Source organism: Manis javanica, chromosome 14 (genome assembly GCF_040802235.1).
Source record: "Manis javanica isolate MJ-LG chromosome 14, MJ_LKY, whole genome shotgun sequence".
NCBI lineage: Eukaryota > Metazoa > Chordata > Mammalia > Pholidota > Manidae > Manis > Manis javanica.
This window is the reverse complement of record NC_133169.1, coordinates 46,021,686-46,081,266: the sequence shown is the minus strand read 5'-3', so window position 1 is coordinate 46,081,266 and position 59,581 is coordinate 46,021,686. Positions and strand designations below refer to the sequence as shown.

At 38.2% G+C, this 59,581-nt stretch overlaps 1 pseudogene; it reads right to left on the bottom strand.

Moving 5' to 3' along the window:
• Nucleotides 1-28,543: 28,543 nt before the first annotated feature.
• On the bottom strand, nucleotides 28,544-29,414 carry LOC118972297 (olfactory receptor 13G1-like; annotated as a pseudogene).
• Nucleotides 29,415-59,581: the final 30,167 nt, after the last annotated feature.

Below are 59,581 nucleotides of genomic sequence, written 5' to 3'. Positions count from 1 at the left end.
ATATTTCTCCTATGGCTCCTGAGATTTATCACACCTTTCAATAGAATGGTGATATCACCCACATGGACAAAATTATGTACCTGGTACTGGAGCTCCAACTTGAACTATTGAGCATGTAGTGCCCTAGGTTGCCATTCTGTATATTATATTCCACATCTTCACTATGGTATGCAAGGTTTAAAGTAAATATATGAATTTTCTGTATTCTATTCATACACTGCCAAGTTCCATGATAGCCAGGATTAATTATTGCAGGTGACAGGACAGGATACCTAACTGTGAGGTGTACCCAGGTAGAAACAACTTAGTGTTAACACAATGTTGTCATGCAATACCTGGACAACTGGCCTTCCTAGTTTTGATAAAAATCTCAAAGATATGAGTACCAGTGTCAGATTGTTCACCTATTTCCAGGACATTCTTATGTGACAGTAGAGAAAGGTAGAAGAGCAGTCGCCAGAAGAATCTTGTAGCACAGCTCAGGTGCATTCTGCTTCACCTGTACCATTTCACAGGGAATGATGGGGTTACAGTAAGAGTTACAACAGTGCAAGCACATTCCGTATTTTCTCTCAGAATGGATGCAGCCTTGTGTGAGTAAAGAATGGAGGAGATATGTCATGATTCTGGAAAATAATCAGTCGAGGGACAAATGTGAAAAGAGCAGAAATTGAACCACCAGTGAACTAGCAGTAAATTTTCAAAATTTCCTCCACCTTTCTCTGAAACTGATGCAAGTTATTGATCCAAAATGTGGAATGGGTGCCAGGATATTTACAGAGAAGTATCTAATACAATCTTGCTAGACCTCCCTCAAGAACTAAGCAAGGCAACTCCTGATGCGCAAATATTGTGGAATCTCCCCTTGTAGTTTTCTTGGTCCTCCAGCCCCATCCTCCTCCACTGCACATCTGCAGGACGGTAATTGTAGCGGCGGCTCACTGAAGAGCAGGGGCTTTCGGGGAGCTTATTCTTCACCAGACACTGTGTTCTTAAAAGGTTTTGGAAAACCCTCATAAGCTTTTCTTGCTCTTCAGTTTCGTCACAGAGATCATGGATTAGCACAGAATAAATGACAGAATAGGATACCTAAACCTCAGCCCTTGAGAATGAGGCATAAAATGGAAATCCAAGGGCATCAAAGTCTCCAGAAAGGTGGTGGAGCTGGTAAGCCTCAGTTGAGTGATGCCATGAAACTGTGCAGGCACTCATCCGATCCCAGAGAGGACAGTGAGGACTTTGAGCGCTGAACTTGACTTGTAGGTTCATGGACTTCTCACTGGATTATACACATGGGGACAGATCCAAATAGCATTGCAAATGCTGGAATGAGGGGGCCATAAAACCACAGCACAGAAGTGGCAGGTGGAATCTTCTAATAAACTCATATAGGATGATTTCTGCTAAGAAAATAAAAAAAAAGAAAAGAAATTCAACATTATAGGATTTAAATGAGACCTGTAGATTCTTTGCAAACTACAAAGAACTATGTAGGGTAAAATCCAAAATTATTTGGTACATAAAGGAAGCAGAAATCCTCAAGTTCCTAAAGACAAAGCCACTACGGGATATTGATGCTGAGATGGTGCCTATTGGACTGTTTTCCCAAAACTTTAAAGCAATTATAAAAATCATGCACTTGAGTGAAGATTGTCATATGCAAATGTATATTGAACATAAAGAATTAGAAAAATTTTTTAAAGAAAAAGTACAAGTAGAAATTTAAGACTTAAAGAGACATATTAATGGGCTCAAAGATGAAGATCATAGAGGAAATGAACAGGAATCTATAAGAGGTCACTAGAAATACTCAAAATGAACATCATTGACATCAAGTATCAGAGAATGAAATAAGTAAATTTCAGGAAGTTTGGGGAAAAGAGCAAAGAAAGAAATCTGCCAGTCCTATTCCTGAAATCACATGAGGAAGGATAAAGAGCTCAAGAGGAAAATGCTTTAAAAGAAATTATAGCTGAAAACATCATAAATTTGGAAAATAGCATAAACTTAATTTTACATGAATCCATTATTGTGATAGAGAAGAAGTTCACAATTATATGTGGAAATAAGTTTGAAATTTCATCAATTTGAGCCTGAAGAGTTGTAACAGAAAACTTTCCTTTCGGATAGTCTTAGCAATAGAAACACATAATAATATGTAAAGATTGTGCTAAAGTTTACTTGTCTAGCATGAGAAATGCAAATTTTTACAAGTGAGTGGTATACTCATACTTTGAAAGAATGATATAGCCAATTACAGAAAAAGGGTTACACTATTTTACTCTTTACTTCTGTCTCTATATTAAATTCTTGATCATTCTTTAATTTTACCATAGACAGTTACAACAAAATTTTCAATCTTCTATAATGTACCTTTTTAAAAAATTTACATTATTTTGATTAAATATAAAATAAGTACTTCTTTTTATTAATAAGTACCTATTATTAGGTTAATAGTAATGTATATTTATGAACATGACAAGAATATTCTCTCTAGAATCCTTATTGTTGTTAATACCCCCTAAGAGAAAAGGGGCTATAAACATCAACTATAGAATAAATTTCAACATTCATGCTATATATGTATGAGTTTTCAGTTTTAATTTTATGCTTCTTTTCTTGGTTAGACCATTTTGTTTTCTTTTATTGAACGTTTTTTTATTGGAAATGAATACCCTGAAACTTAAAAGGCTGTAAATGTGTGTGTCATTTCTTGGACTTTTAAAGCTAAAATAAGTAAGTGGGTATTTATAAAGATTGAATATGGTACAAAAATGTATGCATTTGAGATATAGTTAAAATTGACTATTATATGGATAAGATAAAGGGAAGAAATTAAAATTTTATAGAGTGTGTGTTCAAATTAATGCCTGAAATCACTTAATTTCAGCCCTAAATGTTGTGCATTCCCACACAGGTATGTACCCAAAAATCTCTGTATGTAAAATTCTGCTGTATTAAATGCATATTTCTGACCCATAGGTCTGAAGTATGTTCCTTAGAAAATTGGTCCATGACACCTCACAGAAAGGAAGGATGTTACAAGCAGATAAAAGTATATTATAACAAATAGTAAAAAGAATACATTTTGATTAATTTAGATTATTAGCAATCAATTCAATGAGTTTTTAAAAAGGAAAACTATGAACTTCTTTAGAAATAAAGCTTTCATAAAGCACCATCCTCTTTATAAGGAAATTTAAAATGTAATTTTCTTTTCTATTGACAAAGTAATTATAAAATTTTTATTATCTTATGTTCCAAGATTTATCAGTGATTAGTTCCCTTGAGTAACTAATGCTTTTTTCTCTATATAGCAGACCCTTGATGTAACTATTTGCTTAAGAAAAAGAACTTCATATATGTTAGGTTTGACCATATGCAAAAGGGTAAGTTATAATACAAAAGCTTGTTTTCTGGATAATTTCCAAGAGAAGTATAGCCTTTACAATATATTTCTTGCTCTGACTCTCATTATGTTGGACTGTTTATGAAAAAAGAAAATAAAAAGCTCAACATGTATTCTTCAGATACTCATATGCTTACAGTTACACCAATTAATCCCAGAAAGAAGCAATCACTCAATTGTTCTGATTCTTTAATATATGTGCCATTACTCTTGGATTAATAAGGAGGGTTATAGAACTTCTTCAATACATTATCAAGAATAGTATCATCCTTATCTTTTTAATGAGATGGCAAATATCTAGGATTTCATTACGTTTGATTTTTAAAAAAGGGTATTGTTAGCATGAATACAATTTTTCTTCCCAAATGAACAAACTCTGTATACTACATGCCAAAAATGTATGTTTGATTTAAAATTTAAGTAACAAAGTACAAAGTTTAGAGAAATATATTGTTTGAAAGGATTTATATTGTGTAAACTGATGTAGAACTACCTTATGTATTTATGAGAATGTTTTGACTTACTTCTAATAATCGTTTTTAAACCAAGTCAAATCAGTGTGTATTTAAAGAAAATGCGCATTTCATATAGAACTTAATAACTAATGCCTCACGATATTAATATTTCTTGTAATAGAAAACATGTTTTGAAATTTCACAAATTTACTAAAATACTTTAAAAAAATGAATGTATGAAGACATAAAGAACTGAAATTGTACAAATCTGTAGAACATTGATATTTGACATGTCTAAGACATTTGCATGTCTTAGTTTCAATCAATTTAATTAACTCCTGTGATTCACACCTGTTTATTGAATAATGATATCCAAGTACTTTGTGCTTAGTATAATCATTTTCTTTCACAATTTCATTTCACAACTTTCACATCATGAAAATGCATCTTTTCTTCTGAAGCATGACACAGACCTGCTGTGAATTGAGGAAAGAGTAAAATCACCCCACAAGTAACATCAGAGTTTCTCTGTTAAATATCACATAGGGAAGAGGGATGGGAGGGTGGTCAAAGTGGGTGAAGAGGTGCAGGCTTCCAATTATAAAATAAATTAGCCATACAGATGACAGTACAGCAGTGAGAATATAGTAAAAAGTATTGTGGAATATTTATATGATATTATCTACAGATAGTGTCTACATTTATCATGGTGAGTATTAGCAAAGTATATAATTGTCAAAATACTATGCTGGACACTGGGATCAATATAATATTGTACATTAATTATATTTCAATTAAATAAAGTTAAAGGGCAGTAACCTCAGAAAGATATTCAAGAGTTTATTAGTTTTTTGAAATATATCAGAAATTGTACAATTAAAAAAATACTTTGTCAACCAAAATGAGTTCTGTGGCTTTTGAAATACAGATGGACAGAGGGAAGGCAGAAAGGAAAGAAAGAAAAGAAGCATATAATGAAGTGTTGCATTAAAGAAAGCTGATAGAAAATCATTTCATTCCATTTGTAGAAATATATCATTACATATAATCTGTATTATTTATACTATGCACTTTATCTGAGAAATACATCATTAACAATTTCTGATAGACAAAATAAATGTGGTGCTGGTATCACTGAAAATGTTTATACTTAATTATCTAATCATCTTCCTGTTTCTCTGTCATCGTATCTGATATTGAAAAATTATATGATTTTCAATGTAACAGAAATATCCATAGAAGTATTGATTTTAGACTTTCAGTTAGGTTGTTTTATTAATAGTTTTGAACACTTTGATTATGACTTTTAGAATACATACAAATGTAATTTAAAAATTAAAGGAGTTATCACCAATAACTTCAATTATCAATAACACAATAAAATGTTTGTTTTAAGGAAAATGGGAATTGAATATCATGTATTATATTTGTTTTTACTTTTGTTTGCATTTAGACACTGTCAAATATTTTATTCTTCCTTTATTCATTAAAAAATTCTATTGAAATATCAGTGAGAGTCAGTAGTGTTGGCTTCAGATGAATAAAAAGGTGATTCAACAATTGTATAATTACCAAATTATCACCATGATAAGTAAGTTATTATATTTAACTAAAAATATATACCAATATTTTTAGCTCTATTACTTATGCTGTACTTCCATCCCTGTGACTAAATTATTTAATAAATTGAGGTTTGTAACTCTATCCTATAGACCTATTTTATTTGTCCCCTCTCAGCGGTAACCACCAGTCTGTTCCCTGTGTTTATGAGTCTGTTTATATTTTGTAGGATATGTAAACTTATCAAACTATATTAATTCTGGAAAATACCTATTAAAATCATTCTTAAATGATTATTCAGTTATAAAAGCATTTCTATTTATTCTTATTAACAGATAAAATGTTTCTAAGGAGACATATAATTCATTCTTCTATATACAAAAATAGAAGATAATTATTCTTTTAGTACATGTCTGCTAGTTGCTATCAGTTATTAAATTATCTATTATGTCTTTGTTTTTTATCGTTTGTTTTCGTGTACATACAAATGAAATCAGGGAGTGGGAGGGTTGGTGAGAACAGGTGAGGGGCTTCTGGCGGTGGAGTGTTGACGCTCACAGCCGCGGTGGGGCTTCGGACCCGAGCGGAGGCCGGGGAGGGAGATGGCGAGGCGACCGGCCTGTCGGCGGTGCTGCCGAGGGGGCTGGGCTCCAGGTAGGTGGGGAGGGGCGGGACCGGAGAAGGCGGTGCTGCCGAAGGGGCGGGGCTTCGGGTCGGTGGGGAGGCCGGGGCGGGAGAGAGCGAGGCGGCCGGATGGTCGGCGGTGCCACCGGAGGGGGCGGAGCTTCGGGCGGGTAGGGAGGGCCTCCAGACGGGGCGGGGTTTCGGGCCGGTAGGGAGGGGCGGGGACGGGAGACGGCACTGCTGCCGAGGGGGCGGGGCGAAGGCCAGTGGGGAGACCGTGACGGGAGACAGCGAGGCGGCCGGACAGTCGGCGGGGCTGCCGCGTCGGCGACAGCAGAGGGGCCTGTGGGGAGGCCGGGACGGGAAATGGCGAGTCATTCGGATGGTAGGCGGTGCTGCTGAGGGGGCGGTGCTTCGGGCCGGTGGTGCGAGGCCCGGGGCGGGAGACGGCGAGTCGGTGGTGCTGCCGAATCGGCGACGGCGGAAGGCGGAAGGACCGGACGGGAGGCCAGTGAAGGAGATGGTGAGGTGGCCAGATAGCCAGCAGTGCTGCCTAGGGTGCGGGGCTCGGGCTGGTGGGGGTCCAGGGCAGGAGACGACGAGGCGTTATGACATTTGAAGATACTGCCTTCCACATAATGAAGAAAGAAATAAGGTCATAGAAAGTTAACCCTCATAGTTTGTTTTCAATTAAACATGTAAATGATGGGTGATGGAATCAAGAATGGGGTGTAGAAAGTCCTGAACTCACTCGTCTCACAGACCTACCAAAATCTACAATTACACATAGAACAACTGTCTCTGGAAGTGAACTGAAGACTAGTAGAACAGATCATATACAATAAAGATTATAAAGAAAAAGCCATACTTAGGTGGGCAGGAGGGACAGATTATCAGTCTGTCGGGACCCACGCTCCTGCAGCAACCCACCAGGAAAGGGGATATCACTGATGTAGAGAAAGGGAGGTGTCTGAGCCCTGCATTGGTCTCCACAGCCCAGGGGACCTGCACTGGGAAGTCGAGCTTCCATAGCACTTGGTTTTGATAACCTATTAGGCTTATGTCCAGGAGAACTGGAGGGATGTAGGATATCAAGACTCCCCTCATCAAGACTCCACTCTTAGAGGCCATGCATACGATCTCACTTGCTCGAGACCCAGTGTAGAGGCAATAGTTTGAAAAGTGCCTGATGTTTAACAAGGAGATCCACTGGCTAAGTGTAGGGCATGTGCCAGAGGGGCAGGGATCTATGGAATTTTCCCATAGAAATTTCCCAGGGATGGAAACACTGGTGGGGATCTTTGTCACTTTCTTTACAGCTAAGTCTATCAGCCCTGGTAGGCATTATTTCTGGCACTCTTCATCTCCTGTCTTAGCACTGCTAAGTCCACCTTGACATTCCTTTGTGGATTTGCCAGACCAACCTTCTCATCTGGACCCAAGCCGCTCCCAGGAGGTTTACTGCCCCATCAGTCACAGCAGGCAGACTTGGTCAGAAGAAGAGAACCACAAAAGAACCCCCCACCCCGTGGAACAAAATAGCAGCAGACTCACAGATTCCAAGAAGGAACTAGTGGTAACTAAAGTGCTAAAAGGAATAAAAGGACAAAATGCAATAACCATGGTGAGTTTTTCCTCCACATTACAATTACTGCAACAGTTGAAGTGGGGCCTCACAGGCAGTGACACCAGGGTGCAAACCCACAGACATCCATGGGACTGTGGAAGTTGCCACCAGACCATGAAAACAGCCATGCCAGTGACAGTTAAGACACCAGAAGCTCCACACCAGTCATGATCCAGCCACAGCTGTAGGGTGCATGCAGGCCACACAGGTGTCACTTCTCGGGCACATAGGTCAGCTGACCAGAATTTATGCTTATTTGCCCCACAGGCCACCTTCTATATAAAGACATTCCTTCAAGACTGAGAGACATGTTACCTACTTAATACATATACACGAACAGAGTATTAAGCAAAATGTGGAGACATAAAAATGTGTTCTACATAAAACAAGAGAAAATCTCAGGAAACAAACTGAAGATAACAATCTACCAGATAAAAAGTTCAAAGTAATGTTCATACAGAAACAGTCACTGAATCAGAAGAATGGATGAACTTAGAACTTCAACAGAGAGGTAGAACACATAAGAAAGAACAAATCAGAAATGAAGAATACAATTGAATGCAAAACATATTAAATGGAATCAACCACAGATTAGAGGATACAGAAGAACAGATCAGTGATCTGGAGGACAGGATAGTGAAAATCACCCAATTGGAATAACAAAAAGAAAAAGAATAAAATAATTTAAGGCATCTCTGGATAATGTAAAATGTATTAGCATTCATATTATAGTGGTCTCTGGAGGAGAAGACAGAGTGAAAGAAACAGAAAATCTATGAAATAATGGCTCAATTTCTCTAACCCACGGAGGGAAGTAGACATCCAAGTACATGAAGCACAGGATCCCAGATAAGATGAACCCAAAGGAAACCAGATGAAAACTTATGATCATCAAAGTTTCAGTAGTTAACAATAATGGGAGAATCTTAAAGGCAGAATAAGCTAGAGGGTATTGTGCTGAATGAAATAAGTCAGCCAGAGAAAGACAAATACCAAATGATTTCCCTCATTTGTGGAGTATAACAACGAAGCAAAACTGAAGGAACAAAATAGCAGCATACTCACAGATTCCAAGAAGGGACTATTGGTAACCAAAGGGAAGGGTGGGGGAGGGTGTTTTGGGAGGAAGGGAGAAGGGGATTGGGAGGTATCATGATTGGTGCACATGGTGTGTGTGGAAGACAGTGTAGCTCAGAGAAGACATAATAGACTCCGTGGCATCTTACTACACTGATGGACAGTGACTGCAATGGGGTAATGGGGGGAGCTCAATAATAAGGGTGAATGTAGTAACTATACTTTCTTGTGAAACCTTCATAAGAGTGTGTATCAATGATATCTTCATAAAAAAAAACCAGAATGAGAAAAAAGTCTTATTAAATACAGGGGAAACCAATAAGATTATCAGTTGATTTTTCAGCAGAAACTTCCAGTCCAGAAGAGAGTGGCTTGATATATTCAAAGGGTTAAAAGGAAAAAAAAGGACAAAATGCTTACAACCAAGCATACACTACACTGCTACGTTATCATTCAGAACTGAAGGAGAGAGAAGGAATTTCCTAGGTAAATAAATCTACAGGAATTCATCAACAACAAACTGACCTTACAAGAAATGTTAAAGGTACTTTTTTAAGTGGAAAAGAAAAGGCAATAACTAGAAAGAACAAGACTGAGAGAAAAATATCTCACTGGTATTGCTAAACATATAGTAAAGGAAATGGCTCAACCACAAGCACAGCTAGTTTTTTGGTTAAAAGACAAAAGTTAAATCATCTAAAATTACAATAAGTAGTCAAGGGATACATACACAATAGTAAAATACAAAATAATACATAGGAACCAAAATGGGGAAAGTAAAAATATAATGCTTTTAGAACACACTTGAATGACTGTCAATTAAAGTAGACTGCTATATATATAGGATGTAATATATGAAACTCATGGTTACAGAAAACCAAATATATATAATAGGTATGTAAAACATAAAGAGAAAAGAAAACAAACATAACCTTAAGGAAAGTCACCAAGTCAGAAGGGAAGAGAGCAAGAAAAGTGAAGAATTAGAAAAACAAGAAGACAATCAACAAAGAACATTAAATATATACCTATCAGTAATTACTTATAATGTAAATTGATAAATGTTCCAATCTAGAGATGTAGGGTTGCTGAATGGGTAAAAAAAGGAAAGACTCCTGTACATTGCCTACTACAAATTCTCACTATAGAACTAAAGAAACACACAGACTGCGAGTGAACAGATGGAAGAGGATATTCTATGCAGAAAGAAATGAAAAGAAAGCTGGACTAATATAACATCACTATGGAAAATATTACTGAACTTCCTCAAAAAATTACTAATAGAATTATCATATGATAGTTCTATTAGCAATTTGATATGAACCAGAAATTCTACTTCTGGGTACTTATCCATAGAAAATGAAAACACTAATTCAAAAGATAAACACACCCCTATATTCACTGCAGCATTATTTACAATAGCCAAGATACAGAAGTAAAGATGAAGTGTCCTTGATAAAGAAGATGTGGTACACATACTCAATTAATATTACCCAGCCATTAAAAAAATGTAATATTGTCATTTGTGACAACACGTGTAGAATGTATTAATGTAAGTTAAATAAGACAGAAAAGAAAACAAATACCATAAGATTTCACTTATACATGGGAATGTCTTATTTGTACATTATATGGAATTCAGTTAACAATATATAACAAATTCATATAGTGAGGGATGGTAGGTAAAATTATTATGGTGTATATACAAATACTGAATCAGTACCTTACATATGAAACTAATATAACATTGTATATCAACTACACTTCAATAAAATAAGTACATTTTCTACAAGGCAGACAAATAAAACTGTAGTAATCATAAAAATGTGATTTATATATAAATAAATTACATATTATTTTAAATTATAGTTATTCTGTTTATATATTAATTAAAAATTATTACTGTGTATAATTTATAAATTATGCATAGAACAAATATAGAAAATGTTAAGTATGTTTAGGAATGGTAGGTAATTATATATATTTATATTGTATTTGCTTATACCTCAATAATATTAGAAATACATAATTGTATTGAATAACCAGGTAATGTATTAAGATGTAAGATTAATAGGAAGCACTTGACACAAAAACCAACATACTATAAAGTGATACAAACTTAAGAATAGTAATAGTGTCAAGCTTCAAGACAGAAGAATGACACTGTAAATGTGGACAAAATAGAGTTAATAAAGACACTGAAATTATACACTAAAATGGAGTCCGAAGCTCATTAAGGAAATGGGGTCTATGCACATCCTCCTCTCTGAAACTACTGTTCTGGGAAAAATGTTTTACTTTGTATTTTACCAATCAGCAAACATCCAAAACTTTCTCTGCCTGCTACAAAGTGAAAATGTGCCTAGTGATAATCCTAGCAACCAATTATGTACAGATAAATGTAGCTTAAATAGCTATAGACAATCATAATTATTTCAGAACAACCCATTTTAGTCCCCTTGGGGTTATTTCTTTTACCCTTAATGACCGTAATCCCTTTCCCACCTGGGAAGCATACAGGGTTTCCTCGGGAATCTGTATTCTGATTGAGATTCCTAACATCCCAATAAACACAAGTGATTATTGTACCATTTGCCTGTTCTTGATTGACAACACAGATTGCCAATCTTCAATATATGAAAGATTTATATATATGTTAAATGAAGTTTTGTATATGTTAAGTGAAGCATTTTCTCCTCAATAAAGGCATTGTGTTCATTTTGCAACATATACACATAAAATCACTATATCATACACCTTGAATTTACACAGTGTCCCATGTAAATTACTGTATTAAAGCTGGAAAAAATCAGAAAAGTGTGTTATTTAAAGAGTGCCATTTGAGCCCCCATTTTCCTTTTTCCTGATCAGCTTTTAATGACCTTGAGCTCCTGAGAAAAGCGAGAAAAGCTGCCACTAACTGACCGGCATTGCCAGTGGTAGAAACACATGGCCATGGCACCCACAGCGTCCGAGGGAAAATACCTCAAGATGTGTGTTTCACTCCTCATTCCAAAATAAACTATATTTAAATAGTGCATTTAAATGTAGAAATTACACTATAAAAGGACTAAAAAGTAATTATATTTATAAAATGTTAGGAGTGAAAACACATTTCTTAAGCTGTTCATTTGTTGGTGCTAAAATTTGAAGTTTGTCAGCCATTTCTAACATAATTACTGGAGATGCTGGTTAAGATTAGATGTCGATATAAATAGAAAGTCCTTTACAGGCATGTGACCAAATAGCTAGTGAGTATAAGCATTAATGGGGGAATTATGGTGAAAGCTAACATTCTCTCCTAAGCTGTTTTGCAGAAAAAGATGTTCTAGGGAGAGAAGGCCTCAGAAGCACATATCAGTTGCTATTTGCAAATATTACCTGCCAGAGCTCTCCTGACTGCCGCTTGGAGGTCCTCACCCTGTTGTCAAGGACTGAGAATGTGGCCAATCACTGCTCCCCTTGTGGACACCAATCAGAATTGCACTGAGTTTTCCTGTTATTTGCATGGTAGACCTAAGTGAGAACAGGCTTGTCCTATAAAAGAACAGCCTTGTGCTCTACTTCGTGAGATGTTGCTTTGGGAATTAACACAGTTGCTTACTTCAGTTATTGCATGTAATAAACTTTCCTTTCTTACCGTCTGGTTTGGTTAAGCCCTATAAGTTGATGCACATAAGGAGATGAACCTCTTATGCACCAACACTCACTGAGAGCTTACACCTACCCAGAGCTGGCACCGATTGAGCACAGACACCCAGGAGAGGTGAGCCCCTTATGAGATCAGTCACCAAGAAATGCATCTCTAAAAGAGCTGACACTTGCCAAGAAAGGAATCCCTTGATTTAGGTTACAAAGAAACCATATTAACCATATTTAGGTCTTCAATCTAATCCTTTTGCTGAGGAACTGGAGATATTTTTTCTCAGAAAAATTCTTCCTGAATAATATCTTTGTTGGTGATGCTGTATTTTTGGATGGTAATATCTAAATTCTACATCTTTTTTTCATTGGTATTTCTTACAAGTGAGCACATTGCATCATCAGCAAAATGCTCAATATTTTTCATGAGCATAATCTTTTTCTGAGACTTTCATAATAAAAGTGATTCTTTCAGTTATTGGGAAGTAGTAAGACAATTCTTCTTGAGACCATGGCATATGGCAGCTGTGCAGTTACCTGACACTATATGATTTATTAAATAATCAGAAGTTCAGAACTACTGCTTTCATCATTTTCACCTAGTTCCTGGCCTTTCACATGTGCACTCACTCCAAGCTCACAGGAGCCTCCTGGGGGTCCGGTTGGATCCAGACTCCAATAGGAGCAGGCATACAGCAATGCAAGCACACTTCATCACCGAACCCCAGCCTATGGCATGTGACCATGATTTTGAGTATAAAGTTATAAATATATAAATAATATATGAATCAATATAATATATAAATATTAATGTATAAATGATGTATGTGTGTACTATCATATATGAATTTTACTATACACAAATATGCAAATAAATAGTAATATAAACATATGCCATCAGTTATAACCTGAATAATTTCTAATAGTGATGCAGTTGAGTCCTCTTTGAATTTTGCGTTTCTCTTCCTAATGACTATTTCTAAATATGTGCTCTTCACCTTTCCTGAACTAAAATCTCATGTGAGACCTAACGCATGGGATGTCAGGCCAGGTGCAAACAAGCAAGCAGTGTGGTTGCAGTGACAAAGCCACATTTTATAAATACCAAATAAAAGATGCTGTATCTTGGAATCATGTTCACTCTTATGAACCTAAAATAGGAAAATGTAAGATATATCAGTTTAAAAAATACTGAAACACTATGCACTAAATCTATTCGATTAAGAAATAGGTTCACTTTGTATTTTATGTATATCACTTTTTCAAAACAGATATGTAAGGACAAAATGAAGATAGTGGCTGTTAAAAAGTAGGATCTTAGAAACACCTAGGGGAGGATTTTAATATCCACAATGAACACTTTGGGCCCCAACTGCTACAAAGTTACACATGGAGCACGTCATTGGTCCGTTGTTAAAGCCTAGTTGTATTCACTGTATAACCAGCATTCACTTCTTGAAGTATTTATTCTGTGTCTAATAACCAACCCTTGCTTAAAGGAGCAGCAGGAAGAGGATGGGAAAAGAGAATGGAGTGTGACAAGATTAAAAAAATTAAAATTGACATTCTAGTGATAGTCGGTTTGATAAATGCTATTATATTACCTCCTGAAACTTGTCTAATAATGGAGGGCTCAGTGATATATTCTGCCTGGTTTGCCAAAGGTGAGTTAGGGTATATATTGGGGAAAAAAAGCAACACACTAGGAACTTTTGTTTGAGAAAAAAAAAAAGCATCAGTTTTACCCAGTAATATGAATCCCAAATGGGATTACTTTGTTCTAATGGATACTTTTCAGTGTTCCCTTGAGGTGTTTTGATTTCTCTAACTTGATAATCATTTGGCTTCCCAGTAAGACTCTTTATTAAAATAGGAGCAGATTAAAAGCAGAGACCAAAGATTTAAATTGTCTCTCATAGAACATAGGGGAAAAAAGCTTGAAAGCAACTTTATTTTCTTAGTAAGTTCATTGAGCTTGGGGCCCTGCCAGTTAAAGCCCTGCTGAGGATGTTCCAAGGGACTTGTTAGCGAGCTACAGTACAGCAGTTACAAAGCTATGATTAAAGGAAATTACAAGCAAGTGCATCTACAGTTTGAATCCCAGGAGAAGAGCTTGTTAAAATATCCCTTGGGCTCCTAACTCAGCCCTTCGTGGCATTCTAGACAGTAATTAAATCCCACAGTCACTTAAGGGATAAATTGGCAATAGTGAAATCAAAGAGAAACTTTGATAAAAAGTTTTTTATTTCTCTTGGGATCAGAGCAATTCCCATACATGATTGATAGACACACTGCTTATCATTAAGCTCACTGTGCCTGTTGCAAGAGCGCTCATTAATTTGAAGTGGTGGGACAGCAAAGCATGCTCTCCTTGGAGGCTGCGGGCTCAGTAGCGATCATTTTAACATTTTTATTACGTTGCATCATTCATGGTAAAAGTGTCACTGAGCTAAAAATGTAAGTGGAGGTTTTATTGGATGTTAGAAACACACAATATTGAACTCCTACTTCCCAAAAAGTTATTTGATAGTTTGTTAAACTTATTCATACAGCCCAGGAAATGGGCCTAAAATATTCAAAACCAAAAAAAATCAGTAAATGTTATCAATGTGGTAAAACATTCAATCAATTCAGTGAAAAATACAAAAAAATATATAGGAATGACTGAACGGACTTATTTCAGTCAGAACTTCTAAAATAAGAGCCGATTCCTCAGTGCTCTTTCTTCCCTGCTTGTTTCATGACCGTGCTCGGGTCCAAAAGCATTTTTGTTACTTTCTCCTTAGTGTTTCTTAATGTTAAATTTATCTTTTGGAATTAAAAAATGTCTTGGGCCTCCCACAATCCCACCACCTCATTTTTTGTCTTGTGAAGATTTAAAAGAGAATATTTCAATCCTGTACATGTTTAAGATAATAATAATTATGTCCTTACACAACATGTTAATGATACTCCTTATATTTACTTATAAGTTGGAAAATTACAAAGATTTCAAACATACTCTCTGTTGTTTGGCTTAGAGTATCTTACTAAGTATTGCAAAATGCATGGATTTTATTTTTATCACCCGTTACCCATACGCTTCTGTCGTTCTCCCTGTACCGTAACAGACTCTTTTCTCTCCTTCTCTCTGTCACATTCTGGGGAAGGTCTCACTCTCTGGTGTCCTGCAGGTGGATCTCATCCCCAGGCAGGCTCACTCTTGGTTCGGTGAGGCCAAAAAATAACAATGGAACATCCTTAGGGTTAAAGGGCTTCTGCCCAGCTTTATTCTCATGGTGGCAGGTCAAGCGCTAGAATCCCACCCACTCAGAGCAGCACGCCGGTCTCTGCCTCGGCGGTACCACCATTCCAGTCTCCGCTATCCTGCCGCTGTGCAGTCGTGCAGCTGTGCCGCCAGGTCACCCAGAGCCCTGGGAGGAGCTCTTCACATAGAGTCAGTAATAACACATCGCCCACATGTGTGCAGTGGGTGAGCTGACCGGAGCCGGGGAGAGTCCTGGCCTCAGGGACCCTCACTTCCTCTACCTCTTGTAACTAATAGATGGTTCTTTGATTATGCTGAAACTATTTATTTTAGTTTTTTCCTTATTTCAGTGAACATGCTGTACATTTCCAAGATTTCTGGTTATTTTATATGCACTTTTCTTATTTTGCCCTTTCCGATTTACCTTATAAATTCTTATTATTTAAAATAAAAATTATGCTTCTACATTGTTAAAATTAAAGTGTGTGTGTATGTTGCAAGACTTTTCTTGCAGTATAAATTCTATCTGTAGCAAGTTCCTATTACTATGGTAGTTTGCAGCTATGTTTCTTAACATTAGACAGAAACAGATGAAGAACTCTCTCTTGCTCGCTCTCTCTCTGTCTCTCTGTCTCTGTCTGTCTGTCTGTCTCTCTCTCTCTCTCTCTCTCTCTCACACACACACACACACACACACACACACACACACACACACACACACACACACATTATGTTTATGTTCTGGCTCTCACCAACTGTCTTTACATTTTCTGCTTAGCAGCCATTTGGGGTCCCAATTGAAAACTGGATCCTGGGGTTCATCACTTGGATCTCATCCCCCATTCAGATGCTGTGAATGTGGCAGGTCCAGAGCCAGGAGACAGTTTGGCTCAGTTCCCAGCAGATACTGAGCCTTCCTCCTCAGCCCCCTGACCTCACGCCTTCCCGTAAACATAAGTGAGTCCGACAGCAGCCTGACTCATTTGGGCGGCTCCGTGTAAGTGGGCCAGAAGCCCACAGTGCTCTAGCTGCTCCTCGAGAGTCTTGCTCCAGCCCCGGTCTCTTCCAGGACCTCGTTACTCACCATTATCTCTGGCACACTGTTGCCTCCCGTGTCTAGTGACGGAGCCAGCCAGTCCTCAGCTCAGATCCGCCCATTCAGCTGCACTTTACCAGCTTCAGGTCTGCAGAGACGTGCACCTGGAGTTCCCTGTCAGAGGAAATTTTGTGGTAATGAGCAAATGCGAATACATTTTTACATGCACTTTACTTGTCTTTGGTATGATTCTGTAGCAGGAATTAGGATTTGTGTGCAAGTTGATCCAAATGTTTCACTTTTTTTCTTTCATATCTACAGTAATGTGTCTTCATCATTATGATGGAAATTTTATTGCTGTTTAAATTGCTCTTTAGGGATTAGTTATGGAGGGGATCTCAGCTCTTCACAAACTTGTTAGCCATTGGTTTACCCATCTAGATGCTGTTATGCATTTTTTTCTTTGTGACTGGGGACCATTATAGGTTCTATTACTCTCTGGTGGAAGATTCAATATATATGAAATGTAAGGAAACTCAGGAAACTCACTGTGCTGTCACTCTTCATGTCCGGAGGTCCAGGGCCAGTTATGACTCCGGGCATCCTTTTATGACTGCTGAGTGATTTCCCAGATACTCAGGTGTATGTAGAGGGGGGTAGTGGGGAAAATTGAGTTTACGTTATTTTATCCTGGAACTAGAAAATGATCTGTTGATTTTTTGAAATAAGGAAAAAAAATATTACTCTAAAAACTCAAACCAAAAATATTCAGGTTGAAAAGTGTTTAGTTTCCCCCATCATTTCTGTTGGTTTTGAAGTGACCAGGTGGTGCCCATATTGTTTCATGACTGTTAAGTGTTTGGGGAAAATATCCTTCTTTGCCACTTCTTGTTAATATATTATTAATCAAGTTAGTATTTCACTTATGTATATATTTGTGTAGTTTATTATTTACTTTTATCTTAAAATACATTCTTAAAATTTCATTTTAGGTATGCCTTTAACAAGTATGGGCTGTGCTTACTTTTTAATACATTTTAAAAATTAATCTCCACTAGGAAATTGAAATTTGCTTCTCAGGACCAGCTTAGGAGAGGCAGAATCACAGTGGTTTGTAAGTGTCACTTCTGCTTGATGACTTCCTGGTTCTTCTGGGTTTCCTGATCCCAACTCCAACATAGGGGTTTCCTGTATACACAGCCCCCAGCTGGTGTGTGGGAGTTCAACTCAGTTCTGACATTGTCTACCTGTGAACAAAATCAAACTTCGCAGTTAGGTTACAGTCACACAAAATTGCCTCACATCCACACTAGACATTAGTCGCAAGACCCAGGCTGTTACCTGTGCTTCTGACGTAAGGCTACAGATTGGAGGTTTCAGTGACCTTCTCCTTAGTATGATTAATATTCAAGAGAGGCCTACAATAGTCAGGGAAACAATTACATTTGCCAGATTGTTAAAGAATTTGACAAAGGATTGGAATCAACAGATAGAAAAGGTCACAAAGGAGCTTGTGCCTTTGTAGGGTTTTGGCTCAGCTCAAAAGCATTCTGAGAAGATGGCAGCATGAGTAGAGCAGTGGAAATCTCCTCCCAAAAGCACACAGAGCTATGAAAATATAACAAAGAAAAATCTTCCTAAAATAGAGACCACAGGACACAGGACAACATCCAGACCACATCCACACCTGCAAGAACCCAGCGCCTTGCGAAGGGGGTAAGATACAAGCTCCTGCCCGGAGGGAGCCGAGCGCCCCTCCCCCCGGCTCCCGGAGGGTGGAAAGAAACTGGAGCGGTTTTTTTTTTTTTTTTTGGTGAGTGCTTTTTGGAAGCCTTAAAGGGACAGGGACCCTGTTGCTAGGGAGGCAGGGTGGTGGGACCGGTGAGCGGGTGCCTGGGACCGGCACTTGAGGATGGAGGAAATCGCGTGTTTCCCCCCCTTTTTTTTTCTCTTTTTGGCGAGTGCTTTTTGGAAGCCTTAAAAGGACAGGGACCCCGGTGCTAGGGAGGCAGGGCGGTGGGACTGGTGAGAAGGTGCCTGGGACTGGTGCCTGAGGACAAAGAATATCCCGCGTTTTTCCCTGCGGGACCAGTGGGCGGGAGCCTGAGACCGGCACCTGAGGACGGAGGAAATCGCGCGTTTTTCCCCTTTTTTTTTCTCTTTTTGGTGAGTGCTTTTTGGAAGCCTTAAAGGGACAGGGACCCCGTTGCTAGGGAGGCAGGGTGGCGGGACCGGTGAGCGGGTGCCTGGGACCGGCACTTGAGGATGGAGGAAATCGCGTGTTTCCCCCCTTTTTTTTTCTCTTTTTGGCGAGTGCTTTTTGGAAGCCTTAAAAGGACAGGGACCCCGGTGCTAGGGAGGCAGGGCGGTGGGACTGGTGAGAAGGTGCCTGGGACTGGCGCCTGAGGACAAAGAATATCCCGCGTTTTTCCCTGCGGGACCAGTGGACGGGTGCCTGAGACCGGCACCTGAGGACGGAGGAAATCGCGCGTTTTTCCCCTTTTTTTTTCTCTTTTTGGTGAGTGCTTTTTGGAAGCCTTAAAGGGACAGGGACCCTGGTGCTAGGGAGGCAGGGCGGTGGGACTGGTGAGCGGGTGCCTGGTACTGGCGTCTGAGGACAAAGAACAACGCGCGTTTTTCCCTGCGGGACCAGTGGGTGGGTGTTTTTTGGAAGCCTTAAAGGGACAGGGACCGTGGTACTAGGGAGGCAGGGCAGCAGGACCACTGAACGGGTGCCTGGGACTGGCACCTTAGGACAAAAAAACAAAACAAAAATCAAGTGTTTTTTCTTTTTCTTTCTTTTTTTTTTTCTGTTCCCTCTCATTGTTGCTTTTGTTGCTATGGTTTGGAGAGTGCTTTTTGGAAGTCTTAAAGGGATAGGACAGGTAACTTAGACCAGAAGCAGGGAATCTGGGGATCTCTGGGCACTCGAACCCCCTGGGCAGCAGGGAAAACAGAGGCCCCTTACGGAGATAAATAGCCTCCCAGCCACTCCCCCTCCAACGGGGCTCCACCATTTTGGAGGAGCAGCCCCAGCCAGGCCACACCCACAGCGACAGCGGAGATAAACCCCATTGCAACCGGGCAGGAAGCAGAAGCCCTGTATGCACACAGCTGCCCAGCACAAGCCACTAGAGGTCGCTATTCTCCAAGGTGAGGAAGGCCACAAACCAACAAGAAGGGAAGCTCTTCCAGCGGTCACTCGTACCAGGTCTGCAAACTATCTCTATCACCATGAAAAGGCAAAACTACAGGCATACAAAGATCACAGAGACAACACCTGAGAAGGAGACAGACCTAACCAGTCCTCCTGAAAAAGAATTCAAAATAAAAATCATGAACATGCTGACAGAGATGCAAAGAAAAATGCAAGAGCAATGGTAGGAGATGCAGAGAAAAATGCAAGAGCAATGGGATGAAGTCCAGAGGGAGATCACAGATGTCAGGAAGGAGATCACAGAAGTGAAACAATCCCTGGAAGGATTTATAAGCAGAATGGATAAGATGCAAGAGGCCGTTGAAGGAATAGAAGCCAGAGAGCAGGAACGTATAGAAGCTGACATAGAGAGACATAAAAGGATCTCCAGGAATGAAACAACACTAAGAGAACTATGTGAACAAACCAAAAGGAATAATATTCGTATTATAGGGGTACCAGAAGAAGAAGAAAGAGGAAAAGGGATAGAAAGTCTCTTTGAAGAAATAATTGCTGAAAACTTTCCCAAACTGGGGGAGGAAATAATCGAACAGACCATGGAATTACACAGAACCCCCAACAGGAAGGATCCAAGGAGGACAACATCAAGACACATAGTAATTAAAATGGCAAGGATCAAGGACAAGGAAAGAGTTTTAAAGGCAGCTAGAGAGAAAAAGGTCACCTATAAAGGAAAACCCATCAGGCTAACATCAGACTTCTCAACAGAAACCCTACAGGCCAGAAGAGAATGGCATGATATACTTAATGCAATGAAACAGAAGGTCTTGAAGGAAGGATACTGTATCCAGCACGACTATCATTTAAATATGATGGCGGGATTAAACAATTACCAGACAAGCAAAAGCTGAGGGAATTTGCTCCCCACAAACCACCTGTACAGGGCATCCTACAGGGACTACTCTAGATGGGAGCACTCCTAAAAATAGCACAGAACAAAACACAACATATGAAGAAGGGAGGAGGAGGAATAAGAAGGGAGAGAAGAAAAGAATCTCCAGACAGTGTATATAACATCTCGATAAGCGAGCTAAGTTAGGCAGTAAGATACTAAAGAAGCTAACCTCGAACCTTTGGTAACCACGAATCTAAAGCCTGCAATAGCAATAAGTACATATCTCTCAATAGTCACCCTAAATGTAAATGGACTTAATGCACCAATCAAAAGACACAGAGTAATAGAATGGATAAAAAAGCAAGACCCATCTATATGCTGCTTACAAGAAACTCACCTTAAACACAAAGACAAGCATAGACTAAAAGCCAAGGGATGGAAAAACATATTTCAGGCAAACAACAGTGAGAAGAAAGCAGGGGTTGCAGGACTAATATCAGACAACATAGACTTCAAAATAAAGAAAGTAACAAGAGATAAAGAAGGATACTACATAATGATAAAGGGATCAGTCCAACAAGAGGATATAACCATTCTAAATATATATGCACCCAAAAGAGGAGCACCAGAATATGTGAAGCAAATACTAACAGAACTAAAGAGGGAAATAGAGTGCAATGCATTCATTTTAGGAGACTTCAACACACCACTCACCCCGAAGGATAGATCCACCAGGCAGAAAATAAGTAAGGACACACAGGCACTGAACAACACACTAGAACAGATGGACCTAATAGACATCTATAGAGCTCTACATCCAAAAGCAACAGGATATACATTCTTCTCAAGTGCACATGGAACATTATCCAGAATAGACCACATACTAGCTCACAAAAAGAGCCTCAGTAAACTCCAAAATATTGAAATTCTACCAACCAATTTTTCAGACTACAAAGGTATAAAAGTAGAAATAAATTCTACAAAGAAAACAAAAAGGCTCACAAACACATGGAGGCTTAACAACATGCTACTAAATAATCAATGGATCAATGAACAAATCAAAATAGAGATCAAGGAATATACAGAAACAAATGACAACAACAACACTAAGCCCCAACTTCTGTGGGACGCAGCGAAAGCAATATTAAGAGGAAAGTATATAGCAATCCAGGCACACTTGAAGAAGGAAGAACAATCCCAAATGAATAGTCTAACATCACAATTATCGAAACTGGGAAAAGAAGAACAAATGAGGCTTAAAGTCAGCAGAAGGAGGGACATAATAAAGATCAGAGAAGAAATAAACAAAATTGAGAAGAATAAAGCAAGAGCAAAAATCAACGAAACCAAGAGCTGGTTCTTTGAGAAAATAAACAAAATAGATAAGCCTCTAGCCAAACTTATTCAGAGAAAAAGAGAATCAACACAAATCAACATAATCAGAAATGAGAATGGAAAAATCACGACAGACTCCACAGAAATGCAAAGAATTATTAAAGAATACTATGGAAACCTATATGCCAACAAGCTGGAAACTCTAGAAGAAATGAACAACTTCCTAGAAAAATACAACCTCTCAAGACTGACCAAGGAAGAAACACAAAAGTTAAACAAACCAATTACGAGCAAAGAAATTGAAACGGTAATCAAAAAACTACCCAAGAACAAAACCCCAGGGCCAGACGGATTTACCTCGGAATTTTATCAGACACACAGAGAAGACATAATACCCATTCTCCTTAAAGTATTCCAAAAAATAGAAGAAGAGGGAATACTCCCAAACTCATTCTATGAAGCCAACATCACCCTAATACCAAAACCAGGCAAAGACCCCACCAAAAAAGAAAATTACAGACCAATATCCCTGATGAATGTAGATGCAAAAATACTCAATAAAATATTAGCAAACAGAATTCAACAGTATATCAAAAGGATCATACACCATGACCAAGTGGGATTCATCCCAGGGATGCAAGGATGTTACAACATTCGAAAATCCATCAACGTCATCCACCGCATCAACAAAAAGAAAGACAAAAACCACATGATCATCTCCATAGATGCTGAAAAAGCATTTGACAAAATTCAACATCCATTCATGATCAAAACTCTCAGCAAAATGGGAATAGACGGCAAGTACCTCAACATAATAAAGGCCACATATGATAAACCCACAGCCAGTATTATACTGAACAGCGAGAAGCTAAAAGCATTTCCTCTGAGATAGGGAACCAGACAGGGATGCCCACTCTCCCCACTGTTATTTAACATAGTACTGGAGGTCCTAGCCATGGCAATCAGACAAAACAAAGAAATACAAGGAATCCAGATTGGTAAAGAAGAAGTTAAACTGTCACTATTTGCAGATGATATGATACTGCACATAAAACACCCTAAAGACTCCACTCCCAAACTACTAGAACTGATATCGAAATACAGCAAAGTTGCAGGATACAAAATTAACACACAGAAATCTATAGCTTTCCTATACACTAACAATGAATCAATAGAAAGAGACATCAGGAAAACAATTCCATACACCATTGCATCGAAAAGAATAAAATACCTAGGAAAAAACCTAACCAAAGAAGTGAAAGACTTATACTCTGAAAACTATAAGTCACTCTTAAGAGAAATTAAAGGGGACACAAATAATTGAAAACTTATCCCATGCTCATGGCTAGGAAGAATTAATATCGTCAAAATGTCCATCCTGCCCAAAGCAATATACAGATTTGATGCAATCCCTCTCAAATTACCAGCAACATTCTTCAATGAATTGGAACAAATAATTCAAAAATTCATATGGAAACACCAAAGACCCCGAATAGCCAAAGCAATCCTGAAAATGAAGAATAATGTCGGGGGGATCTCACTCCCCAACTTCAAGCTCTCTACAAAGCCATAGTAATCAAGAGAATTTGGTACTGGCACAAGAACAGAGCCACAGACCAGTGGAACAGATTAGAGTCTCCAGACATTAACCCAAACATATATGGTCAATTAATATTTGATAAAGGAGCCATGGACATACAATGGCAAAATGACAGTCTCTTCAACAGATGGTGCTGGCAAAACTGGACAGCTACATGTAAGAGAATGAAACTGGACCATTGTCTAACCCCATATACAAAGGTAAACTCAAAATGGATCAAAGACCTGAATGTAAGTCATGAAACCATTAAACTCTTGGAAAAAAACATAGGCAAAAACCTCTTAGACATAAACATGAGTGACCTCTTCTTGAACATATCTCCCTGGGCAAGGAAAACAACAGCAAAAATGAGCACGTGGGACTACATTAAGCTGAAAAGCTTCTGTACAGTGAAAGACACCATCAATAGAACAAAAAGGAACCCTACAGTATGGGAGAATATATTTGAAAATGACACATCCGATAAAGGCTTGACGTCCAGAATATATAAAGAGCTCACACGCCTCAACAAACAAAAAACAAATAACCCAATTAAAAAATGGGCAGAGGAACTGAACAGACAGTTCTCTAAAAAAGAAATACAGCTGGCCAAGAGACACATGAAAAGATGCTCCACATTGCTAATTATCAGAGAAATGCAAATTAAAACTACAATGAGGTATCACCTCACACCAATAAGGATAGGTGCCATCCAAAAGACAAACAACAACAAATATTGGCGAGGCTGTGGAGAAAGGGGAACCCTCCTACGCTGCTGGTGGGAATGTAAATTAGTTCAACCTTTGTGGAAAGCAGTATGGAGGTTCATCAAAATGCTCAAAACAGACCTACCCTTTGACCCAGGAATTCCACTCCTAGGAATTTACCCTAAGAACCCAGCAATCAAGTTTGAGAAAGACAGATTCACCCCTATGTTTATCGCAGCACTATTTACAATAGCCAAGAATTGGAAGCAACCTAATTATCCATCGGTAGATGAATGGAAAAAGAAGATGTGGTACATATACACAATGGAATACTACTCAGCCATAAGAAGTGGAAAAAACCATTTGCAGCAACATGGATGGAGCTGGAGAGTATTATGCTCAGTGAAATAAGCCAAGCGGAGAAAGAGATATACCAAATGATTTCCCTTATCTTAGGAGTATAAGAACAAAGGTAAAACTGAAGGAACAAAACAGCAGCGGAATTACAGAACCCAAAAATGGACTAACAGGTACCAAAGGGCAAGGAATTGGGGAGGATGGGTGGGCAGGGATGGATAAGGGGGGTGAAGAAGAAGGAGGGTATTAAGATTTGCATGCATGGTGGGGAGGGAGAAAGGGGAGTGTGGGCTGCACAAAACAGAGAGGACAAGTAGTGACTCTACAACATTTTGCTAAGCTGATGGACAGTAACCGTAATGTGGTTGTTAGGGGGGACCTGATATAGGGGAGAGCATAGTAAACATAGTATTCTTCATGTAAGTATAGATTAAAAATTAAAAAAAAAAAGAAAGAAAGAAAGAAAGAAAGAAAAGGGGGATTACTCCTTGATAGGATAAAACTATTGGTAAATCTAAGATCAACGCATGCTTTAAATATCCTTAATGTTGATCACTTAAAGGGTGTCAGACGATCAGCTATGGAGGTACTCTTTTCTGACAATATTCCTTTATCTTAATTAAAAAAAAAAAAGCAGTTACTGTGTGCTGACCTCCAAGGAGTTCTGCACAATGGTATAGAGGGAATGTCAAAGTGTGGGCAATGGGTCTGTTTGTTTCTATGCAGAAGATCAAGGCCTAGCTTGGATACCCAGAAAATGAACTAAGATATGATATGAGGAGGAGCTTCCGGCATCAGCACTCTCTGGAGGACTTGTGCCGGGCATGATCATCAAAAAGCCTCCACAGGTATCCGGACTATGCTGCGGTTGTGGCTGCATCTATCCCACTGTCTCCTGGACTTGCCATAGGAATGAGGAGGGAGATGTCTAGGCTGGCATGTGCATACAGTGAGACAACGAATTTGACTGGATCTATACTGTTGGAACTCAACGAGGAGTTGGGAGGGGTGCAAGTTGTAGCACTCCAAAATCTTATGACTATAGACTATCTACGGTTAAAAGAACATATGGGAGGTGAACAGATCCCAGAAATGGGCTGCTTTAATTTGTCTGATTTTTCTCAGACTGTTCAAGTACAGTTGGACAATATCCATCATATCATAGACAAATTTTCACAAATGCCTAGGGTGCCTAAATGGTTTTCGTGGCTTCACTGGAGATGGATGGTAATTATAGATTTGCTTTGTTTATGTCACTGTATTCCTATTATGTTAATATGTATGTGCAAATTAGTTAGTAGTTTAAAACCTATACATACTTAAGGTACTCTACAAGAAGATATGTCAAAGAAATAATCAATCCTCCCATGTTTCCTTCCATATGCTACATCTGTAGCTTTTCTTCTTTCTTCCTAATTACAACCCTTATATAGAATTGGTGCCTCATATCGAATTTACAGAGTATCATAATTCCTCCAGGTGGTAATGATACCTCGAGACAAGTGCTGGGCATAGAAGCCACAGGGCATAAATCTGCAAAGAAGTAAAAAGCTAACCTTTTCAAACAGTATGGCTTCTCTCTCACTTACCAACTTTACATTTCCCTGTATGGCCCCGGAAGATGACTGGTTAGCCAGAGACGGGTAAGATTCCTCAAGGGAGGAACAACCTAAGACAGGCACAGTCGCAGGGTGGCCATCAGGTGAGAATTTGGGGATCAACAGAGGTGAGGCCCAGAACCTCACACCCCCTGCTTTGATAGAAATCTTCTGCATCCGTGGATGTTTTGCTGCCCTTGTCTAGCCTGGATTAATACTTAGTCCATAGGCACACACCTGATCATCTGATCATCTACATTTGCCCTCTTACAGCACTAAACTATGTTTTCTACCTTTATCTTGCATCTACGTACCACTTCAGCATTTTATTAAAAATAAAAATAATAATAATAATAAAGGGAGAAATGTGGGATCAACATATAAATCAAGTACAAAAATCAAACGAATATTCATATTTGACCTGATTGTTTATAGGTCATAATGCGTGATCCAGTCCGAAAGTTTCTGTGATGAATGCCCTTGTACTGTTCACCATGTAAGAATTTATTCACTATGTAAGAATTCGTTTCCCATGTAAGAACTTGTTCGTTATGCTTCAGAAGATTGGAGACTGACGAGAATTAGACTTCAGATGGATTAATGATTGTACATTGAGCATTGAGCCCCCTATACTGAATTTTATTGTTGTTAACAACCATTTGATCAATAAATATGAGAGATGCCCTCTCAAAAAAATAAAAAAAGCATTCTGGTTCCTCAAGCATGGGGACTTTCTGAGAAAAAAATTACCCAAAAACTGTCCTCTTGGGGTTTTATGGAGTGTTTACTATATAGTCATAATTGACTGTAATTGGCCGTCATTGGCTGATTCAACTTCCAGCCCCTCTACCACCTGCAGAGTTTGGGAGGTGGAATTAAGAGCTCCAGTCTTCTAATCATATGATTGGTTCTCCTGCAGCCTGCTCTTGAGCTTAAGTGAGTCCAAATATCATCTTCATTAAGTGCAAGACACCTGTTTCATGTGAGAGGCTCTGAAGGCTTTCCAGGATGTGTGATTGAAGACCAAATATGCGTTGGAAATCTATTTTAATTATGTGAATAACCAAATACATATTTCTAATATATCATTATGTCACACTGGCAAAAGAATAAAATGATGTATGCAGAAATTATATTCATGGCTTCTTCTAACCAATTTTGTATCTTCAATTTTAAAAGTAGATTACTAGAAATGTTTCAAAATTTCATTGATAGAAAACTACTTGATTCTAGTGTCAATGAATTGTTTCCAAAGAAACAGGAAAAGCAATGCTAAATCTTAGAAAACTGAGTTTAAAATAAATCAGTCATTGTAGTTCTGTGTTATTATCTAATATCTGTACAATTCTATTTTCTTAAGAAAATACTCAAATACTTATTTTTGTGAGTGAAGGACAGATACATCACAGGAAATGTGTTCCCAATATTAAATTCTGTCTCTAAAAAAATATGTAAAAGAACTATGTAAAGCTAACCATTAGTTGAAGAGCTCTTTTCTGGATTATTATTACTTTTAAATTCCGTGGTAAAGTTCATTCCCTATCTCAAAATCTAATTCATGTGGCATATTTTCAGACAAAAGTTCACAAACTGCTAAGCAGTTAATTTTTAGAGAACATTTAAAATGACGTAGAATTTTTTAATGATTTTGCCGCATGAAGTTTTGCTTCTTCAATTCATGAAAAACATAGTAAACAAATTTCAGAAATGATTATCAAAGATAGAAGGCATATTGCCTTCACCTATTATATCACATATTTTATTGTTTAATGTGCACATAGTTTACAATGTATCTCTGAGAAACAAAAACTCTTTTTTGTACATAACAACAAAAACATTTCCTAAGTGCTATGATTTAATATCCAGTCAAAGACATTTTGAATTTCTTTGCATTAGGTTGTATTGCATTAAAAATATACAGTCAAATTACTTTGCTTTTAAGTCATTTGGATTATTTCCAGCAAAAGACATTTAATTTTAATAAAAGTTCTAAAATGTAGTGAGCTTTCTAAGAATGTTTGCATGTTACCTAGTTTAAAGTTAAGTTTCAAGTAAACTTAACACATACTATCCTTACAACAGTGGTTAAATATTTTACAGTGGAGTGAACATTCTTTTTCACAGGAGAGAACAGCAAGACTTAGGTTGAAGGTAACCAGGAAAGATCAGTAAAATCTCAGGTATCAAGAAGATGACTAGAGTAGAGAATTGACGCTTCCTGTTGAAACCATTAATGTTTCAGAACTGCAAAGACTTTCTGAATCCCTGTCTGTACACCATTGGGTTTAATGAGGGGGTCACAAGAGTACAGAGCGCAGCTACCACCTTGTCCCTTTCAAATGCGTAGCTGGAAGCAGGGCGGATATAGGTGTAGATCACAGGGAAGTAGTAGAGGGACACCGCGGTCAGGTGGGCTGAGCATGTAGAGAAAGCCTCCTCTTGCCCTCTGCTGTGCGGATGCGGAAGACGGCAGCAATGATAAAGCTGCAGGAGAGGCAGGTCAGGGCAAAGGTGATATCAGCAACACCAACCATCACCTCTTTGATTCCCACCGGGCTGCAGGACAGAGCCAGCAAAGGGGGTATCTCTCAGAAGAAGCAGTTAATGGTGTTTGGCCCACAGACGGTCAGCCTCAGGAGGAGCCCTGTGTGTGCCCAGGAGTTGGTCACTACAATAGCCATGACGAAGTAAGGCCACCCGCACGTGTGGTTCGTGATGGCCCTGTAGCGAAGAGGGAAACAGACAGCTGTAGAGCGGTCATAGGCCACGGCGGTGAAGAGAGCCATCTCGGCCCCCAGGGACCATGTGAAGAAGAAGAGCTGGGGCATGCAGCCTTCGTCTGAAATGGTCTGCCCTGAATCGAACAGCGTCTCCAGCATCTTCGGCAGGATGCTTGTTGTGCAGATGATGTCCACGACAGCCAGCACCAACAGGAGAACGTACATGGGGGTGTGCAAGGTAGCGTTACAGATTATGGCGATGAAAATGAGCATATTGCCAAGAAAAGCCAGGAGACAGATGAAGAGAAACACGAGGAAAGAACTGCTCAGAGCTCAGGCTTTTGGGTGAGGCCCAGAACCACGAAGTCGGTGATAATGCTGCCGTTCATCTTGCTTTCATTAAATGGCAGGCATGGCAGAGAGTGAACAACTAGTAATAAAAACTTTTTAATTAGGGTTCTTTTATTAGGCAATTTAATGGGGACAGGTGTGAGAGAGAGAGCTGAGTGATTTGAGTATTTGAATCAATACAACTTCTTAGCAGGAATTCCCTCTGCTGGGGCTCAGTCTTCCACACAAGAGCCTCTGTTCCTCAGATGCACACCATTTCCTGATGCATGTTTTCCATTCATGACTGCAATAAACTGAAGCCAGAGGTCGAGAAGAAAAAGATAGGAAAAAGTAAATGCCTTCAAATATTTCAATATTGTCATTTTCAAATTAAGTTTATTGGAGCATAATTTATATAAATATATACATCCATATATGTGTATATATTTATATATCCAATGGAAATATAATTCAATTACATAAGTCACTAGTTTTGTTAATATGCTGTCTTTCTTAAAATATATGAAAGTGGGAATATCAAGAATGATAGAAGTTGTCATGGTTTATTGTAGCAGGAAGGCTTCAGGAGAAAATTGCCAAACAGAATATTCTGAGGCAGGATAATCAGGGACTGTTGACTAGTATATTGGTTTCCAAGCACTAAAGAATTTAATCAACTGCCTACCTTCATATTTTTTCCTTCAATTTCATAAACACAATCTAAATCCCAGATGATGATCAATATGATGATGTTTAACAAGATTGCAAATATATGCATTTTTAATTAAATTTGGGGAGCTCATATGTGAGAATAATGGTTTGTGATGGCATAACTTGAAGATCATACCAGAAAAAAGGACATGACAGACACCAAAAAAAAAAAATGCACGAGAGTTTTAAAATAATATTCAATGGAGAATAAAATTGTTTTTTCTTTTTTTTTTTGAGAGGGCATCTCTCATATTTATTGATCAAATGGTTGTTAACAACAATAAAATTCAGTATAAGGGGATCAATGCTCAATGTACAATCATTAATCCATCTCAAGCCTAACTCTCGTCAATCTCCAATCTTCTGAAGCATAACGAACAAGTTCTTACATGGTGAACGAATTCTTACATAGTGAATAAAAATTCTTACATGGTGAACAGTACATGGGCATTCATCACAGAAACTTTTGGTTTTGATCACACATTATGAACTACAAAAATCAGGTCAAATATGAATATTCGTTTGATTTTTTTTTTTCTTTTTAAATTTTTTATTGAAGAATAGCCGATACAATATTATATTTCGAGAATACAACAGTGATACAACAGTTATATACGTTATCAAATGTTCACACCAGCTAGTGCAGTTACTGCCTGTCAACACAGAAGGCTGTTACAGAACTTCCAACCATTCTCTGTGCTGTACTTTCATCCCTGTGACTGATTTACATTGTGATTGAGATTTCTGGGCCTCCTCATCTCCCTCATCTACCCGGCCCACCCCTGCCCCAACCCCTCCCCTATGGTAACCACAAGCCACCACTCAGTGTCTCTGAGCCTACCATTGTTTTGCTCATTTCGTTTTGTTTTTAGATTCCACAAAAAAGTGAAATCATGTGGTATTTTTCTCTACCTGGCTTATTTCACTTAGCATAATACCATCTACGTCCATCCATGTTGTCCCAAATGGCAGGTAGCCCCTAGATAAAGTGTATGTAAGGGCTTTTTGAGAAGAGATGTACAAAATATAAACAGAGTTTCAAGTGGTCAGTTGGTGCTAATGTGACTGATCACAAGCAAAACACAAAGATGGGTACTGACGCTCCTGGCGGAATTCCAAAGCTACGTGTCATCAGGGTGATACCAAATATGTGCAATGGGAAAAATATTTCCACACCCCCCAGTTTGGGTGTGAAAAAATAAATCTCTACACTTCCCTCTTACTGATCTTAATTTTTTTTTTTTTTTTTTGTTTGAGAGGGCATCTCTCATATTTATTGATCAAATGGTTGTTAACAACAATAAAATTCAGTATAGGGGGGTCAATGCTCAATGTACAATCATTAATCCATCTCAAGCCTAATTCTCGTCAGTCTCCAATCTTCTGAAGCATAACGAACAAGTTCTTACATGGTGAACGAATTCTTACAGAGTGAATAAATTCTTACATGGTGAACAGTACAAGGGCATTCATCACAGAAACTTTCGGTTTTGATCATGCAATATGACCTATAAACCATCAGGTCAAATATGAATATTCATTTGATTTTTGTACTTGATTTATATGTTGATCCCACATTTCTCCTATTATTATTATTATTTTTATTTTTAATAAAATGCTGAAGTGGTACGTAGATGCAAGATAAAGGTAGAAAACATAGTTTAGTGCTGTAAGAAGGCAAATGTAGATGATCAGATGATCAGGTGTGTGCCTATGGACTAAGTATTAATCCAGGCTAGACAAGGGCAGCAAGACATCCACGGATGCAGAAGATTTCTCTCAAAGCAGGAGGGGTGAGGTTCTGAGCCTCACCTCTGTTGATCCCCAAATTCTCACCTGATGGCCCCCCTGCGACTGTGCCTGTCTTAGGTTGTTCCTCCCTTGAGGAATCTTACCCGTCTCTGGCTAACCAGTCATCTTCCGGGGCCATACAGGGAAATGTAAAGTTGGTAAGTGAGAGAGAAGCCATATTGTTTGCAAAGGTTAGCTTTTTACTTCTTTGCAGATTTATGCCCTGTGGCTTCTATGCCCAGCACTTGTCTCGAGGTATCTTTACCACCTGGAGGAATTATGATACTCGGTAAATTCGATATGAGGCACGAATTCTATTTAAGGTTTGTAATTAGGAAGGAAGAAGAAAAGCTATAGATGTAGCATATGAAGGAAACTTGGGAGGATTGATTATTTCTTTGACATATCTTCTTGTATAGTACCTTAAGTATGTATAGGTTTTAAACTACTAACTAATTTGCACACACATATTAACATAATAGGAATACGGTGACATAAACAAAGCAAATCTATAATTACCAGCCATCTCCAGTGAAGCCAAGAAAACCATTTAGGCACCCTAGGCATTTGTGAAAATTTATCTATGATATGATGGATATTTTCCAACTGTACTTGAACCATCAGACAAATTAAAGCAGCCCATTTCTGGGATCTGTTCACATCCCATATGTTCTTTTAACCATAGATAGTCTATAGTCATGAGATTTTGGGGTGCTACAACTTGCACCCCTCCCAACTCCTGGTTGAGTTCCAACAGTACAGATCCAGTCAAATTCGTTGTCTCACTGTATGCACATGCCAGCCTAGACATCTCCCTCCTCCTTCTTATGGCAAGTCCAGGAGACGGTGGGCTGGATGCAGCCACAACCGCAGCATCGTCCGGATCCCTGTGGAGGCTTTTTGATGATCATCCCCCAGCACGAGTCCTCCAGAGAGTGCTGATGCCGGAAGCTCCTCCTCATATCGTATCTTAGTTCATTTTCTGGGTATCCAAGCTAGGCCTTTATCTTCTGCGTAGAAACAAACAGACCCTTTGCCCACACTTTGACATGCCCTCTATACCACTGTGCAGAACTCATTGGAGGTCAGCACAAGTAACTGCTTTTTTTTTTTTTTTTTTTTTAATTAAGAGACAGGAGTATTATCAGAAAAGAGTACCTCCATAGCTGATCATCTGACACCCTTTAAGTGATCAACATTAAGGATATTTAAAGCATGCGTTGATCTTTGATTTACCAATAGTTTTATCCTATCAAGGAGTAGTCCCCCTTTTCTTTCTTTCTTTCTTTTTTTTTTTAAATTTTTAATCTACACTTACCTGAAGAGTACTATGTTTAATATGCTCTCCCCTATACCAGGTCCCCCCTAACAACCACATTACGGATACTGTCCATCAGCTTAGCAAAATGTTGTAGAATCCCTACTTGTCCTCTCTGTATTGTGCAGCCCACCCTCCCCTTTCTCCCTCCCCCCCATGCATGCTAATCTTAATACCCCACTTCTTCCCCCACCCTTATCCCTCCCTGCCCACCCATCCTCCCCAGTTCCTTTCCCTTTGGTCCCTGTTAGTCCATTTTTGGGTTCTGTAATTCCACTGCTGTTTTGTTCCTTCAGATTTTCCTTTGTTATTATACTCCTCAGATGAGTGAAATCATTTGGTATTTCTCTTTCTCTGCTTGGCTTATTTCACTGAGCATAATACTCTCCAGCTCCATCCATGTTGCTGCAAATGGTTGGATTTTTCCACTTCTTATGGCTGAGTAGTATTCCATTGTGTATATGTACCACATCTTCTTTTTCCATTCATCTACCGATGGATAATTAGGTTGCTTCCAATTCTTGGCTATTGTAAATAGTGCTGCGATAAACATAGGGGTGCATCTGTCTTTCTCAAACTTGATTGCTGTGTTCTTAGGGTAAATTCCTAGGAGTGGAATTCCTGGGTCAAAGGGTAGGTCTGTTTTGAGCGTTTTGATGAACCTCCATACTGCTTTCCACAATGGTTGAACTAATTTACATTCCCACCAGCAGCATAGGAGGGTTCCCCTTTCTCCACAGCCTCGCCAATATTTGTTGTTGTTTGTCTTTTGGATGGCAGCTATCCTTACTGGTGTGAGGTGATACCTCATTGTAGTTTTAATTTGCATTTCTCTGATAATTAGCGATGTGGAGCATCTTTTCAAGTGTCTCTTGCCCATCTGTATTCATTTTTTAGAGAACTGTCTGTTCAGTTCCTCTGCCCATTTTTTAATTTGGGGTATTTGTTTTTTGTTTGTTGAGGCGTGTGAGCTCTTTATATATTCTGGACATCAAGCCTTTATCGGATCTGTCATTTTCAAATATATTCTCCCATACTGTAGGGTTCCTTTTTGTTCTCTTCATGGTGTCTTTCGCTGTACAGAAACTTTTCAACTTAATGTAGTCCCACTTGCTCATTTTTGCTGTTGTTTTCCTTGCCCAGGGAGATATTTTCAAGAAGAGGTCACTCATGTTTATGTCTAAGAGGTTTTTGCCTATGTTTTTTTCCAAGAGTTTAATGGTTTCATGACTTACATTCAGGTCTTTGATCCATTTTGAGTTTACCTTTGTATATGGGGTTAGGCAAAGGTCCAGTTTCATTCTCCTACATGTAGCTGTCCAGTTTTGCCAGCACCATCTGTTGAAGAGACTTTCATTTTGCCATTGTGTGTCCATGGCTCCTTTATCAAATATTAATTGACCATATATGTTTGGGTTAATGTCTGGAGTCTCTAATCTGTTCCACTGGTCTGTGGCTCTGTTCTTCTGCCAGTACCAAATTGTCTTGATTACTATGGCTTTGTAGTAGAGCTTGAAGTTGGGAGTGAGATCCCCCCTACTTTATTCTTCTTTCTCAGGGTTGCTTTGGCTATTCGGGGTCTTTGGTGTTTCCATATGAATTTTTAAATTATTTGTTCCAATTAATTGAAGAATGTTGCTGGTAGTTTCATAGGGATTGCATCAAATCCGTATATTGCTTAAGCAGGATGGCCATTTTGATGGTATTAATTCTTCCTAGCCATGAGCAGGGGATGAGTTTCCATTTGTTAGTGACCCCTTTAATTTCTCTTAAGAGTGACTTGTAGTTTTCAGAGTATAAGTCTTTCACTTCTTTGGTTAGGTTTATTCCTAGGTAGTTTATTCTTTTCGATGCAATTGTGAATGGAATTGTTTTCCTGATTTCTCTTTCTATTGGTTCATTGTTAGTGTATAGGAAAGCTACAGATTTCTGTGTCTTAATTTTGTATCCTGCAACTTTCCTGTATTCTGATATCAGTTCTAGTAGTTTTGAAGTGGAGTCTTTAGGGTTTTTTATGTACAGTATCATATCATCTGCAAATAGTGACAGTTTAACTTCTTCTTTACCAATCTGGATTCCTTGTATTTCTTTGTTTTGTCTGATTGCCGTGGCTAGGACCTCCAGGACTATGTTAAATAACAGTGGGGAGAGTGGGCATCTCTGTCTGGTTCCCCATCTCAGAGGAAATGTTTTCAGCTTCTCGCTTTTCAGTATAATGCTGGCTGAGGGTTTATCATATATGGCCTTTATTATGTTGAGGTACTTGCCCTCTATTCCCATTTTGCTGAGAGTTTTGATCATGAATGGATGTTGAATTTTGTCAAATGCTTTTTCAGCATCTATGGAGATGATCATGTGGTTTTTGTCTTTCTTTTTGTTGATGCGGTGGATGACGTTGATGGATTTTCGAATGTTGTAACATCCTTGCATCCCTGGAATGAATCCCACTTGGTCATGGTGTATGATCCTTTTGATATACTGTTGAATTCTGTTTGCTAATATTTTATTGAGTATTTTTGCATCTACATTTATCAGGGATATTGGTCTGTAATTTTCTTTTTTGGTGGGGTCTTTGCCTGGTTTTGGTATTAGGGTGATGTTGGCTTCATAGAAAGAGTTTGGGAGTATTCCCTCTTCTTCTATTTTTTGGAATACTTTAAGGAGAATGGGTATTATGTCTTCTCTGTGTGTCTGATAAAATTCCGAGGTAAATCCTTCCGGCCCCGGTGTTTTGTTCTTGGGTAGTTTTTTGATTACCGTTTCAATTTCTTTGCTCGTAATTGGTTTGTTTAACTTTTGTGTTTCTTCCTTGGTCAGTCTTGGGAGCTTGTGTTTTTCTAGGAAGTTGTCCATTTCTATTAGGTTTTCCAGCTTGTTGGCATATAGGTTTACAATGTATTCTTTAATAATTCTTTGTATTTCTGTGGTGTCTGTCATGATATTTCCATTCTCATTTCTGATTATGTTGATTTGTGTTGATTCTCTTTTTTCTGAATAAGTTTGGCTAGAGGCTTATCTATTTTGTTTATTTTCTCAAAGAACTAGCTCTTGGTTTTGTTGATTTTTGCTATTGTTTTATTCTTCTCAATTTTGTTTATTTCTTCTCTGATCTTTATTATGTCCCTCCTTCTGCTGACTTTTAGGCCTCATTTGTTCTTCTTTTTCCAGTTTCGATAATTGTGATGTTAGACTATTCATTTGGGATTGTTCTTCCTTCTTCAAGTGTGCCTGGATTGCTATATACTTTTCTCTTAAGATTGCTTTCACTGCATCCCACAGAAGATGGGTCTTACTGTTGTTGTTGTCATTTGTTTCTATATATTCCTTTATCTCTATTTTGATTTGTTCATTGATCCATTGATTATTTAGTAGCATGTTGTTAAGCCTCCATGTGTTTGTGAGCCTTTTTATTTTCTTTGTAGAATTTATTTCTACTTTTATACCTTTGTGGTCTGAAAAATTGGTTGGTAGAATTTCAATATTTTGGAATTTACTGAGGCTCTTTTGGTGGGCTAGTATGTGGTCTATTCTGGAGAATGCTCCATGTGCAACAGAAAAGAATGTATATCCTGTTGCTTTTGGATGTAGAGTTCTATAGATTTCTATTAGGTCCATCTGTTCTAGTGTGTTGTTCAGTGCCTGTGTGTCCTTATTTATTTTCTACCCGGTGGATCCATCCTTTGGGGTGAGTGGTGTGTTGAAGTCTCCTAAAATGAATGCATTGCAGTCTATTTCCCTCTTTTTTCTGTTAGTATTTGCTTCACATATGCTGGTGCTCCTCTATTGGGTGCATATACATTTAGAATGGTTATATCCTCTTGTTGGACTAATCCCTTTATCATTATGTAGTATCCTTCTTTATCTCTTGTTACTTTCTTTGTTTTGAAGTCTATTTTGTCTGATATTAGTACTGCAACCCCTGCTTTCTTCTCACTGTTGTTTGCCTGAAATATGTTTTTCCATCCCTTGACTTTTAGTCTATGCTTGTCTTTGTGTTTAAGGTGAGTTTCTTGTAAGCAGCATATAGATGGGTCTTGCTTTTTTATCCATTCTATTACTCTGTGTCTTTTGATTGGTGCATTAACTCCATTTACATTTAGGGTGACTATTGAGATATATGTACTTATTGCCATTGTAGGCTGTAGATTCGTGGTTACCAAAGGTTCGAGGTCAGCTTCTTTAGTATCTTACTGCCTAACTTAGCTCGCTTATCGAGATGTTATATACACTGTCTGGAGATTCTTTTCTTCTCTCCCTTCTTATTCCTCCTCCTCCTTTCTTCATATGTTGTGTGTTTTGTTCTGTGCTATTTTTAGGAGTGCTCCCATCTAGAGCAGTCCCTGTTGGATGCCCTGAAGGGGTGGTTTGTGGGAAGCAAAATCCCTCAGCTTTTGCTTGTCTGGGAATTGTTTAATCCTGCCATCATATTTAAATGATAGTCATGCTGGATACAGTATCCTTGGTTCAAGGTCCTTCTGTTTCATTGCATTAAGCATATCATGCCATTCTCTTCTGGGCTGTAGGGTTTCTGTCGAGAAGTCTGATGTTAGCCTGATGCGTTTTCCTTTATAAGTGACCTTTTTCTCTCTAGCTGCCTTTAGAACTCTTCCCTTGTCCTTGGTCCTTGCCATTTTAATTATTATGTGTCTTGGTGTTGTCCTCCTTGGATCCTTTCTGTTGGGGGTTCTGTGTATTTCCGTCGTCTGTTCGATTATTTCCTCCCCCAGTTTGGGGAAGTTTTCATCAATTATTTCTTCAAAGAGACTTTCTATCCCTTTTCCTCTTTCTTCTTCTTCTTGTACCCCTATAATACCAATTTTTTTCCCTTTTGCTTGGTCACATAGTTCTCTTAGTGTTGTTTCATTCCTGGAGGTCCTTTTATCTCTCTCTATGTCAGCTTCTATATGTTCCTCTTCTCTGGTTTCTATTCCTTCAATGGCCTCTTGCATCTTATCCATTCTGCTTATAAATCCTTCCAGGGATTGTTTCACTTCTGTGGTCTCCTTCCTGATATCTGTGATCTCCCTCTGGACTTCATCCCATTGCTCTTGCATTTTTCTCTGCATCTCTTCCCATTGCTCTTGCATTTTTCTCTGCGTCTCTGTCAGCATGTTCATGATTTTTATTTTGAATTCTTTTTCAGGAGGACTGGTTAGGTCTGTCTCCTTCTCAGGTGTTGTCTCTGTGATCTTTGTCTGCCTGTAGTTTTGCCTTTTCATGGTGATAGAGATAGTTTGCAGACCTGGTACGAGTGACCGCTGGAAGAGCTTCCCTTCTTGTTATTCTGTGGCCTTCCTCTCCTGGGGGAATAGCGACCTCTAGTGGCTTATGCATGCCAGGTGTGAGTAGACAGGGCTTCTGCTACCTGCCCGTTTGCTATGGAGTTTATTTCCACTGTTGCTGTGGGTGTGGCCTGGCTGGGGCTGCTCCTCCAATGTGGTGGAGCCCCGTTGGAGGTGGAGCAGCCGGGAGACTATTTTTCTCCATAAGGGGCCTCTGTGCTCCCTGTTGCCCAGGGGGTTAGAGTGCCCAGAGATCCCCAGATTCCCTGCCTCTGGTCTAAGTGTCCTGTCCTGCCCCTTTAAGACTTCCAAAAAGCACTCTCCAAACCAAAACAACAACAGTAGCAATGAGAGAGGGAAAAGAAAAAAAAAAAGGAAAAAACACGCAATTTTTTTTTTTTTCCTCAGGTGCTGTTTGTAGGCACCGGCTCACTGGTCCTGCTGCCCTGCCTCCCTAGCACCGGGGTCCCTGTTCCTTCAAGTGTTCCAAAAAGCACTCGCCAAAAAGAGAAAAAAAAATGGGGAAAAACGGGTGATTTACTCCGTCCTCAGGCGCCAGTCTCAGGTACCCACCCACTGGTCCCGCAGGGAAAAACGCGCGATATGTTTTGTCTTCATGTGCCGGTCCCAGGCACCCGCTCACCGGTCCCGCAGCCCTGCCTCCCTAGCACCAGGGTCCCGGTCCCTTTAACGCTTCCAAAAAGCACTCACCAAAAAGAGAAAAATAAAGGGGAAAAACGCGCGATATTCTTTGTCCTCAGGCACCGGTCCCAGGCACCCGCTCTCCGGTCTCGCAGTCCTGCCTCCCTAGCACTGGGGTCCCTGTCCCTTTAAGGTTTCCAAAAAGCACTCGCCAAAGAGAGAGAAAAAAAAAAGGGGAAAAATGCGGGATTTCTTCCGTCCTCAGGCGCCAGTCTCAGGCACCCGCTCACCGGTCCTGCTGCTCTGCCTCCCTAGCACCGGGGTCCCTGTCCCTTTAAGGCTTCCAAAAAGCACTCGCCAAAAAGAGAAAAAAAAGGGAAGAATGCGCAATTTCCTCCGTCCTCAGGCGCTGGTGTCAGGCACCTGCCCACCCGTCTGGCAGGGAAAAACGCACGATAATCTTTGTCCTCAGGCGCTGGTCCCAGGCACCCCCTCACTGGTCCCACTGCCCTGCCTCCCCAGCAATGGGGTCCCTGTCCCTTTAAGGCTACCAAAAAGCACTCGCCAATAAGAGAAAAAAAAAGGGGAAAAACGGGCGATTTACTCCGTCCTCAGGCACCAGTCTCAGGTACCCATCCACCGGTCCCGCAGGGAAAAACGCAAGATATTCTTTGTCCTCAGGCGCCGGTCCCAGGCACCCGCTCACTGGTCCTGCTGCTCTGCCCCCTTAGCGCCGGGGTGCCTGTCCCTTTAAGGCTTCCAAAAAGCACTTGCCAAAAAGAGAAAAAAAAAGGGGAAGAACGCGCGATTTCCTCCGTCCTCAGGCGCCGGTGTCAGGCACCCGCCCACCGGTCCGGCAGGGAAAAACACGCCGTAGTCTTTGTCCTCAGGCGCTGGTCCCAGGCACCCCCTCACTGGTCCCGCTGCCCTGCCTCCCTAGCAACGGGGTCCCTGTCCCTTTAAGGCTTCCAAAAAGCACTCGCCAAAAAAAAAAAAAAACCGCTCCAGTTTCTTTCCACCTGCTGGTAGCCAGGGGAAGGGCGCTTGGGTCCTGTTGGGCCGGGGCTTGTATCTTACCCCCTTCGCAAGGCGCTGGGTTCTTGCAGGTGTGGATGTGGTCTGGATGTTGTCCTGTGTCCTCTGGTCTCTATTTTAGGAAGAGTTTTCTTTGTTATATTTTCATAGCTCTATGTGTTTTCAGGAGGAGATTTCCACTGCTCTACCCATGCCGCCATCCTGGCTGAAAATTGGGTTTTTAAATTAGAGGCAGGAATTCAATGAATAGACATAAGCTTGCAAGTCAAAGATCCCTAGAACTGTACTATCAAATATGTTAATACTTGATATATGTGACTATTAAGGGCTTGAAATGAAGCTGACACAACAGTGACATTAATTAGTTTCAGTTCATTTAAATTTAAAAACTGATATCTAGTTTGGTTATTGGAACATCCTAAGGTGTGCTTGGAACAACCTGAGTGTGAGAATCAAAAATATGTATGTACGTATTTCATTGCATTTCATTGTTTTTTTTCTGTGCAACTTATTTCTAGAGATTTTTTATGTATAACTACTACTATTATAAGAACTACTACAAATAATGATGTGTCAGACAATGCTCTAAGAACTGCTCAGATGTTTTTCATTTTAGAAGCCCCAAATGTATCATAATGTTAAGGATTATTTTCTTTATTTTTAAGTGTATAATGAAACAGATATCATTCTAAATATAAGGAATGATTTCATATTATTTATTTTGAAGGGAAAGGAAGATAGATATTTGGATAGACTGAATGGATTTCTAGATGATTGATATAATTCAATGGAAAAGAATAAGATAAAGTAAAATAAGCAATTTTCCAAGTCCATGGTCAGTCCCGGCATTTTGGCTCCCAAGCCCATACTTCTATCCAACAAATTGGACTATATGAAATATATGTGACTTCCAGTAATGAACATGACTATAAAATCCTTCCTAAACATATATTATAATGGAAAGTTTCCCCTTATTAGCTTTTTCAATGTGCTAGTTAAATAAAGATAAAGACTGAATTGCTCCTCTGTGTACTAATTTCATTTGTTTAATGGCTAATACAAGGAAAATGAAGCCCCCTTGTTTTCCTATATGCATGATTTCAACTGTCCATTGTAGTAAAAATAATAGTGTGTTACATTTCTCAACTCTCTTATTCAATAGTTTTTACACAGGTGTGTAAATATATTTACACATATATACATGGAGTAATATGTATGTTGAGGGTTAGTTTCACCACAAATTTACTCCCACTTTGGAAAGGCAATCTACAGTCCAGGATAATATATTCACAAATAATTGATCCAATTAGAGGTTAACATCTAAAAGATATAAATAATTCATGTGCCTCAAGACCAAGAAAACAAATAACCCTTTTAAAAAGTGAGCAGAGATCTTAACAAACATTTTCCAAGGAGCACATACAGATGGCCAACAGGCACATGAAGAGATGCTCCACATCACTAATCATCAGGGAAATGCAAGTCAGAACCACAGTGAGATATCACCTCATACCAGTCAGAATGGCCACTATCCAAAGGAAAAGCAATAACAAGTGTTGGTGAGTATGAAGAGAAAAGGGAAACCTCAGGCACTGTTAGTGGGAATGTAAATTGGTGAAATGTGGGAAACAACATTGAGATTCCTCTAAAAATTAAAAACAAAAAAAAACATGTAAACCAACAATTCCTATCTGAAGAAAGCAAAATTGTTAATTCAAATATATATATATACTTACCTATGTTCATAGAACCATTATTTACATACAGTAACCAAGACATGGAAGCAACCCAAATATTAATAGACTGATGAATGGACATAGAAGATTAGCACATATACCCAATGGACTATTACTCAGTCACAAAAAAGAAGGAAATTTGTCATTTGTGACATGGTTGGACCTATTGGGTAATATGCTATGTGAAAAACACCAGGCAGAAAAAGACAAATACCATATGATTTCACTTATATGTGGAATCTAAAAAAAAACAAACAAACCCACAAACGAAAAAGAAATAGTCCTATAAACATGGAAAACAGACAGCAGTTACCAGAGGGAAGGACTGGAGTGATGGGGTAAATACATGAAGGGGACAAAATGGTCCACCCATTTTTATGCTAAATGATACTTCATTGTGACAATCAATTCCGTGCATTATCCACACTTGCTACATTTCTTTATTCATTGGTTGAAAGACATTTAGCTGGCTGTTGTCTTTATTTTTTTAAATGAATTGAATAATTAATTTAATTTCATTGACATACAATCTTTCATTGGTTTCCAATGTACAACACAGTGGTTCAACAGTTACACATATCTCCAAATCTTCACCTGCACAACTGAAGTTACCATGTGTTTCTTTTAGTGAATAATTCTTGCAATAAACATAAAAGCACAGGTATAAGCCTGATATTAAACTGTTATAATGTTTGTATCAATTTATATTCTTATGAACAGTGTAAAAGTGTTCCCTATTCTCTGTATCTTCACCAACATTATGTGTTTTTTATTAATAAAGGTTATCCTAATAAATGAATTGTACCTCATTATGGTTTTCTTGGCATTTTTTTGTAGATGATTAGTGATACTGGCTATTTTTTAATTTTCCTGTTCACAACTTGTATGTCCACTTTTAGAAAAAACATTTGTTCAGGTCCATTGCCTATATTTTAATCATATTATGTGTTTCTATGGTGTATGAATCCTTGCATATTTTAGTCATTAGCCCATTATCAGATTTATGATTTTCGAATATTTTTCCCATTCCATAGGTTTCATTTTTATTTTGTTGGTTATTTCCTTTGTTGTGCAGATACTTTTTTATTTTAGGTGTTATTGCTGATTTTTTTCTTTTTTGAATTGAAGTATAGTTGATAGACAATCTTATATTGGTTTCAATTATATAACACAGTGGCTCAACAGTTACTCATATTATTAAATCTTATCAACTAGTATAGTTAGTGTCAACATAGGAAAACATTACATGTTCTCCACACTGTTCTAAAGATTTGTGACAGACTTATGATTTACAATGTTTGTGTCCCTTTATCACCCTCCCTCCCCCAGTGCACCCATTCCAAGCCCTCCCCCATGGTAGCCACCAGTCCCTTCTCAGTCTATATGAGCCTCCTGCTATTTTGTTAATTCTCTTTTGCTTTGTATATGTATTTCACACATAAATGAGATTATATGGTATTTATTTATTTAACTGATTTCCTTTAAATTTCTACTAAAAAATTCTTACTGAATTGGATACCCAAAAATAAATGCTGCACATCTACCTAACTAAAGAGCAATTTTATTTCTAATGATTCCTCTTACTCTTCTTTAAACTTAGATTCCCATAATACAAATTAAGCATTGGACACATAGGAAATCAACTGAGAAAAATTTACTTCTGGTCTTTTGACGTGCCTGTGCTTGTTTAACTTGATTATTTAAAAACCCTATGAATTTTTACATTAAGCAAAAAAAGATTCTGGATTTTCCAAGTTTGGAAAACACTATGTAATTCCTATAACATTCTTTTAAAAATTATTTTATTGATATAATTTCATATAACATTTTGTAAGCTTATGGTATGTTGGTTTGATTCATCAAGTATTGCAGTATAATAACCACTATAGTGTTAGCTGACCTTTATCATATCTGATTATTATAATTTCTTGGGATTTTTGGTGGAAACAAGATCTAGTGTCTTAGAGACTTTGAAGTTTATAAGACAGCTTTGTGTATAATCACTATGTGTGCATTATATCCCCAGGGCTTGTTTATCTATTAGTTCCAAGTTTGTACCCTTAAAAAATCTAACCCAAATACCCCTACCCCCACCCATCTGGTAATCACCATTCAACTCTGTTTTTATGAGTTTATGAAAAGCAATGTTTCTAATAGAATAAGAAGGAATATAACTAAATAATGCATTTGGTACCATATTGATAAAAATTTACTTTAAAATACATCACACAAATGAAACTAGTGTCTGCTAGGATACACCAGCACAATAATGGAACATTAAATACAACCTCAATTTTCAAACACATTAACACATCTCTTTTGGAATGTCCACTACCTAATAATATCTAAACATTGATAAAAGAATTTGTGTAAAATTCATGAAATTCAATGCAGTAATTTTAATATGTGCAATTGTTCTATTATCTGTATATGATTTTTGAAATAACTAAAATTTGATATGAATGTAATGTTTGAAAATAAGATACAAAAAGAAATAGTCCAAATTTGGTAGCCTTTTATTGTTGAAACTGGTAAACAAACAAAATTATTGTATGAAAGTAAATCTGCTAAAGTCAGTAAGATAAGATAAATGCAGGGGTAGATTCACTAAGTGAAATATATCTTGATAAAAACTAGAGCTTTTTTGAAGCTGGGGGAATTCCAATCTTTCAAACTTAGATTTTTTTTTAGAAAACCAACTGAGAAGAATTGCTACACATCCAGTATCATAAAGACTGTTAATAACAAATAACAATTTGTTAATAACAAATAAAAATTCAGCTCTGGCAATTGAATTTCCATTTCTCCTATTTCATACTGCCACCTATTTTCCACAGGAGCTTTCTCAGGGCTGCTTTGATTTCTCTGTTCCTGAGGCTGTAGATAATGGGGTTCAGAGAGGGAGGAGCACTGAGCACAGCATGAGAGCAGCAAGGCCAGGAGAGACGGGGACTCAGGCACTGGTTTCAAATAGGCAATGGCTCCTGTCAGGGGAAAGGTGGTCACAGCCGTGATATGGGGAAGGCAGGTGGAGAGAGCTTTTGGCCTGCCTTGTGCAGATGGGATCCTTAGCACTGTATTGAAAATATAGATGTATGAGAAAACAATGACAAGTAAACAAAAAACCCAATAAAATATCCCAATGGCCACATTGACATTAATAGTAATATGATCTTTAGAGCAAGAAATCTCCAATAATGAGGGAACATCACAGAAAAACTGTGGGACTCTTCTGGAACCACAGAAAGATAAAGAGAAAGTGCCAGTCATATACAGACCTCCAAAGAATCCTCCAAGGACCCAGGAGGCAGCTGCCAACTTCCCACATGCTGTCTTGTTCATGATGACCTCATAGTGCAGGGGGTGGCAGATCGCCACATAGCGGTCATAGGACATGGCGGTGAGGATGGACACCTCAGACCCTGCAAAGTGTATCACCAGTAAGATCTGAGAATGTTTCCCAACAGTGTTGCCAAGTAAATCAGTGAAAAAAGGAAGGCATGTAGAACTTGGAGCTCTCTGGTGTCAGAGAATCCCCCCAGGAGGAATCCCGTCACTACCGTGATGCTGGCCAATGCCCTTGACTCTACCATGCCTCCTGAGGATAAAGCAATTTAATAATTTTTTAATAGCTTCCCTGAAGCTCTATTTTTTGAAGGCTATAGTTCGTTAAGACATTATCTAAAATCTGCACTTTATCAGTTTGTAGAGTGTGGCCTGGCTTTAAAGTGAGACCACATCATATACACGTGCTCTCTTTTGTTGAGAAAAGGTGGTGACGTTATTTCTTTTTTAACAGCATATGTACATCTATAAAGCTTAATTGAAGAGCAAAATTATAATGGAGTTGATTCATACTATGCATTACTAAATGGCAAATTTTGTTTCATTGTTGCTAAATTAATTGAATTAAAATTAACTATTATATATCAGTTTTATATTGTAGAACATTTGCTTTTTAAGTTGTTTCTACTGCAAATATATAGGGTTTATCTGTAAGCAACACAAATTTGAGAATGCAGCAATGATAAATGGAGATTATGAGTGCAAAGTTTAATTTAATAAACACTATTACAAGAAGACTCATTAACAGAGAATATATTAATTGAATTAATCTCTTATTTCATGCTTTAAAGACAAATAGAGGAAAATGTAAAGAAAATGAAGAGAATGGATAAATCATTAGGCATAGTTGGAAATGCAGTTGTAGTAAGGAACAGAAAATAAAAAGTGTTAGTAGGAGGTAGGACTACTTCTCTTCACAATCAGACACACAGACAATCTGCTTGCCCTATTTCTCATCTTTTCAAGTAAGGAGAATGTATCTTAAGAGAATAAATCTTCATTGTAAATGAGGGGACCTATTATTTCTAGGTAAAATTAAGTGTCAAGTTCATATTTCAAGGAGGATGAAGATATCCTTTTCTGAGAAAAGACAAAATACAGACTGTACTCTGCAAAAAAATGAAAGAAAAAAAATACCAGAAATTTTGAAATAGGTAGTAACAATTAGGATGTTATTTATCACTTACCAATATTATTAGACAAACAACTTTGAAAGTATCTAAAATAGATTATGTTTATTGATTACAGGTAGAGAATGCTCATATTTATGCAAAAATCTATGAGCTTGCCAAATTTCTTAGAGAAAACTAAATAGATTTTCTAGCACCACCTTTATTTCAGATGTGCTCAATGTTGTTTTTACCCTCAGAGCTGATTTTCAGCTTATTGAATGCTTTTAATTAAATATTAAACCCCTGAAGTTGAAAACTCCTTAAACTGTTGTTAAAATGAATCTTTTCACTACTTAACTTTTCATTAATTTCTCATGGATCAATTTAGGTGAGTCTCTAAATCACAACGAACATCAAATCCAAAATGTTTTAGCTTATTATTATTCACCTATTTTTTCCAGTATTTTCTGGAAGCTAATCCAGAAATGAGAGCAAGCATGAAAAGCAACTTCAGAATAACAATATTCAGAATTTGGTTCTAAAATGAACCTCCAATGCTTATAATGACCTGTTGAGGTGAAAAAGCCTGTATTTGGCTGGATCTTAGGCTTTGCTTCCTCTTGGAGTCCTCTGCTTTCTGGGAGATAAAAAGACAATGGAAGTGAATAGTGCCATGTCTGAAAATATTTTTTCAACTTGATTAATTTTCTGAAATCCTTTCCATAGTGTCACAAAGCTCCATTTAAAGGAAATCGGGTCATGGTGAGTGAGGTTCTCAGGGGTGGTATTAAAGCATCTCAGGGGGGTGAATTTGATCATCTAAAGCCACAGGGCCCCCGCACCATGACTCCTGGCTCACCTCAGGACCCCACACTATTCCCCTCCTCAGGGCAGGATGTGTGGGAAGCCCTACAGGCCTCATCAAATCAGAAAAACACCAGAGTCACTGCATTTCATTATCGGTTCTATTTAAATCTAGAAGGACTAATTTTTCACAATTATAAAGTGTCTAAGAAGTTTCGTATGTTTTTCCTAGGACCAATCTATTCATTTACCTAAATGGAGCTGTCAGAGAAACCAAGAAGAGGGAGGGGAAATAAAGAATTGTCATTGAACGTGTCAGAGCCCTGATATCTATTTTTACCATAAACCCTGAATGACAATATTGAATATACTAGAAAGCTGTGCTCAGCCTAGAAAACTGCACCCATTTTCCCTGTTGGACAACATTAAAATATATGGCTTTCTCATTAGATTGCCAATGCATAGCCAAGATACTACAGATTAGGGCCATTTGCTTCATTATTCAGAAAGTAGTTTTGGTATTGCTGCAGATCTACATGAAGAAAAGTATAAAAGAGTATTTCACTGGCTTCTATAAATCTAAATTTATTCATATAAACAGACTCCAGGGAGAAGCATAAGCAGATTCTACAGCTTGAGGGTAACAATGTCCTGCCTGTTAACGCCTCTAAATATTAAAAGACTTAATTTTGAAGACACTGACTGCTTTCCCTTGCTTCACCAATTCCATCAAAATAAGACCTGTGTTCCAATATTTTTGGATATCATGGTACATTCTTCATATGGTTTTAAAATTATTAAATGAATTCATAAATACTATCCACAAATGATGGTCATCGTAATAATTTAGAGAAGATAAGGAAGGGATGCATCAAAAAGCCTCAATACTGGGTGCCTGATTTAAAGATGATTACATTAAACCTGTAATTTTCCCTTTGGTCTCTCCCATTGAGTAGCAAGCTGAATACTGTTAAAAAATTGTCTTTATCTGTTGTTGGCAGCTCTATTTTATAGTAATCAAGACATTTTGTCATAAGAAAGAGCATCTTCCCAATTTTGTATCTTCTCAAGCATCAAGCAGTTTTTTATCTATTCATTCAAGTCTGCTTTTGCAATTTGCCCAGATGTAATTGTTTTTAAATAGCCCATATATATTATCTATAAACTGACTTTTCATCATTTTATATTCTGTGTCCTTTTGGTTGAGCATACTTTTACATATGAAAGCACATTAGAATGATAAGGATGGATGGTGTTGAAATAAATTTTTGGCACCAAATAGAGCCATTTCTGCCTGGAGTTTCAAGTCAGCAAAGTGAAGTTTCATGTTGGTATAAATGTTCTTCTTGACCAGGAACACACTATATCCAGTCCACCGATATCCACATGCCAGGTCCTCTCTGGGCTCTACATCCCTTGACATTTTAAAATGATGCCAGATATGAATCCTCAGCCGATCATGCCCTACTCCCCTTCCAAGGCTCTATAACACTTGCTTTTACCCAAAATCCCTTGGGAGGTGCTCCACTGCTTGCGAGCACTGCACTCTCTCAGACCACGGACTGCTTCCCTCGGATAAAGGACATCAAACTAGTTATTAAATTGCTTTAGTTTGACAAGGGCACTGACAGGTAACTAAACAGACTGGTAGAAAAGTGGAATAGACAGTAACAGCTACCGCACTGGACTTTTTTATTAGATGAGTGCAGTTAGCAGTCTCTGCAGTCCCCAGTCAGCAGGACACCTCGTGGTGATGAATGCTGGCTCATGTGATGTTGGTTGATTTCTTAAACATGTTTTCTATATGCAAAAATAAAGTACTGATAACCATTTCATCTCTGACCTCATCCGTTATCTGTGTCTCCTTTTGTTTCTTCTCTTTATTATTGATTTGTAGTTTTTTAAAATTTATTCTGAATATAAGTTCTTTGTTGGACATGTCTTGATAATTTCTCACAGTGTGTGTCTTGCCCATTTGTTTATTTTTCTTTATTTGAAGTGTAATTGTTGTACAATCTTATATTGACTTCAAGTATGCAACACAGCAGTTGAACAGTTACCCACATTATTAAATCCTCACCCCAACTAGTGCAGTTGCTCTCTGAAAACATAGGAAGATGTTACAGAACCTCTAAGTACACTCCCCATGCTATACCACCGTCCCATGACCAGCTTACATTATGACTGAGAATCTGTGTGCCCTGTACCCCCCTCACCCTACCTACTCACCCAGTCCAGATCCTCCCATGGTAACCACACACCCACCACTTCTCACTGTGTAAGAGTCTTTTCAAAGGAGGAATTTTGTTTTCTTTACAGAAATTCCTAGAAGTGTAATTACAGAGTCATGTGATATTTGTATTTTTAGGGTATTTTTATTTTTTGAGGACCCTCCAAACTGTTTTCCACAGTGGCCGCATCAAGTAACATTGCCACCAACAGTGCAGGAGGGTTCCCTCTTCTCCACGTCCTCACCAACACTTGTTATTTCTTGGCTTTTGAATGGTGGATGTTCTGACTGGTGCGAAGTGGTATCTCACTGTGGTTCTCATTTGCATTCCCCTGATGATTAGCGATGTGGAGCATCTTTTCATGTGCTTGTTGGCCATCTGTATTTCTTCTTTGGAGAAATGTCTTACAGTTCTTCTGCCAATTTTTTTTTTCTGTTTATGGTGTCTTTTGCTGTAAAGAAGCTTTTTAGTTTGATGTAATCCCACTTGCTCATTTTTGCTTTTGTTTCCTTTCCCCATGGAGATATGTCTGGAACAAATATTGCTCATACTTACATTAAGATCAAAAGATTTTTGCCTATGTGTTCCTTATAAGTTTTATGATATCATGTCTTATCTTTAGGTCTTCAATCCATTTTGAGATTAATTCTGTGTATGGAGTTAGACAATAATCCATTTTCATTCTCTTGCATGTGGCTGTCCATTTTACTCTATGCCAATTAATGAACAGGCTATCTATCAACCACTGTACCTTCACGGCTGCTTTATTGTGTATTAATTGGCCACATATGTGTGAGTTTATATCTTGGCTCTATATTCTGTTCTATTGATCTATGGGTCTTTTCTTGTGCTTTATAGTGTAGATTGACATCAGGGAGTGTAATACTCCCAGCTTTCTTCTTTTTTCTCAGGATTGCTTTGGCTAATCAATGTCTTTGTGGTTCCTTATGAATTGAAAATTATTTGTCTTCTGTTTCAACAATAGTTGAAGTTGATTTCAGGTCTTGAAATTCAGGGAAATACTGAAGAACTGTTCATTTGGAGGAGAATAAAGACATAAAAAATGCATGCAGGATGATACAAAAATCATTCAAAATGTTCAGTTTTCATCATAAATAAAAATTTTATAAGGTAAAAATGTAGAGTAAAATGCCAAATTAATAAATGACTCTATAGTACAATTATTTGATGAATATATAATCACATCTCACAAACATATCATTTGAAAGTGCTTCATAGTCTGGGGCAAAGCAATTAGACCATAAATATTTGGGATAGCTGTGTTACAAAACAGGAAAAATAGTACTATACACTGAAATTTAAAAAGAACATTATTTGTAATAGCCAAGATATAGTAGTAACTTGTTTCCATTATTACCTGGGTGGAAAAAGAAAAACGGATTGTATATAGAATGAATTTATATTTGAGCATAAGAAGGAATGAAATCTTGTTATTTGCAACAATGTGGATGGATGTAAAAGGTATTATGCTTAGTGAAATAAGCCAGGTGAAGAAAGACAAATACCATAAGATCCACTTAAATTTAAAATCTAAAAAAGCAAATAATGAAAAATGAAATAAAATAAAAACAAACTCGTAAGTACAGAGACTAAACTGGTTATTGCCAGAGGAGAATGGCTAGGGTGAGAGGAAAAATAGATGAAGGGGAAGTTTCCAGGTATAAAATAAGTAAATCATTTAGGTGAAAAGCACAGTATAAGGACTATTGTCAATGACAGTTAAGACTTTACTGACAGATGGTGACAGGCTCATCATGGTGAACATTTCCTCATATAAATATCAAAGTACTATGCATGCAAATTAAAAAATACCAAGGAAAACCTAAAACCCAAAGACATGCACAGACTAAAGGTTAAGGGATAGAAAAAGATATTTCATGAAAACAATAGGGGAAAATGCAGGTGTTGTAGTACTTGTATGAGACAAAACAGACTTCAAAACAAAGAAAGCAACAAGAGATAAAGAAGGACATTACATAATGATAAAGGGGTCAGTCCAACAAGAGCATACCACCATTATAAACATATATGCACCCAATACAGGAGCACCAGCATATGTGAAACAAATACTAACAGAATAAAAGGAGGAAATAAAATGCAATGCATTCATTTGAGGAGACTTCAACACACTGCTCACTCCAAAGAATAGATCCACCAGAAGGAAAATAAGTAAGGACACGGTGGCACTGAATAACACACTAGAACAGATGGAGCTAATAGACATCTACAGAACTCAACATCCAAAAGCAACAGGATGCACATTCTTCTAAAGTGCACATGGAACATTCTTCAGAATAGACCACATACTAGGCCACAAAAAGAGCCTCAGTAAATTCCAAAAGATTGAAATTTTATCAACCTACTTTTCAGACCACAAAGGTATAAAACTAGAAATAAATTGTACAAAGAACACAGAAACGCTCACCAACACATGGAGGCTTAACAGCATGCACCTAAGTAATCAATGGATCAATGACCAAATAAAAATAGAGATCAAGCTATATATGGAAACAAATGACAACAACACAAAGCCCCAACTTCTGTAGGACGCAGCGAAAGCAGTCTTAAGAGGAAAGTATATAGCAATCCAGGCATATTTAAAGAAGGAAGAAAAATCCCAAATGAATAGGCTAATGTCACAATTATCGAAATTGGAAAAAGAAGAAGAAATGAGGCCAAAAGTCAGCAGAAGGAGGGACATAATAAAGATCAGAGAATAAATAAATAAAATTGAGAACAACAAAACAATAGAAAAAATCAATGAAACCAAGAGCTGGTTCTTTGAGAAAAAAAACAAAATGATAAGCCTCTAGCCAGACCTGTTAAGAGAAAAAGAGAATCAACACACATCAACAGAATCAGAAATGAGAAAGGAAAAATCATACAGACTCCAAAGAAATACAAAGAATTATTAGAGAATAGTAGGAAAACCTATATGCTAATAATCAGGAAAACATAGAAGAAATGGACAACTTCCTAGAAAAATGCAACCTTCCAAGACTGACCCAGAAAGAAACAGAAAATCTAAACAGAGCAATTACCAGCAACAAAATTGAAGTGGTAATCAAAAAACTAAACAAGAACAAAAACCTCGGGTCAGATTGAAATACCTCAGAATTTTATCAGACATTAAGAGAAGATATTACACTCATTTTCCTTAGTGTTTTCCAAAAAATACAAGAGGAGGGAATACTCCCAAATTCATTCTATGAAGCCAATATCACCCTAATACCAAAACCAGGCAAAGACCCCACTAAAAAAGAAAATTGCAGACCAATATCCCTGATGAACATACATGCAAAAATACTCAACAAAATATTAGCAAATCGAATTCAAAAATACCTCAAAAGGATCATACACCATGACCAAGTGGGATTCATCTCAGGGAGGCAAGGATGGTACAACATTTGAAATTCCATCAACATTATCCACTACATAAACAAAAAGGACAAAAACCACATGATCACCTCCATAGATACTTAAAAAGCATTCAACAAAGTTCAACATCCATTCATGATAAAAACTCTCAACAAAATGGATATATATAGAGAGAGCAAGTACCTCAACATAATAAAGGCCATATAAAATAAACCCACAGCCAACATCATACTGAACAGCGAGAAGCTGAAAGCTTTTCCTCTAAGATCGGGAACAAGACAGGGATGCCCACTCTCTACACTGTTATTCAACATAGTACTGCAGGTCCTGGCCATGGCAATTAGACAAAACAAAGAAATACAGGGAATCCAGATTGGTAAAGAAGAAGTTAAACTGTGACTATTTGAAGATGACATGATATTGTACATAAAAATTCCTAAAGATTCCACTCCAAAACTACTAGAACTGATATCGAAATTCAGCAAAGTTGCAGGATACAAAATTAATACACAGAAATCAGTGGCTTTAGTATACACTAACAATGAACTAATAGAAAGAGAAGTCAGGAAAACAATTCCATTCATAATGGCATTAGAAAGAATAAAATACCTAGGGATAAACCTAACCAAGGAAGTGAAAAACCTATACCCTGAAAACTACAGGACACACTTAAGAGAAACTAAAGAGGACACTAACAAATGGAAATTCATCCCATGCTCCTGGCTAGGAAGAATTAATATAGTCAAAATGGCAATCTGCCTAAAACAATATATAGAGATTCAATGCAATCCCTGTCAAATTACCAACAGCATTCTTCAATGAACTGCACCAAATAGTTTAAAAATTCATATGGAACCACCAAAGACCCCAAATATCCAAAGCAATCCTGAGGAGGAAGAATAAAGTGGGGAGAATCTCACTCCTGAAGTTCAAGCTCTACTACAAAGCCACAGTAATAAAGACAATTTGGTACTGGCACAAGAACAGACCTACAGACCAGTGGAACAGAATAGAGACTCCAGACATTAACCCAAACATTTGTGGTCAATTAATATATGATAAAGGAGCCATGGACATACAATGGGGAAATGACAGCCTCTTCAACAGTTGGTGTTGGCAAAACTGGACAGCTACATGTAAGAGAATGAAACTGGATCACGGTCTAAACCCATACACAAAAGTAAATTCCAAATGGATAAAAGACCTGAGTGTAAGTCATAAAACCATAAAACTCTTAGAAAAAACTTAGGCAAATATCTCTTGGACATAAACATGAGTGACTTCTTCATGAACATATCTCCTCGGGCAAGGAAAACAAAAGCAAAAATGAACAAATGGGACTACATCAAGCTGAAAAGCTTCTGTACAGCAAAGGACACCATCAATAGAACCAAAAGGCAACCTACAGTATGGGAGAATATATTCATAAATGACATGTCTGATAAAGGGTTGACATACAAAATATATAAGGAGCTCACACACCTCAACAAACAAAAAGCAAATAATCCAATTAAAAAATGGGCAGAGGAACTGAACAGACACTTCTCCAAAGAAGAAATTCAGATGGCCAACAGACACATGAAAAGATGCTCCACATCGCTGGTCATCAGAAAATGCAAATTAAAACCATGATGAGATATCTCCTCACACCAGTAAGGATCGCCACCATCCAAAAGACAAACAACAACAAATGCTGGCAAGGTTGTTGAGAAAGGGGAATCCTCCTTCACTGCTGGTGGGAATGTAAATTAGTTCAACCATTGTGGAAAGCAATATGGAGGTTCCTCAGAAAACTCAAAATAGAAATACCATTTGACCCAGGAATTCCATTTCTAGGAATTTACCCTAAGAATACAGCAGCCCAGTTTGAAAAAGGTAGATGCACCCCTGTGTTTATCACAGCACTATTTACAATAGCGAAGAAATGGAAGCAACCTGAGTGTCCATCAATAGATGAATGGATAAAGAAGATGTGGTACATATTTACAATGGAATATTATTCATCCATAAGAAGAAAACAAATCCTACCATTTGCAACAACATGGATGGAGCTAGAGGGTATTATGCTCAGTGAAATAAGCCAGGCAGAGAAAGACAAGTATGGAATGATTTCACTCATCTGTGAGTATAAGAACAAAGAGAAACTGAAGGAACAAAACAGCAGCAGACTCACAGAACCCAGGAATGAACTAACAGTTACCAAAGGGAAAGGGACTGGTGTGGATGGGTGGGAAGGGAGAGATAAGGGCAAGGAAAAAGAAAGGGGCATTATGATTAGCATGTATAATGTGTGTGGGGGCACGGGGAGGGCTGGGCAACACAGAGAAGACCAGTAGTGACTCTATAGCATCTTACTATGCTGATGGACATTGACTGTAATGGGGTTTGTGGGGGGGACTTGGTGAAGAGGGGAGCCTAGTAAAGATAGTGTTCTTCATGTGATTGTTGATTAATGATACCAAAAAAAAAAAAGCCTAGAAAAATATGTAACCAATGGTGAAAGAACTGCACTTTGAAAACTCGGACATTGAAAAAAATAAATTGAACAACACAGTTAGAACAGACAAATAGACATTCTCATGGATAAAATGAACTGATACTGTTAAATGGGCCATACTACCCAAAATAATGTACATGTTCAATGCAATGCCCATCAAAATATGAAAGGAAAGTATCAAACAACTAAAGCAAAAAATCCTGAAATTTAGGTGCAACCACAAGAGACCCTGAGTTGCCAAAAGCGTCCTGGAAAAGGGCAAGGTGGAGGATATCAAGCTCCTGGATATCAAGTAATATAACAAAATTACAGCAATCTAAACAGTATGGTAGTGGTGAAAAAGTAGATGCCAAGATGAATGGAAAAGAAAAGACAACCCAGAAGTAAACCCATTCCTATATACAGTCAAATAAGATGTGATAAAAGTGACAGGAATATACAAGTGAGAAAGTGTGTTGGGAAAACCAGAGAGCTACATGCAAAATAATGAAAATAATTCTCTTCCACCATTCACAAAAATAAACTAAAAAAGGAATGCAGATTTATTATAACATATGAAACTATATAACTTCTAGAAAAAAACATAGTGAACTTCTGAACATCACAAATATTCATTTATGAAAGATCGTGGTAGTCAAGAAAATCACTACTAATCAGCCAGAAAAATTATCAAGGTATATAATTTACCAGAATCAAATTGAGGTTCTTAGTAATGAGACCATATCATTATATTCTTACATTAAACCTGGATGTAACACAGATATGAGATTGTTTGAGAGATATTTAAAATGAAAATTAAAACTCTCCAAGCTCAGAGGAAGCAAATAAGCAATACTGCTGTAAAAATCATCACAGATTATGTAACTGCAGTCCCTCTGGGCTGAAATGAAATGAGAAGTATTGTGACAATATAAGGCATTTTATTTCTAATTGAACAGGCCCCGTGGAACATTTCCAGTGACACCAGGGAAAGTAACAGCGAGAGAGCCAGAGTGCGGCGCACACCACGGTCACATCAGGACACGTGTCCCTGGCACCGGGACAGATGAGATTCATCCATGACCTCCCCGTGGCCGCAGGGGAACCCTGCTTGTCTCCCAGTGCACAGTTCACCCTAATGAAAACATGTAACAAATTGAAAAGAATTCCATCTTCTTTAAAAATAGAAGAGGACCTCAGACGTTGTGAACCTCACTCATTTCCCCTCAGAATATGGGAGACCGACAAGCAGCGAGAAGAAGGGTTCTCTGGGTCGCACAGGACATTGGCATTTGAATCCCAGCTCGTGAGTATGAATACGGGGCTTTATAAGGTTAAAGGAATAAAGGTGAGAGAAATGAGCCTCCTTGGGCTGCATTGACCATGGAGGTGCAAATAATTTTAATAATGAATGGTAGCTTTTAAAAAGTGCAGATATATACATTATATAAATTATTTTTTATGTATTCACTTTATTTACTTGAATATTTGTTCCTCTGATTTTTCTAGTATAAGACTAGACACTATTCTGGCAGGTGTCGTGGTCATTGCCACATGACTGTGAGGCCGTATGCAGGAGCTTGTCTCCCGTTAGGGGTGTTCATCCCAGTGGCCTCAGTCAAGAAGATGTATAAGAATCCATGATGTAACAATATTTTACAGAGATGTGGAGCTAAATTTAATAATATCTATTAAGAAAATGAACAGAATCTCACCAAATATCCTTACCAGGAAGCTTAAGATCATTGTTTTCAATAACAAATCAGCATGCACAGAGAATAATTTGGTAATTGTGATCATATACAAATAGTTGAGATCCATGTCTCCTGCTGTATTGTGCATGAGTAACAAATATTTCAGCTCGCTTAGCCTGGCTTATCTTGTATAATAAAGTAATAGCACCAGAACTTAACTGAACATTTGCTCCAGTGGTATACAGATGGGACATATAGTCAAAGTAACAAGAATGTGCCTAGCACATGCCTGAATATCATTAATACTATTATATACTTCAAGAAATAAACTCTCTTTATGTAAAGATAGGTATTTCACATGAGTAAAATCCAACCTCTTTATTTTAAAACTGAAAGAACTAGATCCAGACAGTAAAAGAAAATCAGGTATGTCAGAAAACAGAAAACAGATTGATTACAAGGCTTATTAGAAAAATGCATCCATCGGTGGTCATTTCAGTTATAATATTGTGACTTTATGTTTGCCTTTAATTTTTGTAAAGTGCATTTAGATTTTTGGTCTTGTAATTTTTGTCACAACAGGTCACTGGAGGAACCTTAAGAAAAACTATAAACTTTTTTAATATACACATTCAGATGCTAAGTATGTCCTCTGATAATTATTCCTCTTGAATAATGAAAGAAGATATAACTTCTGGGAGAAATAATTCCAAAAAATTCACACAATGAGTCAGATTATTAATTCTGTAAAAACTATTTTACCTCCTTGCAGACTCTTGAAAAACCCACCTTCTGCCCAACAGTGCAACCAAGGCGGCTGTTCTGCTCACAGCACAGTGAGCATGTGGGTGTCCCAATGCTGGCCTGTGGCAAACACCGGGAGACAGATGTGTGCCTCACTCAGCCTCAGATGATTTTCCCTCATCAGGCAAAAGACACATCAGAGACGATGATTTAAAGAAGTCTTTAAGTGAAGAGAGAGATTATCATTTTCTGTGATAGATGCCGTGTCTTATATTACAACAGTAATATCCTAATATGACTTGTATGGCACACTTGTAATATGGGCCTTATAATGAAACATTCAGTGCCAGAGTCCAGCTCCAGCTGAGGGCTGGGATACCCAAAGGTGCAGGACAGAGTCGACGCGTGGAGAGACAGGATGCAGAGTCAGTGGGAGGAGGTCCCTCGACAAAGTGTGGATGACATCTTTATTTATACCATTTTGCACAAAGATTTGATTATTTTTTATTTATTCTTTTGATTAACAAGCATAGGCAAGCTTTTTCTTTCTATTTCCTTCTGATCTATACATCGTTAGCTAAGTGTCAGACAGGTGACTTTTTCCTGTTCCTTGACCTAAAATTTCTCAGTAACATGTACTCTATTGTGTCTCTCATTTCTATGCAAAGTGGTTTTCTAAGTAATGCATGTGACTGCAGAAGCGTGCAGCATGTAGCAGTGACTATGGAGTCTATCAGCTCAGGGTGACATACAGGTCACCCACTGCCACAGTTAGCTAGGCAGGTATTATCATTTATATTTCTAGAGGCTTTAATAAATTTATAATCAATCTAAAACCATAAATTTATATCTTCATCATACACCCTTTCATAGGGCACAGTAGGCAGCAAAATAAATTTCCCTATTCTATCCATATTTCTCTTTCCTCTAGGCAGATACCAAATTTTCCCTGATATATAATATGCAGGTCTCCATGGTCCCATCACTTTTGGGACTAAATGGGAAGTTTTTCTTTTCATGGCATTGCTGACTAACATGGTTATTCCATTTGGTATTCTCCCATAACTCTATTTCTCTAATTTTCCTATAGAACTCTTCATCACTAATTTCACTAGCATTGCAAAAAAGGGGGACATTCCCACTTTGGTGGAGATGGGGTGTTCAGTGTTTGACTAACGACCTGCAGGGTTGGGTATTCCATGCCAAGATCGCCATCTGGCCCCTGCATGTTCCATTCTTCAGGATCACTGTCCTGAAAAGCTTCTGGGAAGTTTATGTTCTCCTCCTTTCCATGCTGCTTATCAAAGGTTAGCTTAGCCCTTGGCAAAAATGCAAGCAAAAGCAAAGCCAATAGTATAATGGAGAATAACAAAATCAGGGTGGGTAATAGGGGAACCAGCTGTGAAGGCCCTTGATTTGCGGGGGTCTTCTCCAGCCTGAGCTTTGCTACACAGCTTGAATAGCATGGCTCCTACCAATTCAGCTCATTCAATGTATATGCAATTCTGTCGCATATTGAGAATGAACCAGTGAGAGGTTCATAAGGCTAACATGCACTTAGAAAGAGTAAACCTGGGGATGTGTTATAAATACAGACTAGCTAATTCTAATAGAAATAAATACGTACTGATGGAAGCCTTGAAGACTTAGCAAGAAACTGCCAGGAGTCCTTACCTTCTCTTGTCCCACACCAGGTGAATAGAGTGGAGGACATGACCAACCTCACAGCAGTGACGGGATTCTTCCTCATGGAATTCTCTGACTCCAGGGAGCTCCAGATTGTACATGCCTTTCTGTTCTTGCTCATTTATGTCCCATCCTTGCTGGGGAATTTCATTATCATCATCCTTGTCACCTTGGACCACTGTCTTCACACCACCATGTACTTCTTCCTGAGGAACTTATC